This window comes from Papaver somniferum, chromosome 6 (genome assembly GCF_003573695.1).
Source record: "Papaver somniferum cultivar HN1 chromosome 6, ASM357369v1, whole genome shotgun sequence".
Lineage (NCBI taxonomy): Eukaryota > Viridiplantae > Streptophyta > Magnoliopsida > Ranunculales > Papaveraceae > Papaver > Papaver somniferum.
In genome coordinates this window covers 30634548-30706636 of record NC_039363.1, presented here as the reverse complement: position 1 = coordinate 30706636, position 72089 = coordinate 30634548, and the positions used below count along the sequence as shown (strand labels likewise).

At 36.4% G+C, this 72089-nt stretch overlaps 2 protein-coding genes across 4 annotated transcripts; both read right to left on the bottom strand.

The window, feature by feature from the left end:
* Window positions 1-17307: 17307 nt before the first annotated feature.
* On the bottom strand, window positions 17308-37710 carry LOC113287243 (guanine nucleotide exchange factor SPIKE 1-like). 3 transcript variants are annotated; one of them, XM_026535924.1, is made up of 31 exons: window positions 37640-37710; window positions 35659-35751; window positions 34539-34701; window positions 33960-34087; window positions 33089-33198; window positions 32896-32951; window positions 31920-32017; window positions 31638-31775; window positions 30392-30706; window positions 29828-30106; window positions 29208-29375; window positions 28931-29122; window positions 28632-28675; window positions 27843-27912; window positions 27374-27535; window positions 26892-26999; window positions 26724-26761; window positions 25570-25714; window positions 24792-24918; window positions 24439-24632; window positions 23664-23794; window positions 23056-23131; window positions 22792-22902; window positions 21434-21616; window positions 20774-20917; window positions 20267-20440; window positions 19840-20187; window positions 19430-19762; window positions 19099-19284; window positions 17927-18901; window positions 17308-17795 (listed from the first exon to the last, which is right to left on the bottom strand). In XM_026535924.1, exons 1-31 carry the CDS (start codon window positions 37667-37669, stop codon window positions 17541-17543), a joined length of 5574 nt encoding a protein of 1857 aa, XP_026391709.1. In that variant the 5' UTR covers window positions 37670-37710; the 3' UTR covers window positions 17308-17540. The 3 variants fall into 3 exon arrangements, with proteins under 3 accessions (XP_026391709.1, XP_026391710.1, XP_026391711.1); XM_026535925.1 differs by having other exon boundaries at window positions 37247-37704; XM_026535926.1 differs by having other exon boundaries at window positions 35659-35745; window positions 37247-37704.
* A 19773-nt stretch (window positions 37711-57483) lies between these two features.
* LOC113290703 lies at window positions 57484-58044 on the bottom strand. Its single transcript, XM_026540286.1, has one exon. The coding sequence runs from the start codon at window positions 58042-58044 to the stop codon at window positions 57484-57486; it is 561 nt and encodes a 186-aa protein (XP_026396071.1).
* Window positions 58045-72089: the final 14045 nt, after the last annotated feature.

Sequence of the window (72089 nt, the reverse complement as noted above, 5' to 3'; positions counted from 1 at the left end):
TACACTAACATAAGAGTCGGTGGCCTGAGTCGACTTCAACGGTTCATCGCATGTCTGGTACGGGAGGTAAGACTCTATCCACCCACGAATCCCCTGTCAGTGGGTTTTAGTTTGTGTTGAGACTCTGACAACACACACCCGTGCAAAATAGAATGTCGAACTGGTATTACAATGGCCAATACAATGAATATCCGACTGATTTTCAAAATGGACATTACTTTGACCATAGTGTGAATAATGGTTGGGAACATCAACCTTTTCAAGGTTATGGCTCATACCAGCGAGCCCAATTACTATCCGCACGTGCATCGGTCATACGAGCAAGAAAATAAGGAATATTATAATACTAGTTCCTTGTTGAATGATTTAATAAAATAGTTGAACCCTGGTGCTATTTATGATCCTTCCATATCTCTAGAAGAGTCTCTCAAGCAGTTAACCGAGAATACAAATATATTTGTGTTAGAAATGAATAAGCAAACTGAACCAGTGAGTAAATTTTCTATAGAGGAATCCCTCAAGCAAATAGCTGAGACGAGCGAAAGAATTGCTCGAAATAATCTTAATTTTCAATATAGTGTTTCCAATAGTACCCTTGAAAATGAGGATAGTTATTTGCAGAATCAAGATGGCGAGGTTAGAATTGCTAACACTACTGTAGATGAGGTTCAACCATTTTCATATTATTATAATGATGATTATGATGAGGATAGTGCTGATGAAGAATCTGATGTATGTAGGCATAGTGATCAGGAATTTGTTACTCTGATTGATATTTCCAGTTCAGATCCAAATAATTTTAACAATTATTCACCTATTCAAAAGGACGAGGATTTGACTAGAGATACCCCCGTTTTAGAAGATGTAATATTTCCTTTTGATTACGAAGTCGATAATGGTTTAGAGAAACGAGTTTCTTCTGAGAAAATTATTTTAGAGTCTAGCGATTTAAAAAAATTAATCTTAGACAAAGAAGATAGACTCGTATAGAGTTCAAATATGTGACGCCCCAATTACTAAACCTGCTTAGCTAATAGGATTACAACCTAATTGAAGAATTAATTCCAGATTAACGATTTTAAGAATCATAATTACATAAAGTGAACTAAAACCAAACTTAAACCCAACACTCTAATATTTATATGTGAAGAACTGTCAAGTGATATTAATATACTAGTATGATGTCTTATAATAAATAATAACACACAAATACAAAGGTTCATAAATGTAACACAATTTTCTAACGCTTTAAACTACGAAAAAGGGTATCTTCACGTGCACCATTTCTTCAGGTAACTGAAACCAGAGTGGGAACGAGTGAGCACATCATCCCAAAAGGGTGCTCAATGAAAACTTGTAACTCTCAAGTAATCACTAACATGTTTCACAGTTCTAAAAGAATAATAGAAATTGAAAGAAACAAGAAGAAACTAATCATTCATAAATTTATGCAACACGAAGCAAGTGTCACTCTAACCTCACCAAACTCATTGGAGAGCGACGCGAGAGCAACCCTAATCAATAATAATAACATCGTCCACACAGAGTGCCCATACAAACCATGATTCAGAATATTACCATCAAGATCATAAAATTTACAGAGGAAGACACTTACCTCAAGATAGCTTCATTCAAGCAACTGAGTCAAATTCTTCTTTACTTCGACTTGATTCAGCCAAACACCTTAAATCCGCTATCAATATATCACTTCAACTCAACCAGTACTCATCAATCTTCATCCTCTTCACTGATCTCAGAAACCCTAAAATTGGTTCTCGATCCTTTATTTTCCAATTCGAGTTCAGTAGATAACTTTAACTCCTCATATCAATCATACCCGCCTCTAATCTTTCCGTTAGAACAACAATTTCATCTTCTGATCCTTCTTTAGAATTTCTCTCAAACCCTAATTCTTCAATTCTTCTTTGTGATTCGAAAATCAGATACTAACTCCTCTCTGTTGTGTTCAATACACAACACCCATCTCTTATTGATTGATTTCATACTCACTCTCATAGAGTTCCTCAACCAACACCATCTTTCAGAAACCCTAACTTTCTCATTTCTCGAATCAGTTTCATCCTAAAATCAATCCACAACATACTACCACCATAAATTGATTCTCTTAACAAATATCCTACGGTGATTGATCTCAGAGTCTTAGAACACTCACAGAATCGCCAAAGGCGGAGAACAGGAGATGAAGAAAAAAAAAAAAGAAAAGGAAATGAAGAGAAACGAGAAAGAGAAACGAGAGTTTATCTTCTCGATATGGTTAGATAAGACCAACGAAAAATTATAAAGGCACCCATCACTTGGATATGGGCATCCTGGTCGGTTCACTATAAAAAGTCTATTTTGCCCTTCTAAATATCTGAATGATTTCTTATTCGTCCGGTATCCGAGTGACACGTTCGAGTAGTCTATTTCGCATAACTTTCCGAGTCCTATCTAACGATATTAGTTTCGTATCTAAATCATTGTTAGGTTAATTTCTATTAATTATCGTTCGGTTTAAACTAATTGAGTCACTAGCGGTTAAAACATCTCTTGATCGTTTCTTAACCGGTCAAACAGTGTTGACGAGCTTGCGTATCCTTACAAAATATGAGTATGTGTCAGGATGTACCTCCCGATTATAACTTAGAAGAATAAATTGACCATTTTCAGGAATCTTTAGGGAGACTCTGACTAGTCTATCTAGAGACACTGAAAACTCTAAGTTTGGGGGTGATTATCAATCTCAATGTGCCTTACCATGGACTCTTAGAAAGATCCCTCACTTGGGACTTGACATATGTTCCTCATCCATTTTACAAGATTACCTTCATACATGTTTTCCTGAACCTAGTGATGTCAATAAAGAAGTTTAGTTATTAGAATCCTCTGGTTGATATGGTTTACCCAGGCTATGATTCCAAGTTTGACTTTTTCCCACCAAATATTTTTCTTCCGAATGTGGGAACGTTTGAATTTGAAATGTATCAGTTATTAAATTTTGAAACTAAGCCTAAGTACTCTAGGAGATTAGAATCAACACATTTTCTTAAGAATGACCACCATTTTCATTGTGGTCAACTGTGTGAGTCAAACCTAATTGACTTTAAAGATCATCAGTTATTCAGGTTATTGTTATGTGCTTCTAAATTCTTATTTGAGTTTTTCCAGACTCTACAACATGATAAACATGATAATTCGGATCTTACCTATGAGGAACACAAGCCCAAAGAAATTTATTTAGACCCTTTCATGGAGCCTGAACCTGAACCACAATTAAATGTAGTTGTCTTAAATAGGAAACTAGAAAAGGGTGTGCTTTATTGTTAATTTTCTTGGCATGTTGCCGATTCCTTTTACTTGTGATAGCTTTATTTGGTTTTGATGACCCACAGATATTTCGGCTATTACTTTATGATTTTATAAGGTGACTAGTCCTTTCTTAGTCTGGCTGAAAACTTTAACTTTGCACTTATTAGCAGGTAACCCATGCTCATGCGACACGGTAATATCCTTCCTTAATTCATTATCTTCAAGTGGTAACAGTTTCTCCTTGTTCATGCTTTTAATTTTATCTTTAGAAACATTGAGGACGAAGTTGGATTTAAGTTTAGGGGTGGGAAGATGTTAGAGCACTGCTCGGTCGAACTCGCAAGCGTTGCTATCTCAAGCTTGCTTGTCAAGTTTAATTGCCAAAACCATAAGTCTTGATTTCCAGTCTACTTATACCCGTGTCTTGGATTAGGATAGAATGTGTTGTTGAGCTTTAGACTTTACGGCATTCATCAATTGAAAACGAAGAACTACTAAGGGGAGCTTCTGGAACTTCATCAACAAAAGGTAAGTGGATACTTGAACTCATCTATCACTCAGAAGTCTATTTCTATTTTATCTCCTATTGAGATAAAATTCATATAGCTATATATACTTTATATTATACACATTTGATATTTCGAGCTGAGTTTAACTCGCTTACGTACTTCTCGAAATATGTGTTGGTAAGCTTTCGCTTTAACCAAGTTCATCTTTATTCTTGACGAAAGTCAAAAGATGATTATGAGAAAATCACCTAGTAACATCTTACATGATTTGTGTGAGACAATCATTTGATGTAGACTCGGAATGCTTTCTATTTATCTATTGATCACTTGAAAATTGCTTTGAAACTAATAGATTGTTTGATACAGCTATTCCCGTGTTCCAAGAATGTTTCAATGATTAAGATGGAGTTTAGAACGATTAACCATTGATTGGATATAGCACAATATGCATACTTGTATTCTAACTGTTGCAAGTTATTCCAAGTCCGGGAACCATAGTATGCATACCCGCATACGTACTGGTTGGTTAGTTGAAAGCCCGGGAACTTAGCATGCATACCCGTATGTGTACCGGCTGAAACGTTCAAGCCCGGGAATTCAACTGAGTTTGGTCACGTACGACAGTATGCGTACCCGTTCGCATACTGGCGAACCCAGACCAAGTTCGGAACTCTAAGTATGCGTACCTGTTTGCATACTTGAGTGGGTTAGGTTATAAAATCGGTTTGTTCATGAACAAATACATTTATATATTAAGGAATGCAATCTTTTACAAACCGTGGCTATAATGTTCATGAACGATTTTGCTTCAATTGCGTCTTGTATACTTCTATGAGAATATAAACAATTGAACAACTCCAAGCTAGTTTCATTTGAGTCATTTGAACTAGTTGTGATTAAGATGAGCAAGGTTGATATGAAAGTGTTCATATGGCTAACTTCGGTTAACTATTGTTGAACCCACTATGTGCACACGTTTGGGTATGGTTACTCATACCTAAATGAGGTCACAAGCTAAGTTTAATCTAACGGTTGAAAGATATTAGCTTGACTCTAATCAGGTTTTCATCTAACGTGAATATTGAATGCTTTGTTACCAAGGTAACATTGATTGCAAACCCTGATTTGAAGACTATATAAAGGAGAACTCTAGCAACTGGGAAACCTAATCCCCACACCTCTTGTGTGATACTAGTTGTGACTAGAGTCGATTGTCCTTTAACCTAGGTTTTTCCTAAAACCATTACAGGTTAACGACTTAAGACTTCATTGGGATTCTAAAGTAGACCCAACTATTTTCTTTGTAGTTGTGTGTTCTGATCTTACTTTGTTCTATCGTGTTGAGTACTATCTTCTCTAAGATTTGCTCGAGATTTAATCTCCAATAGGTAAGATAAAAAGTAATCACAAACACCTTCTTCTCATCGTTTGTGATTCCACAATATCTTGTTTCGCTTCCATACGATTAAGATTATTGTGAGATGAATGATATGACTAGGCTATTGTTCGGGAATATAAGATTAGTGTATCAATTGGTTCCTGTTCATCTTGATTTATCAAAAGACGGAACAAAAACTCGTAGGTATTTCTGTGGGAGACAGATTTATCTATTCAATAGAGTTTTCTGTGTGAGACATATTTGTTTATCAAGTCTTCGACTTTGGGTCGTAGCAACTCTTAGTTGTGGGTGAGATCATCTAAGGTAATCAAGTGCGCAGAATCTGGCGTGATTCAAGAGGCGTAAGGAACGCGATTGTATCTTGATCAGTGTTAGATTGTTTAGGGCTCAACTACATTCCAGTCTGAAGTTAACTTGTAGTAGGCTAGAGTCTGTAGCAGCTTAATATTGTGTGGTGTTCAAATCTGGACAAGGTCCCAGGGGTTTTTCGCATTTGCGGTTTCCTCGTTAACAAAATTTCTGGTGTCTGTGTTATTTCTTTTCCGCATTATATTTTTATATAATTGAAATATCACAGGTTGTGCGTAGTTCAATCAATTAGATAATCCAACCTTTGGTTGTTGATATAAATTGATTGACACTTGGATATTGGTCTTTGGTACCATCCAAGTTATTTCTCACATTAATCGGGCTCACAGATTTCTATCTGTTCGATTGCAGATTGATTTGAGAAAGTGAGATATAACTCTTGGATGTATTTTCCTTGATTGAGTCTGACTGTCTAGTTGATTCCCTTGCAAATATATTGGAGTTAGTCCATACAGATTGCTTAAACAAAATATTGGGTGTGGTTGTTAGACCCCCGGTTTTTCAGAAGAAACTTTCTCTTAGTTTTTAGTTGCAATAAATAAACTCCAGAGCCTAGAAATTTGTGCTAATTAAGGATAGTACTAACCGATCTAAGTGGATGGAAGCATATTGGTTGTAGGAGTCGAGGAACCCATAAAAGCATGTAGGATGGAAACATCTTGGTCGTAGAGTCTATTTATAAAGCACGGAGCTCGGGTGTTAGAAACAACTTGGTAGTTTCGCCATATCTCGTTGATTCCTTCTCACCTTCTGTTTTTCTTTTATTTATTTTAAATATGTTTCTCTAAGTGATTTGGTGGGGCATAGCCAACGAATTGTTACCACTGCTAGGGTGAACCTATATTCGATTTTGTACTTATTATGGTGTTTTTATGTTTGCGTAGGTGTTTTTGGAGAAATACACTGTAAGAGCATTGCTCGATCGAACTCGCATGCGTTGCGATCTCGAGCATGTTTGTCAATGTTATTGATCAAAACTATAAGTCTTGATTTCTAGTATATGATAGCTAAGTCTAGGACAAGGATATAAAGTGTAGTTGAGCTCAAGGACTTCATGGCGATTCATCATACAAGTAGAAGAACTACTCAAGGAACCGGTGGAACTTCTCGACAAAAAGGTATGTGAAGACTTGAACTTATCTATCACTCAGAATTCTATCTACTATATCTCCTACTCTTTGAGACAAGAAGTCGTATGTTATATATATATAGACTTGGATTATACACATTTGGTATTTCGAGCCGAGTATACCTCGCCTATCTATATCTCGAAATATGTGTTGGTAAGCTTTTCGCTTTAACCAAGTTTATCTTTACCATGTGATGAAAGTCATGATATGTTTCAATCATCTTGAAAATTGCTTTGACGAGAAATGGTGTAACAACTATATAACATCCTCTAAGAATGTTTCAATGATTGAAATGAGAGTTTAGATTACATAACCAATGGTGGACATAAGCATTGTTGTGGAAACACATTTATGTATAAGTCTTATTCCTTGGAACAAAGTTTGCGAACTTTGTTCATCAAGAGAACCGAAAGAATGGCGTGAGCCAAGTCCGGGAACTCAGTCTGTGAACTGCCGAAGTTGACAAACTACTTGCGTGAAGCTAAGTCCGCGAACCCAGTTCGCGAACCGACGAAGTTCTCATTCCCGAGAATTTCTGCTGGAGTTTGTAAACTCTGCCCGGTAACTTAAGTCCGCGAACCTAGTATGCGAACTTGAGAAGGTTATATATCTGAAGATGATCTCTTAACTTAAACTTAAAAAGAATAAGCAATGCAGTTTGCAAACCATGGCTATAAAAGTTCATGAACCGAAGCAAGTGAATCAAATCATCTTTGCTTCAATTGTGTCTTGTGTAGTACATAAGATTTCCTTACAATTGACCAACTCTCTAACTAGTTCATTTGAAGCCATTTGAACTAGTTATGGTGAAGAAGAACATGGTTGATATGAAATGCTCATATGGTTAACCTTTTGGTTAACTATTGTTGAACCAACAAGTGCATACATTTGGGTACGGTTAACAAACCTAGAAGCGTGCATTGTCAAGTGTGTGTAACAAGCTAAGTTTTCGATCTAACGGTTGAGAAATATTAGCTTGAATCTAAATAAGGTTTTGATATAACGGTGGATATTGATTGCTTTGTTACCAAGGTAACCTAATTGCAAACCCTGATTTGAAAGACTATATAAAGGAGACATCTAGTATTGTGAAAAACTAATCCCCACACCTTACGTGTGATACTAGTTTGCGTGCTAGAGTCGTTTCTCCTTTAACCTTTGGTTTTCTTCTTATAAAACCAGGTTAATGACTTAAAGACTTCATTGGGATTGTGAAGCCAGACCGATACTACTTTTATCGTATTTGTGTGATCTGATCTTGCATCTTCTATCACAATCAGATTGATTGGATTGAGATTGATATCTCTGATAGGCAAGATATAAAAAGTAATCACAAACATCTTCATCTCATTGTTTGTGATTCCGCAACATCTTGTTTCGCTACCATACGATTAAGATTGTTGTGAGGTGATTGATAACTCTAGGCTGTTCTTCGGGAATATAAGACCAGATTATCAATTGGTTCCTGTTCACTTTGATTATTATCAAAAGACGGAACAAAACCTTTAGGGTTTATCTGTGGGAGACAGATTGATCCTTGATAGATTTGTCTGTGTCAGACAGATTTGTTTATTGTCAAATCCTGCGATTTTGGGTCGTAGCAACTCTTAGTTGTGAGTGAGATCATCTAAGGGAATCAAGTGCATAGTATCCTGTTGGGATCAGAGGCGTAGGGTGTACAAATGTACCTTGGATCGGTGGGAGACTGATTGGGGTTCAACTACAGTCCAGTCCGAAGTTATCTTGGAGTAAGCTAATGTCTGTAGCAGCTTAATACAGTGTGTGTTCAATCTGGACTAGGTCCCGGGGTTTTTCTGCATTTGCGGTTTCCTCGTTAACAAAATTTCTGGTGTCTGTGTTATTTCTATTTCCGCATCATATTGTTTTATCTTTATAATTGAAATAATACAGGTTGTTTGTTAGATCATCAATTAGAGTAATCCAACCTTTGGTTGTTGATTGTCGTTGATTGATCCTTGGATATTGGTCTTTGGTAACATCCAAGTTATTCCTTGTGTTTGAATAAAGACTCGTTGATTTCTACTAGGTTGAGTAGATCAAAACAAGAGAGAGATATTAATTCCTTGAGATACTTTTACCTAGATTGAGTCTGACTGTCTAGTTGATTCTCTAGAAGTATTTCGGAGTTAGTCCATACAGATTACTAAGCGAAATATTGGGTGGTGTTGTTAGACCCCCGTTTTTTTCATACACTTGTGTGAAAAAGTTGCTCGAAAAGTTGTTAAAGGAGGACACCTGATATTCGGACCCCATTTTGGATAAGAGGTACTCAGTTGAGAAGGGGTACCTCGGTTGATATGAGGCACTCCCTTGCTTTCAGAACCCCTACGTTGGTTAAGGGGCAACTCCTTTTTCTTCGGCTTGAACATAAAATTGGCGGGAAAATGATGAATTGTTTTGCATGATTTTTCTGGATTGATTTGGGAAGATATTTGTGCGGACTTTTGGTTGGAATTGGTTACGTACAATCTTGTTACACTGAAACAGGGCATGTAGTCTTTTGTTTCGAGAAAGAAAGGGGAAGTTACGTCATTTTGAAGTAAAACAAAGGTGGAGGAGAATCGATAGTCCCAATTCAAAATGCGAGAAGAGAGAGAGATGCAGTCGTACAATAATAGCCATGAAATAATATCAGTTACTCAAAAAGTAACCAGATTTCAATCATCAACAGTATAGATGATCAACTAATAGCAACTACCAATATATTAAACTCAATTCAGAAAGAAAACAACACCAGAATATCTTACATCCTTTCGAAAATAAAAAGCTTAAATAACAATCTTTGCAACCTTAAACACAATATACTAAATCAGAAACAAGTCATCCTCTCCAAGCCAATGAATTCAAAGAAGATCAAATTTAAATTCAAACATCCTCCCTCTCAAGTTCTCCTCCGCTTAAGCCCCCTCCCCTTTAGTGCCCTCCCTCTCTTTGTCCCCTTAGAATCAGTCTTGTTGCTTGGTTTCTTCTCTGGATCTTCTTCCCCAACCTTAGTTTCTTCGTTCAGATCCTCCCCCTTGATATCGACCTCTATTACTTCCTATCTCCGTACTATTGAAGTTATATATGCTGACCAAGGAACTGGAATTGTATCACCTCCAGGACGAACAATAAAATCAATCTCCTCTACATGCACCCAAGTTTTGAAGATTGGTATTGTATTCTAGGGTTCATATCTGAAATTATATCCCTGCAATCTCAGTTTTTCTGGCTTTCCTCCTCCCTTTTCTTTTTCTTTGTTTTCACGTAAGAAGCATAATCTTTTTATAGAGTTTTTTTTAGGTAGAAGTTTAATCGTTCCAACTTCTGTGATTGTTGTTAATATCTATCTTTTGGATCTGAATTCCACTAATGTTTTCGAGTTCTTTGAATTTCTCTCTACTTTGATCGATTTTTCGCATTCTAATCTGGTTTTTGAGTTCCCTATGATTTTAGGCGTTGATTTTTTGACGGATGCTATCTTACTCAGTGCTCCATGCACCATGTACCACCGGAACACTTTGCATTTGGACCTTGGGAGATGGGTTTGCTATGGTCACTCTCAGCCTGACTCATCATCTGTCATATACTACATCACTTTAACTTATTCTAGTAAAATTCGAATCTTAATGTTACTTGGAACCCACGGTGATACCACTCTGATAGTCTTCCAGTGTTTGACCCAACAACCTCAAAGAAAAACTCCAACCAATATTAATATCTCCTCTTGGCTTTTTGCCAAAGTTTATGTCACTTTGCTTTTTCTCCCTGACTCCTCTCTCTTGATGAGACAAACTGGTAGCAGAAAACTCTCTTCATGCATGATGATAGAAGAGATTCTTAGTAGTTGCACCTGAAATGATCACATGTCTACAACTCTACCATTTCCTTATCACTTCCACCTCCCCTTTCAACCTACTAAAAAACACCCCTCTATCTGGAAACTGCCTAAACCTCAAAAACCATTTCTAGTTATATTTGAAATTCTTATTATTTCATCCAACAAAGTTCACTCTATCTTGTTTGATAATTTTCTCTCTTTCTGGCTCATTGTTACAATGGTTCGATTATCTGAAGGCTCCCCAGTGAAAGAAATCACTGAAGCTATGCAAGCAAGCAAAATTCTTCATGATCCTTTAAGACCAGTGGTGTTTCTCAGCAGAGATTCTTTAAAATCGGAACCTGTTCAAGATGATAAATTAAGTGTTGTTGGAAAACTCCATAGTAATATTAATGTTAACCATCATGAAGCTCAAGACTATGCAAGAAAATTGTGGAACCTAAAAAAGGATATTCTGGTCACCCCCTATCGGAAAAGAAAAAACCATTTCCACTTCCGATTTCACCACCCAGCTGATATTCTCTCAGTCAACTACCAAAAACCCTGGTTGATCAACGACTCTATGTTGTCGATAATTCAAATACCTTTTGAGGGTGTTCACAAAATTCAAGAAGAGGAGTTTGATAGAGCCTGCATCAGTATCACTATGAAAAGAGTTCCTAATAAATATATCACATATAGTACTCTGGAGGATATTACAAGACCTGCTGGAAAGATGATATTTTTTAAAGATCCGTATGGTAGAGACTTTTATGAAAAAATGTTGAAGTTGTGGCAGAAATCAAAATTGATCACATCCTTCCTTATGGTACTCACTGCATGGTAGATGGAGTTAAAACTTGGATAGAGTTTTCTTATTCTCTCCATCCATTCAAGTTATGTCAATCCTGCAGGACTCTTGATCACTCAAGAAATAGCTGCACTCCTAAGAGAAGAGAGATTCTTGCTGCAAAAATTTCTTTGAGCACTAAGAAGCTGGTAAACCCAGCTTTCAACCATTAAATCCAGATTTCTAGTGAAGTTTCTCAATCTGCAACAAATTCTGCAAGACTTTCTTCACCATCTATGGCAGCATCACATAACTCCTTTGCTGCTCTTGCATCTTCTACTCAGAGTCCCCAACATGCCTCGGGCTATGATGTTCAATCTCAAGAGTGGTACATGATAGTTACTCCTCAAAATGCTGAAGGTCTCGAGGTCGAAGGAAATCGGAGTCACAAAGAATTATCTATGGCGCCAGCAACCTTAAATTTCATTCCTGGCCTTGCCTCATCGTCAAAGAACCTTCAACATATCTCAAACTATGAAGCCCAAACCCAAGAGCTGAATATGATGGCTAATCCACAGAAGGGTGATGTGCTTGAGAGTTTTGTAAAGCTGAGTCAAAAGAAATTCTCCATGGCGTATGAATCAAACAAGTTCTTGGTAACTGCCAACAACAAATCAGTCCAGCTCCAACCTCAACGCCTTGAAGAATATATTTACAATCCCTTCAAATCTAGTCCCATTAACAATATCTTCTCGGAAGTACCCATTAACCCGAATCACTCATACCCACCGGGTTTTGGCCCATACCCAAATTTCCCTTCTCTTACCCCCCACCAAAAACCCTCAGTCTCTTCTACTACCGGAAAATGGAATCGAAACAAATCGAAGAAAACCCCTAGCTCTACCCAACCTCCCCTGCTGCGTCCTCTGAAGATCAGTTAGGAGTTAAGAAAAGAAAAGCTAATTCAAGCCCCTATACTTCTCAGGGAGCTCCCAAAAAAGTTTTAAATCCAGATCAATTTCTCACCCAATCCCCAAAACCTAATATTTGGTATCCAAAAGAGAGTCAAAACAATGATACCTCAAATCTCCAATTCCTCTTGGGTTCCTCAGAAAAAGCCCCTTTAGCTGGTAATAGCGGAAATCCCATCAAATCTCAGAAGGTGATCAAAGCTAGTAAGGCTAAGGTTCCAGTAAGAGGGCAAACAGATAAGGTAGCAATTGGGGTGAAATCTTCGCATACAAATCCTTTGGAGACCAAGATTAATCAGGTTAGTCTCTTTGAACCAACTTTTTTTACTACTTAAAGGATTTACTTAATTTCCAAATCTTACTTCCATGATCCTTTAGATACCCTTAGCTGTTATACCCAAAAAAAAATATGCTTCACTTATCCTGTCGTTTCTTATTTTTGGCAATTTGTTAAGATTTTAGCCTGGAACTGTCAAGGCCTAGGACCTAAGAACACTAGACGGCAACTAGAAAAACTTGTTTTCTCTCAAAATCCAGATATTCTTTTCCTTTCTGAAACCAAACATCTAAGGCCTTTTGTTGGAAAAACCTTTAAAAAAATTCTTTATTTTATAATTTGGCTTTCCAAGACTTTGTTGGTAGTGCTGGGGGTCTAGCTGTTGCTTGGGACAAGTCTACTAAATTTATATTCTTACACTTAGATGATAAATCAAATAAATTGTGGGGTTTGGGATGAAAATTCTAAAACTGAATGGATTCTTACTTGTATATATGGCAGTCCCTATAAGGACTATAGAAAAGATGAATCTTGGAAATTAGTTAACCAAATGGGTGAAACCATGAGATTTCCATGGTTAGTGTTAGGTGACCTTAATGTCATTCTTAACAAAGAAGAAAAAAGAGGTGGCAATCCTGCTAATGGTGCTGAAATTAGGAAATTTTCTGCCATGTTCAATAATTTGGGTCTTAAGGATATAGGTTTCATTGGTTTCCCCTTTACTTGGTCTAATCACCAAGATGGTGATTGTCACATAGAAGAAATACTTTATAGAGGTGTTGCAAATGGGCAATGGATTACTCAATTCCCAAATGCTACTCTTAGGCACTTAAATCACTTTGGGTCTGACCACTCTGCTGTCCTATTTGACTCTTCTATTCCTTGTCAAAATGGCTCAAAACAATTTAAATTATTTGGTCTATACCAAGAAGAGCAGAAATGTAGAGACATTATAAAATCCCCTTGGGAAAAAAACTTTAGTGGCTCTAAAGCTTTTGTCCTAGTTAATAGACTGGCCACTGTCAAAAAGGAAGTTAGCTTATGGAACAAATTTGAGTTTGGTAAAATAAAACGTAGCTTAACTACCATGACCTAAAAGCTTGATGATCTTATCAAAAATCCTTATGCTAGGCTCAATGACAAAAACATTATTGCCACTAAGGCTGAAATTCAAAAACTGGATGACTATGAATAGGAACTTTGGAAGATAAAAGGTAGGGAAAATACTACAAAACTAGGTGATAGGAATACGCATTATTTCCATCAAAATGCCATTATAAGACAAAGAAGAAACAACATCCATGGCTTATATGATAGTAATAATGTTTGGATAGAGGGTAAGGATAACATTGCCAACTGCTTGAATGTCTACTTTGAAATTCTCTTAACCACATCCTGTCCTGTCATTAATGATGATATTGTTAACCTTGTCCCTTGTTCTATTACTGCTATTGAAAATGAGAAACTTATGGAGCCTCCTTCTGAAGTTGAGATACAGGATGCTCTTTTTGGTATGCCTCCTAACTCCATCCTTGGCCCTGATGGTTTCCCGGTTTGTTTTTTTCAAAAAAATTGGAACTTAGTTAAAAAAGATGTCATTGAAATTGTCCTTGATTTCTTTAATAGTGGTCATATGTTAACTAAGTTAAACTTAACCTATATATCCCTCATTCCTAAGGTCCTCCACCCTACTGGACCTAGTGACTATAGACCTATAAGTCTTTGTAACATTGTATACAAAATTATCTCTAAGGTCATAGCCAATAGATTAAAACCTTTCCTTGACAGACTTATCTCCCATATCAATCATCTTTTGTTAAGCAACGTCTTATCTCATACAACATTCTTGTTGCTCATGAGAGAATACATGCTATGAGAAAGAAAAGGAAAAGCAAAACTGATTTCATGGGTTTAAAAATCGATATGTCTAAGGCTTTCAATCGTATGGAGTAGAATTTTCTCATGTCATTCTCCGTCGGATGGGTTTCTGTGAATCTTGGTGTAACCTGATTTACCAGTGCGTTAGCACCAGTCAATCTGCAATCCTGGTAAATGGGGTCCCATGCAAGCCTTTCAAACCCTCTCGTGGTCCGAGACAAGGGGACCCTTTGTCCCCTTACCTCTTTATTCTCTGCATGGAGTCTTTCTCTAGAACTCTTTCCAATGCAGAGGAAAAGGGTCTTTTCTCTGGGTTCAAAATCAATAAAAACTGCCCTGCTATTAGTCATCTTCTTTTCGCTGATGATTGTTTAACTTTTGCTAAAGCTAATACCACCCAAAGTGGCAGTTTTTTTTACCCCACACATGCCTAATAACAAGGGTAGGGACATCATAAATATTCTTCAAGTTAAGAAAATCAGATTGGATGATAAATATTTAGGTGGACCCCTCTTCACTAATAAATCTAAAGTTGCTTGTTTTGAAAATATATATGATAAAATGGAGGGTAGACTAAAAGGTTGGAAGAGTGAATCCATGTCTCCCCTGGCAGAGGAATTATGGCTAAAGATGTGCTTGAATCTGTCCCTATCTATTCCGTGTCTACTTTCATTTTACCTAAAACCACTATTAAGCGTAATTCTAATATCATTAGGGATTTTTGGTGGGGTAAACTTGGACCAAAAAAAGGATTCTACATAACAGGGTGGAGTGGATATGTAAATCCAAGAAAAAAGGGGGCAGTGGTCTTAAAAAACTTGATCTTATGAATTTATCCTTGATTGCTAAAAATGGTTGGAGGTTCTTTCATCAACCCAACTATGTTTTTACTAAAACCATGAAAGGGAAATATTTCCCTACTACCACCCCTTTCCATGTTGTTTGCAGCGATGGTTCCTCTTGGGCCTGGAAAGGGGTTTATTAAGGTCTTATGCTTATCAAGAAGTATAGCATTTGGAAAATTGGTAATGGTCATCAGGTCAATATTTGGAAAGATAATTGGGTGCCTGATGATGTAAGCAATCCAATTAGCTTAGTTAGTTCTTCTGTGCATAATGATTTTACTCTTGTTAAAGACTTAATGAATGATAATGGTTGGAATCTTGAGCTTCTTATATACCTGTTTGACTGGGATATTGTCACCAAAATTTTGTCCATTACACCTAGGAAAGATTCTGAAGATGTGTTGAGGTGGATTGACAATCCACAAGGTAACTTTATTAACAAATCTCTATATAATCTTCTTGACAGGAAATCGACTCAACCGAATGACCTTCTAGCTAAGAAAATTGATGCTCTTCAGGTTATCCCTAGAATAAAAAATTTTATTTGGAAATTTGATGAACAACCTCCTACCTTTTAGTGGCCTCCTTGCTAGGTATAGTTATCATGTCAATCCTATTTGTACTTTATGCAACAACCACATAGAAACTGGTGAACACTCCCTAATGAGTTGCAGCTTTGCCAAAGCTGTTTGGGCTCACTACTCCATCAACCTTGATTTGACTTGTAATGGTGTTCACAATTTAACTGAGTGGTGTAACAGTTGGTTTTCTAGAAGATTCCCCCAACTGATTGGGGATCTTGGGCAAGTTTGTGTGCTACCATCTGCTAGTTTGTTTAGAAAGCCAGGTGCGACTCTGTTTTCAGGAATATAAAACCTTGCCCAAGATTCATAGGGTCTCAAATTACTATCACTTGAATTTGTCCACAAAAAACTTGTTGCCGGCTGATAACAGATCAAATCTCAGGAGTTCTGAAGCCGCGGATCAAAGTCCAGCGTTGAATACTTCTTTCAACTTTAAAGCTGTTTTCGATGATATTACAGGATTAACAGGAATTGGTGTATGTATATTAGGCCCAGCAGGAGAAACTATTGGCAGGAAAACCAGAGGGGTCGGGGTCCATGGAAGAGAAGAGGGGGACTGCTTAGCGGCTCAGGATGCTCTGGACTGGGCTTCTCAACTCAATTGCAAAGCTTCCAACTTAATGGGAAGTAACAAAAATATCATCAAAGTCATGCAAGGAGGAACAAGAAGTACAAGCTGGAGGACTAATAAAAATCTAGATAATTTACTTTTGAGTCTAAACTCTTTTGAACATGTTATTTGTAAACTATTGAGCATAGCAACTCTTCTGATCTACAAAGACTATGCCTAGTCGGTTTAAGATCACAAAGTCCACAAGTGTGGGAGGCTGATATCCTTACTACCTTTTGTCAATAAACTCTTAAAAAAAGGTGGAGGATATCCCAGAGTTACTTGGTCGGATTTTGTGAGATTTTCTCGATCTTAATGGTTGGTACCAGCATGTTATATCCATACAAGGGATGGTAAGTGGTTGAGGTTCAAAGAAATAGGCGTGTGGCGTGACTTGGTTGAAAACATCTTCGGTGAGAAAGACTCGGGATTTCTAGTTATATTTGAGCAAAACTACAAGGAAAGAAAAAGCGCTATAAAAAGAAAGCAAAACCAAAGAAGAAAAGAAAAGAGGAGTCCAAAAGGAGCGAAGCCACAATTTGTTCATTGTATTGTTTGGTGCTCTGCTTGTTTGAAGTACAAGTGTTTTGGTTTTACTTAGTTCAAGTATTTTTTGTGAAAAACCAATTAAAATTTGCATTCTCCAGTGCAAAGATACATCTTCTCTCTTGATTTTTAATTGTGTTTTACAAGTTCCAATGCAATGATAGGTCCTTATCTTGTGCATGGATGTACAAGATAACAAACCCTAGTGATACTACATAAACAACAAAATTACAAAAGAATACTTGTCAACAACACTAGACATATTTTTTAGAGCAAAACACTAAAGACATGTAATTAGAGAATATAACTTGGAAGAAAAAATGGGAATACATTGCATTTTACAAACACGTGGGGTGGTATTGAGGATAGTATATACATCTCACAAGACATCTAATCATATACGAAACCCTGGGCAGGCAAGAAATACCAAAAAATTAACCTAAAAAAAACAAATAACAATAAAAGAACAAAATATGAACAACTCCCACAGATGGTGAAGACCATCAAAGCTCTGAAAGAATGGCTGGGATGTAATGAGAAAGCTCAGCCGTAAGGGATTGAAACCCATTTACTAACTGTGTGTGGAAGTCTTGATCTTCTTCCCCGATCAACCTGAAGTGTACCCTTATTGCTCGCTTACAAACTGCCATGAATTCAAGAAGTGCAGCAATAAGTTGCTGCAATTCCTGTGACCGCAACCTAGTTGCAGGCTCACCAGACAAAAAAGCTGTGCACACACTCAAGACTCCACTGTTCACCTGCATACCCCCAACAATATCTATTTTCAGATCCCATGTCATTGGATTCTTGCAATTGTTTAATATTTTCATGCAGAAAAGCATTAAACGGCTTTGAGGATGAGATGTTTGGAAACTCCAATAATACATACCTGAACTGCAACACTGCCCTGGAGTATCCTTTGTAAACTTTGGAGGCGTGGGAGTTGATCCCCTTCAGAGCTACGTGGCTCTTCCAGCTCATTACGCAATGCACCTGTCCTAGTTTCAATCATCCCAATAGCATTTTCTACTGGTGAAAACTCAAGTGACTCAGATTTAACGACCAAGAGCCGATTCACTAGCGCTGGAAATGAACCTTCTGTTTGCAGTACAGTACGGCGCTTCCATTGGTCTTCCAATCCACCTTGGGTTTTACCATTTTTGGTAAATGGGGTATCAAACAAGAAGTGATCAAACACACGTGCACGCATGCTTCCGGGTAAAAGAGAGAAGATTCTCTCTCTTCTACTGCCCAGATCTTCGTCTTCCATAATAGGGTCGGCAGCAGTGATCTGCAAATGGCAAACTCCAGGTTGCAACTCATCTGCTTTAACTTGTCTAGAATCAGGAATTATGTTCAGGGTGTGGTTGCTGTCCATCCGAGACTCATATATGTGACTAAGCTTCTCCATTATGTCCCCTAGCCGCACATCTCGAGGTTCTCTGTATACATATTCCTTTCTATCAAGCTTCCCGAACTGATCGCCATAGAACCCAACACGGTAGTATGTTGCATCGGTGAAAGGGATGGGACTGGATTCCTGTTCAAGAATCGATTCATAAATGCTAGTTAAGGAGGTGTGACATTTTGCAAGCTGACCAAATGCCCTCCTGCTTTTATAAACAGGAATTATCAGCTCCTGAATACTCGCACAGAAATGATAGAGTTCGGCTTGAGAGAAAAGCTTATTGGCAAGCTGAAGGTATTTCACAGCGGAGTCAACTGTGAGTTTAGATGCACCATAACCCTCTACTTCGGCTGCAGAAGACTCTGCAGTTATCTCATTGCTGACCATAGGACAGATTTTGCGCAATGCAGCCACATGATCTCTAGTCCATACAGCATCATTTCTTCCAACAAGAGCCTTCAGAAAAACTTTATGTTAGATTCCTGTTAAAATTAATTACTCAAGACCTAATTATAGCATTTAACACTTTTGTGAATATAAGTAAGAGTTGTTGTCTTTTCAAGGTGAATTAAGTTCACTGTGTTAGATCAGAAAACAAACAGACGAGTAATTGGATCTCTTAATATGATAACTTATCAATCAACTATACTAACCTGCATAATTACACCAGCAACAGCGACTGCACATTGGGCAGCTTCAGCCCAAGATTGCATTTCTTGATGTGCATCACATAAATGCAACAGCCACATTATATGAAGATCTGGAACAGGAGCATATGCAATTGCAAGTCTATAGAAGGTCTCAGCTGCTGCATATCTATCCACACTCACCACAGTAGCCTGGAAAATTAAAAATCAAAGATAGTTACCTTTTACAGAACATAATAGAGCCCCGGTATTTACGTTCTTGTTTCCAAAATGAAATTGTAGTTTCACTATTTGCTGGAGACCAAGTGTGGAAAATACATGTGATACAGAAACTTACCACGAGAGCATGTTCCAGGCTCGCATCAAGGGCCTGAAGGAGACTATTGGACAGATATTTTACCTCTGACCATGACCACCTATCCTCTGCCGAATTTTCGGGAACTGCTCTGAGAATACTCTCAGCCAGCCCACACTCTCTCAATAAGTCAAGACTTCTATCTTCATCAGCCATTTCCTCCATGGACTTCCTAAGACGACGAGCTTCCCCACTCTCTTCGAGTGATCCATCAGGTTTCATTTGACTTACTTGTACTTCAGACATTAACTCAGACAAGGTAATTGTCAACATTACTCTCAACCTTGTTGTATGCATAAAATAAAAGAAGGAACTCTGCAACAAACAACTAAAAGTCAGAAGATATCACAATGATCGGCACAATCATGAAAAGTCAGAAGTAAGAATCTCACCCTGATAAGTACTTGTAGCCCGGTTACTGCTCTTTTCCTTATACTATCGTTACGAAAAACTGCAAGCCGGAGAAGATGGAAAGCAACCTGCTTTAAAAACCGATCGTTTTCCCTCGCCATTAATGTTGCTCCATGAAGACTAAAGACACTATTGAATACAGGAACCAACGCTTTCCAAAAAGCAAGAGGCTGACTTTGTGAAAAGAAGCTAACAAATAATGATGTGACGCAATCTAATTTCCCATAATCTGTAGAAATACTATGAGATGCTGCAGCTGTGGAAAACTTCTCGGTTACTTCTAAAACCTGGAGACTGACAGCAGCACTCAAGTTTTCTTCCCAGAGTTCCTGAATATTATGTAGCTTGAACATCAGATTGGACCAAAAAGTAAAACGAAGGCCTTTTCACAGATTAGAAGAGACGTACCAGCCTTTGCCTTAATATTGGGTGCAATGACTCCCTTAGTGCACGGGTTGATGTTCCAATCCTTGAAGACTGAGCCTGGGCAAGGGCTTCTCTCAGTGAATATGGTTGGCTTGGGGAACTTAGTTGGGGACTGACTCTCTGCCACAAATACCCATTCTCTGGCGTTGTCTGGGACTGCGTGGAAGATGTTCAGGATAAAAGTTTCAGAAACCTAAAAGAGGTACAATAAAGGATATTTCTACAGAATGATGCTGTAATCAAGGAGAAATCCTAGAATAGATTTCAAAACCAGTTACTTGCTGGACCCAGGAATGATTATAACTACAGCACTTACTCCATCCAAATATAACAAAACTTAGCTAGGAAGATATATCCAGAAATTAATGCAGAATCATTTATGGATATAAGTAGATATCCAATTTTCCTCAGAGTAACAAGAATGGAATTCCATATACACGTCAGGGGATCATAAGAAACAGATGCAAACTAGAGACAAAAGGATCATACTCTAACGTCTTGACGTGATGCCTCAGTCAAATAGTTGTTTATTGCAGGCGAAAGCCTATCTGAGTATTTGGGGGAGCCAGATCCCTCTCCATCCGGGCTGCGAGAACTACATCCCATAAGCATGCTATCAGCTGGTCTTTTATGCTGCAAAATATATAAAATTAAAATCAAATACATAAGGTATCTTGGAAGAAGACATAATATGGAAAATCTGGACTAACAGACAGACCAAAATACATATGAGATCAGGATCCACTGTACCCCGATTTAAAAATACAAGCAAAATTCATGAACATGCTTTTATAACTGAATAGTCAAAACACTAGACCAAGAGGTAGGACATCTTTCTGAGTACGCGACATATAGATTGTCAGTGTCCCTATACCCGATAACCACACTTATTTTGTCCAAATATACTTAAACAGCTGCATATTTAAGCAACTACAGCCCTATTTATCGGACAACTAGAGATTCAAGAAACAGTTGATGGATGCAGTTAATTGATGGCCACCAAAACAGTTGATGTGAAGACAATTACTGAAAAGGAGAAGATGAGAAGGCATACAACAGTAGATGAGTTGACATCTGGAATGATTACAATTACAAATCCCAAGATACGATTATATTTTAACAAAGTAACAACTTAAGGTAGGTTTGAACCTCAAAAAGAACAAGGCACTCCTCCAGGAGTTTAAAAAACAGTCTGGTACGAGCGATGCTTTGTTGCCAAGCTTTGACAAGAGATGCATCATCCAGATTTCGTACAATTTGCATCACGACAATCAATACTTCACGTTTTTCAATAGCATTTAAGTTGTAAAAGACAGGCATTTCATCTAGGATCTGCAAGCATTATACCACAGAGAATGAGGATCAAACAATTAAATACAAAACTTATTGATGAATGCTAATCAGAGTAATAGTACTATCCTTTAATTGAATAATCAAACAAAATAGTCATGAAAGTACATGACAAGTTTTGTGGAAGTTTCAGAATTAATCCCTTGCCATATGAGTTAAAGCTATGTAACATGTGTGTGGTAATCTTTATGATTTTTTTATTTTTTTTTATAAGTGGTAATCTTTATGAAAACAATCTTATAACTATATCAAGTAAGAGGGAGGATCCATGGACACTCTTAGATAGACAAGGTCAGACAAGATTTGCGCCATTTTTTCCGCAAAACCCAAACGACAATGAATTGAAGTATAATATTTTGATGATATATTCCTCTTATAAGACTCTATATTCCTACAGAAAATGAATGTAATTCAAGATAGCAAACCTCACCATCTATCGATCTTAATTTCAACCGTTAACTTTATATTATAGAATAAAGTAATAAAGTTTTATACATCAAGAGTCAGTAAGTATAAACAGAACTTATCAGTGTCCAACAGCTGAGTTGGTCAGACACTTGGTGGTTGTACCAAGAGGCCTGAGGTTTGAATCACTTGATGAGCAGATGGTTCAAAATCGTTTATCAAAACCAACATAATGTACCTATTTCTTGGTCAAATAATTGTTCAAGAATCACTAGGACCAGTAGTGGAGAATGTTGTGATACTTAGGAACAGATCAGATGCATGCTGATGGGAATTCTAATGTACCTAATTTTACTTCACAGGGGCCCTGCAAGTAATTTCCAGAATCAGTAAATCCAGGATCCGTACCAGCTTTGAGATGGGGATTGCAGAAGACAACGTAATGAAAACTCTCAAAAGGACACTATCCTTGCGTTTATGCAACTTTATCCAGAAGGGTCCTCCTAGACAAGATCGGTATTTCAGAATTTGCCACCATCTCAATTCTGATGGTTTCCAATGATAACTGTGTATATTATATCAGATTTTTCCAGAAGTTCAAATTCTGCAGTTGCATGACTAGGTAGTATGTACTGTTATGAATCTAAATTAAAGACACCTTGCTATTATGCTTAGAGAAAATCATAGCAATAAAGAGATAACAGAGTTATGAAAAGTTGAAAGCAGGAAGTATTATTACTGATGCTGTATACCTGTCCAATAAGTGGAAAATATAGCTGCGCAATGTATAATTTATCCTCGGGCTTCTGGTATCGAGCATCAAACTCATGCTTGCAAGTGAGAACAACCAAGATCCTAGCCGCCTACAGACATAAGAAATGGAAGTTATTGGTACTAGACTTAAGTCAATGAGAGAAACCATACGAGACAGCAAACTCAAGAACAAATGGAACAAGTAAAAGAAATGACAATGAAGGTATTCATTAGAGATTTGATAAATGATACAAGCAACTCACTTTAGCTCGTTGACATATATCATCATGATCCCAGGTAAGGAAAAGTTCCTGTATTAAAACTGATGCAAGATAGTTCCTGCAAGAATTAACCAAGTACTTTAATACAGAGAAAGTCCATAACCCCCCACTCACCTGAGGAAACATGGAGAAGGCAGAATATAAACACTGCCTGTGTCAGACAGGAGAGTTTAGGAGAAGGTAACTAGATATAAAAGTACATGTGTAACATGTAACATAAATACTGGACATATTTACTAGCCATTGTAAGTTTCCCTAGCCCTACGGACATAAAACGACAGATTAATGTTATCAGTGCACATGTTAACAAAATAGTAAGACAACAAACTCAAAATATATACATGCATGTACCTTAACATTCCAAAGACAGATACAGTTTTGGGGAAGAGCTTATCAGCAAGTGTAAAAGAAGGTATAAAGAAAGCCAGTTTGAAGAACATCAACATATAATATGTACAATATACTTTCCACACTACAAATCAGTGGATCTAGATGAACTGAAATTGACAGATTATGTCATATGACCAAGTGTAGTTAACACAAAAATATTGTATTAGTATCTTTAAATCACGAAAGTTGATATTAGGCACCTATCTGAAGGATCCCTGCCAGGCATCTCAATGAAAAGATCATGATCACATATTATCTGCAAAAAAGTAAGCTTGCACTCATGCAAAACTGATTGACAGACCCCAGAGAACTTGTCCATGTAAAGCGACACCTGTAGAAAGGAAACGAAATTTTATTACCTTGAAACGAGATAAAACTACAAGAGGAACTTTAGCCTCTCCAGAAGGTATTGTAATAAGTCAAACATACATTCTACAATGGTTTCCATCAGGACTTGTTATACTTATTCCTAACAGTAAGGATGCCTACTCTACCAATCCAATACAACGAAATTAATGAAGGTTATGGTCAAATATGTTCTGAAAGTTGAGATAGTATCATCAGAGATAGGATTTCATATCTCATCAGGCAAAGTTCTGAATGGTGAAAAGCATATGGTTTAACGTTTCGTTTACATTTTGGAGAAAAAGGTCATAATTGAGTGGCTCCAACAAGAAGCACAAGTTTTAGCTCGAGTAGCTTGACCCAGACAGCTAAGTCATTGAACCTTGTTGACAAAGACAAATAATATGAAAACAAACCTCATACAATTTACAACATACATCTTGCACATCAGAATCGCTAAAGAAGACATGCGATGCAAAAGATGGCCTTCACTTCTGACCTATAAAGCAGTAGAAATGGGCAATAATTTTTGGATTGCCTATCATGACAACACCAAATACAGTCATGTGTTGCAGACAGAATATCAACCTTTCAACCCCGGAGTTCCAGATAAAAGTAAAGTCAACCCACCAGTTCAAAGACTTGACGAGGCTCAATAATTGATAGAAGATCATAACAAAAAAAAGCTAAACTGCTGTTCAAGCGTTTTGCCAAGCTTAATCCCTTCTTGCATCGCTCATGCACCTCCGTAAGAAGGCAATCATACAACTGCATGATACATCTGAATACACCCTCCTTCAACTGCAATGGCGGGACATCTTCACCTGAAGCATAGTTAACCAAAAAGTTGCACAAACAAAAAAATTATACATTTTACTGCAGCATCGGCAAAGTAACAAAACAGAAGTCGCACATTCTAGGTGTATATTGAATCAATGTGATTTAAATAGCACTGTAGCCACAAGCTTCAACTATTTGCTAACCTAGAGGAAGAGAATGGTAGAAATGACGGTTTTGCTCCAGTGCCATGGATTTTACAATTAGCTCCAGAAAAAACCAAGTCATTGCCAGCACATCATCATAAACTGGTCCAACACGATAGCCTTTTGCCTGCATCAGATAGGTCAAATATAAACAAAATAAATGTAAATTTGCACTACTTGTGGAGTTTGCCAAGAAGAGTAAAGGAGCCTAAGCATGTAAAGAAGCTTCCCTTAGCACACTGGATTTCACAATCTACGAAATAGGTAGAACATGAGTAACATATTGCAGATTCTAACAATCAATTCTTACAGAACATTTTTAATATTATAAGCTGTGAGTAAGAAATTCTATGTACCTTTCACAACATTCAAACATGATTATATGTATATATATATATATATATATATATATATATATATATATATATATATCAGCAAAAGTTCCAGATTTAGCATACTAAAATTTGATGCTTCTCACGTCTTACACTGAAAGATTTCTGAAATTTCTCAATTTCTAACATTCCCAGATTTCCATTAGCAACAACAATCTCTAATAATAAATAGTGCTAACTATTACATCAACTCTTGGACCTTAATTGCATCACCCAGATTCGTGGCAGAATTCAAGTTTTGCATGTCCGTGTCCTTCACAACATCATATCTAGATGTCTACATAATTGGATGGACTTTTTGAGCTTGTGATGATTTGATAATGAAGAAGCTCCCAAGGAAAATGGAAAAGTAAAAGCAAACCCAGGGTGCATCTTTCTAACTTTACCTTACTGCGAGCTAGACTTCCCCACACTGTGGACAGGCCCGGATAAACAGGTGACTGGCGACCGCCAAAATCATCAAATGCATAATCGACATAGTTGACAAGAAATCGATTTCTTTCCGCGCCATCTGATGATTCCTGTTGCACCCTGTAAAATGCCTTTCCGTAAATTAAATGAAATTCACTAGCCAATGCCCACCACTTGTGTGTGCATAATTAAAATTACAGAAAGCAGAATAACACTCCACGAAAGGGACCAGTCACTGAAGAGACCTATTGATTCGCAATAGCCCGAAAAAAAGGCCAAGGAGTATTTGCATGACTCCTAAGTTGCCAACACGTGGCGAAGTGCTTAATGTTGATAGGACCACAAGAAAAGAGAATTCTTACCACTTTAAACAAAATAGTGCTCTCTGCCCTTAAGATTCTATGATGAGGTAGGTCAAAAAATATTAGCCTCCAAACGCATCGCAAAACGAGAGAGGGACGTCGCAAGCATTAGCTCAGAATCTAACAAAGTTAAATTGCTTCTCCGTCACACAGAATTACTGTAATTTGCTGGTATATATCATATGTTATCTAACAAGAATCCTCCACTTTCTCGATTCACTTCATGTCAGAAACGGACAGTGTCTGATGTTTTGAGGACACTTAAGCAGGTATTCGCACATGGTATTGTTAAAATATGTGTATGTATATTGTGTGCACTGCTTAGATCTCAAAATGGATAAATGTTAATGTCATGCATCATGTATATCCAGCAGCTTAGACCTCAAAACAAAGAAGTAACTTATGACTGATGTGGCACAGAACTATTAAGACAACTACATATGCAGGTCTTTTGTTTTTCTCAGTGTTTCTGCTCATTCTAGCCCATCTGGACCACCCTAATTAGTGTTCGACCCACGTAGGTGTATCATTGTTATCATAGGCTACATCTACGTTCCTGGAAAACCTACTTCTAACAACCAATGACTTCTGTTACCATACCCAATTGGACGATCTATTAGTTTATAGTCTGAAAGACACAGAACTACTGTATGGTCAATCATAATAATGGAACACCAACCAAAAACGGTTCGAACAGCTCCTCTGCTATATGATAAAGAATGATACACAACATGAAACAATGCAGTAAACACGATTAAGAATCATACCGAGTTAAAATATTGACCATAGCTCGAAAGGCTGCAACCTGGAAACAATTAAATCCGACCCTCTGAGATTCCAAGTTTTAAAGTAGCTATTTGAACACAAAAACTTTGAAGCATATTGAAACAAAAGACTATAGACAACAAGAGTCAGAGCAATATTTGCTCACCGACCTGAAGGGTTTCACCACCATCACCTATAAGGTGAAGAAGCATATTCAGTATGGGCTGCAGAAACTGCAGCAGCGCACATGAATCAACATTTTTCAGACTGTTGATTGCCTGCATAAAAGCATCGCATACATCCTTATTAAGAAACTCCAAAACAGACAAAAAACACGACTCGTCATGGTTTCACCACAACTAAGTTATTCTTAAAAACATAAACAACTAGACACTATGTTATATATGTTATAACTCTACGCATGCCAGTACTGTATGACTGATAAAGTGAAAGGAGAATTTTAAAAGCACGAAAATGACCAAAAGCCGGCCTTCTGCACCTTCTCATGTGTGACAAAACTCGGGGTAGTCTTCTACACTAACTAATAGTGTAGGCTATTGAAATTAAATTATATACTGAGTTGATGATAAAGATAAGTATTGTATAAACCACTTGAACGCATGAATATATTCCATAACTTTCGAATAAGTACCTCAAGAAGCTCAGACCCCCAAGGAGGACTTGTTCGGAGTGTATGCCTATCGTATTCAAGAAAAAAATCTCTAATACGCTCGTTAATTGGAAACAAAGAGGAACATAGTCTTAACCGCAATCTAAATACAGTTTTCCCGTCTTCCAGGAAATCCAGCCTCTCCTGTAAAACAATCGGATTCAAATTGCTCATTAGATACTCAATTCCAAAGGAACAATTTGTCAAACTACTAAGTAAGAACATCAAGACAGCAGACCCATTCACAGTAGTTTGGCTTTGCTTCCCTCATTCTAGAATGTTAGCAGTTCTTGGATGCATCTATGAAAGTATAGACTGTCTGCTCAAAACAAGAAAACTGTTCCGTAGGCTACCAAATGGATCGCTAGGGGGTATGAGACTACAAGAGTGCTCCTATATATTATAATAAACAGATATGTTTCTCTATTTTTGAATTTATTCCACTTTTTACCTTGGCACCATCTTGCAGATAATGAGGAACAAGTTCTTTCATAATTGGTAAGGAAACTTCAGATCGCATCCTGAAGTCAAACATAAGAATACGATTATCACTGATTCATCAAGCCATCACATAGGTATCAACAAAATTCACTGTGAAATAGCAAATTCGTGAACCTTTTCAGCGAAAAAAGAAAAGAAACGAAATAGACCCAATTGATGAAAATATGATATATATTTTATCCAATTATCCTAGAAGCAGAACCAAATGATAAGACTGCTAGTACCAAAAATATATTAGGACTTCGACACGAATTTGTACATGTAACATGGAAACAAATAATATTGGGTCATGATGTGTTATAGAAGTCTTCTTGGCAAAGTCATGTAATTATACAATGCAACGTCATTGAAATACAATTGCAGGTAAGGTTCTGAGCTGGGGGGATGCAATTTGACTATATTAAATCATACAAACCCGATATTTCCATGGCAATTTCAAAAAGGATGAATTTAAAAATAGACATGAATATGCATATGATGTGTGAGGACTACAAATGATGACATAGTCCATTCAGATTATTTATCAACTATCAACCCTAGTTACTAGAATTAATATCTAGGTTTACAACTCGGTACTCCACGTAGATAGATCTAATAAAATAATTAGAGCTTAAATAGATCTCCAATAGATAAACATCAAAAAAATTATCATGTCTGACATTTAAGTATACTTGTAGTAGTTACTAACACCATAAATATTGATAAGGGCATGTGTAACTTAATTAAAGGTATCACATACTGAGCATGTACTGTCAGTGGAAGGGCAGCATATCCAATCACCACCTGCAAATTTAAACACGTACAAGAAATTGAAAAGTAAAGTTAACAACTCAAACTTTACAATAGATAAACAATCTCCAATTTATTAAAAACAAGAAGAAAAAACAGAGTTAGACTACTAAAGCAGATATAACGAGCTTGGAAGATCTAAAACTGCCTAAAACTTATTACAGATTGCTGAAGTTAAGACATAAACTGAAGCGACAACCTAGATCGCTTAGGACTATTGAGTATTAGAGTAACAAAATCATGACTTACAGGCTTTGGAGCTTCGAGTTTTGTTTGAAGGTCAACATGAAAGAAAGTAAATAGGAGATGCTGCTGAGGTGTGAAAATGGCAGGAAGGCAAATTTTAATCTCGTCATGGTAACAGGCAACTCTGACCCCAACAGCAACTTGTGTGTGGGCAGATTTCTGGAGTGGTTCTCCTGAATTCCTTGGATAAATTGCCTGTACAAAGAACATCAATGCAAATTTATGGGAATCTTCATATTGTGAAGGCAGATTACTTGCGAAGTTTTAAAAGGAAAATTACCTCCAAAGACTGTTTGCGCGGATCAGCATCATCTTTTTTCAGCTCAACACGTATAAACAAGTTCCTTTTCCGGCCCAAACTGACAGTTAACGGATATATATACAGACAGTGAAGAAGTTGTGTAAAAGGTTCGCTTCTTATCATTGTACGGAAGTCAAAAGCTTGGAACTGCCAGTACAAAACATGTGCTCATCAATCAGAAGATGTTATTCATACCAACTAATATGTACAAAACTACGGCTTGAAAATCATCACCTTGATTCAACTTACATTATCCATATAGCAACAAATAAGATATATTAAATGTAGATTTCTTTATTTGGAAAAGATATAGTTTTTTATAACATTTCCATTACAAGCTATCAGGACTAACTTCAGTTTATTATTTTATTGATATGCCAGAACAATCAAGAATCCAATTATTTGAGAGAATTTCAACCATTTGGGCAGGAACTGATGATTTTCATAACCCGGGTAGGTGAAGAACAAATAACCAGTGAGCTTAGAGACCATGAGAAATATGATTGCTCTAATGAGTTTGCTCCATGATATGAATATTGATCAGATTGTAACTTCCTAATCAGATATATCAGAGAATAGAGTAAGGGTTTAGTACTCACATCATCAGAACTGAAATCGGCAGTACTACCAAGAACATTTGAACCATTTCTATGTATGTGTTTTCCGTTGTGGAAGGAATTGCCATTATGTGGTCCATCACTGCTGCTCAGACCCTTAATAGCAGCAGAATCAACAAAACGATCCCCGGCATCAACGCAATCATTGGTCACACTTCCACTTTCTGAAATATTGTCAAACTCAACCCGGCTGACCTGAATCTTTTCGATCTCTAGTTTTAGTACGCCTTTCACGGGTTTATGGACCTTTCGTTTAGGATCCTAAGTAAAAAATGTAAGTACATATTACTCATACAATGTTAACTTAAGCTTTTTCACACTAGATATACCATATATATAGCAAAGAAAAAGTTCCAGTTAATTCACTCAGAGAGCAGTTGATATGCAACAACCCATCGAGTGGAATTCATAGTTTACACATAAGAAAGAGCAAGTGCACTTGTCTAATCAACTTTCCTACATGGAATAGAAAATTGGCTGAAAATTCCACAACAAGAAACAGGAAGTGCTACACTCCTAGCAAGATCAGAAACAAGTATTGCCCACCTGAAGGGAGTCCTCTGTATAGCTTTCTTTAACTTTATTTAGGTTTGATATTTCGACAATGAAAGAACTCCCGTCAGAAGACCTAGCCAGCTTCCCGTCTAAGCCAATCTTAGTGGCAGGTTCAGCAATACTATCAAAGGAACCAGATCCAGATATACCAGGAGCAAGTGGACTGCTGGGGGAGGCAGCACCACCAGAAGAAGAAGCAATGTTGTTATCGAACAGTGGAACCATAGCCCAAGAGAAAGATTCCCGATAAGGCATGATCCGAGACCATACGTGAAGTTTCTGTTTTTCTCTTTCGGTCAAGTGAACCTGTTAATAGTATAGTAACCATGGAATGAGATCTTACACAGAATCCCTAATTACTTAACAAAAAACTAAACAACAAAAAATCCTTGAACAAAAGAGAATGACTGTGGCCGGTATAAATGCAAAAATTGAACTAGCATGTAGTTTCCAAAGTTCAACATGTTGCATTTCATGGTTTACGCAGCAATCTATGTTTAGCTTAAGTTCATATCTAATTAGTTTAGCTTAAGGTTGCCTTCGCTTAGTTTAGTTTTAAATTTTAAATTAAGGTTGAGTAATACCTAAGGTGACATGGAAAGGTTGGATGACACGTGGCCATTGGCTTAGACTCTCTCCTAACATTTTATCCATAGTTCTAAGCCCGAGGAAATAGAAGTCCAAGTCAAAACCTTAAGTGAGACTAAACGTTATTTCTATTTTCTTCTTGCTAATTCCATAAAGATTATTAGAAATGTTTCTGCTATGTTTGATGCTTGTTACCATGGTGTTTATGATGGTGTGTTCTATCTCCACAAAATTCTGATTAAGGGTAATATCTGTTGTCATTGAGTATGTTGTATAAACCACGTCAGAGATCAGTATTACAGCTGTTGAACATGTTAATAACAGGTATGAATCTTTTATCAGCGGAAGGTAAACTATTATCATGTTCAGATCTAAGTGATGATGATTCAGGAGCTGAAATTCTCATATGTACAGCTCTTATCAACAAAGACCCAGGTGATCAGATATCAATCTAGACTGTAGCATGAAACACTGAACCGCAAATGTTCCTTAGTGGCTCAGTTCATCATTTTTCAAATACAGGGGTAACAGAGAATCTGAAGTTAAAACTATAAAGATTACAGGAACGTTAGGGAATCAGAATTCAAATATACCCAAACAGGTACCAACTGTACTTAAAAACAAAATAACTTGATGTGCTTCAACTTACTGGATCCTTGCGTGAATACACAGAAGGGGTGACTCCGCCTTCTTCTGTGGCGGGCTTCTCTAACTGTATAAGCAGGCAAACTGATGTTGATGGGGAATCCAAAGAGAAAATACCCCGATGCTCAGAAAAAAGTCTACCCTGTTGTATGACAAAATGAAAATGTTATGCAGTTGGAAGAAAAAAAAATTAAGGGCATGACACACATTTAATGCATGGACACGCAACCGAGATCCTAAAAGGAATGTGTATGGCAAACAATCATATAATGCAGCCAGAGCTTACATCCTGCAATTCAGCCGGTAGCACATGAAAATAGAAATCCTCCGATAATTTTTCTCTCCTTTCCCTATTATATAAGCAGATTGTACCATAGAATGGCTCTACAATATAAGCAGGAACAGAGTTAGATCCACACATGGTTAGTAAAAGGCATTTAAAAAAATTTAGTCTTAACAAGGAAGATCAGAAACCTCAAGATATTCATGTCCACATTTTGAAAAAAAGGTAATAACCATTATCATCGAAGACTGAAGTCAACTAATTACAGGCATGAATACAGTATAATTTGATTTACCATGACAATGTACAGTTTCAGAAAAGAATTTCTTATGTTTCTGTGGTTTCTGATGTATTAACAGTTGATGTGTTGTGTTTTTTACTTTATTCTGAAGTGTGTACCAAAGAAACTAAAATTACATAGTTACAAGCTCTGAGTCATAACTAAACTGATATCATAAAACCAAGATTAGTTTGTACACGGGAACCATGCAATCACAAAGCGAAAGTTTTGATCCTTTATAGTTTACAATACTAATCAACAGTTACCCACAATAAATACATTTCAAATGTGATTGAATAAAATTATTTCTATTCTATGTCCTACTACAAGTGACTGTAAAAGTTGAACAACAAACAAGTTAAAATTCTCAAGTTAAGAAATCCAGGATCTAAGATAGAACACACAGAGGGTGAAGTTTCAGATAATTAGCAAACAGGAAGCAAAAGCAAAAATCAAATGGATCAAAAGAAGACAAAACAAGCTCCATTGATAGCTACCCATAGCATTAGCATTAGCATGAGCATGAGCAGTCAAAACCTTCGTGATTGAAGCACAAAATCCAAGGTCTGTTATTAAAGGTCAACCCTCATGCACCGGGCAACCATTTTTATATACTGGTTAAGGGTACTTAGCTTGGAATAACAAATGACCCGAAATAACAGGATAACCCAATATTAGTACATTTATGAACAGACTCACCGACTAGCCCTGCTTGGAATGACAAGGACAAAATCTTCACTGAAATCTTCAACCCACTGAGATAAAGAAAAGAGCATCAGTAACGAAAAATAATAATGAAGTACAGTAGCAGAGTCTAGCAAACATAAAGAGTACCAAGAGCTAACTGTGTATCGATCAAATAAACGATTTAGGTCATAGTCAAAGGTTAAACCTGCCAGATTGTGTCTTAGTTTCTGGCGTCCTTTGCCCAATTATCATTGACCTCTCGGTTTCCCAATCGAAAGCTGGCTCATAAGCAGGCAATGGAGATTCACCGAAATGCTGCGACATATATTCATTGAATAAAAACATTAAATGGAAATTTACTATAATGACAATGGAAAGTTAAGCACACTGCTCAAAGACCATGACACACGTGATTGAACTGAAATTTCCACCCTAGGAACTAGAGCATTTTTTTTGAATACACTGGTTAAATCATGATCTATAAAAGGCAAAAGAAAGTCGTGCCTTTTTGTTCCTACAACTTTACTTGCTGTATAAGAATACATAAGTCATATCTCCCAGCAATCGCAATAAGGGCTACAATTTCAGAACATCCAAAACAAAATAAAGAATCCTCCCATGTGAAAATTATGAGACTCAAATATTGCAAGATCTCTGGATACTAACGTGTAGTTCAATCCATCTTCCATTAATTTCAACTATATCTTGGCCTCCTTCAAATGTAACTGTGGCCATTTCGAACTATGCAGTCACCCAGATATCATATCATACTGCAGTTCCAGAAGTCATACAATGAAACTAGAAAAGTGGGCGTGCTTATGTTGTTGGTATCCATGAAACTAACCCAACTATCATTGAACATCTTACAAATATGAGCATTTAGGAGAAAGTGACATAATTTCACGAAAGTTAAATAAGAAAATACAGAAGCATTCACCAAAAACAAGTTTTCGAATTGAGAAGTAATCTGCAGAGACGACTATGAAATGCAACACTTCTAGCACGTATATGAATGAAATTAGGTACGCTACTCACGCTCTACTACAAGAAAACCAAGAGTTCCGCTTCTGTCTCACCTTTAAAACATGTGAGAATGAGATGTCAGCTGTAATAACCTCTAACGATTGCCTTCCTGAAGTACTAGGGACGTCATCATCAGTAGCATCTTCGGTAGCAGAATGCCTTGCACTTGCAAGACGCATCTCTGCAGCCAGATAGTAAGTAAGAGGAAATACAAAGGACACATATTTATTCTTCTAACTCATTGTTTTATTTGTTATTCATCTTTTATTCTTTTTAAAGAAAGGAAGATACTGGGGATCTGCCCAAGTCACAACAAACGTCAACTAAGTTTGCATCCACGGAAGCATTAACTGATCACCATGTACCTATCTGCTGAATTTATTAATAAGATTATTGAAAAGGAAACTAGAGAAGATTCTTCCATTAATTATAAGAGGAGAACATGTTACACATTCATGCAGAAGTTCAATCGCATATATTACGAACTCCCTTTCAGAAGGCAAAAGATATTTTAGAGGCACAAACCATTGAACCTAAGTTCTTTGATCACCTAGTTTAATGCACCGGTAATTCCGATCGCGGATTCTAGGTTAAATTTTCAGAAATGACACTTGCACCCCATGTCTCCTTACCCGTCTCGATGTCAGTATCAGTCCCTTCAAAAACTTGATTTTGAAATGAAATAGGAGCAATGCTTTCATAGTGCCCATACTTGCTTTCATCCTTCACCCAATCAGCTTTGTAGCAATGAACCAATTCATTCAGATGTGGCCACTGCTCCAAGTTTTCATTCAGCTGTTAACAGAAAACATATGTTGAATTTAGTAGAGAGAACAGGAACTTTTTTGCTTTTTGATTTTCAATACCTTCAGGTTCAATAACTATATCGGTATACAATGACAGAGGCTGACAGTAAAGCACAAACTTGTAATTAATCTGAGAGAGTGTCACTTGAAGCAGAATTGAGCTGTTTGCACATATGTATCCTTGCATATGGTCGGCATATTGTTCTATGCGTCAGGATATGCATGAAATTGGTCGGTGACTATGTTTGCACATATGGTACGACTATGAGGATGAAGAAAGTCCAGCAAGGTATTTGTGTGTATACAAGCGATTGACTCATAAGTTATGAAGATGAATGCCAAGGTTGTTCTTGCATGTGTTTATGATGATGTAATTCGTACAAGTGTGTTTTGGACATATTTTATTGATTAGCATGAAGGGCTTGTGCAGATACATGTTTATCAAATTTAACTGATACATACACAAACAGTTTTGATTCCCAGAAGTAGATCTTGGTAGTTGTTTTCTGTAAATGTGAATGTAAAATATATACTAACTAATCTGCATAAGTCATAGATATTGAAATTGAGTTATCCATCTTCTCTCTTTTGTTGCCCATGTACCTTTATAACAGGCTTAATTTTCAGTCAGTAGGAATTAGCTTTTAAGACAGGTTCTGTGTAGGCCACGAAGTTAACTACCATATTTGTGTGTGTGTTTCAGGGTCTCGGAGGCAGAACACGAAAAGTAAAACGTCAATTGTCAACACAAAGATCACCAATCCCAAATACTGAGTTATTTACTTGACAGCATTTCCTTAAAGTCTCTGAGATGAATGAAATATTAAACCTTCGGTGACAATAAACAAGGGTGATCAAGAGTGCTGCCAAATTTATAATCACGCTAAAAAACCAAATTCTTGAACTAAAGGCTGAACCATTCGATTACAGTTGATAATAAATTTACCAGTGGATCCAACTCCAAATTCCCAAGAAGAGAATGCCGTGGGAGTTTTCTAAAGCGCTGTCCATTAGATGATAATTCGTCCATCATCTGCAACTAAAATCCAACCCAGAAAAATGAGTACTACATATGAGCATTATTCGTGAGAAATAAGCAGAACTTAACGTTTACACCCACAAATTGCTACAATGACACCAAAAAAAAAAAAAAAAAAACGCTACAATAATGCAGCAGTGCTGGATGTCACTCTTTCGCAGCATTAAATACAAATAAATAAGACACAGTGCAACATACAGTTCTGGGACTTTAGTGCACTACAAATAGTTTAAAGGAAAAGAGGCATCATTTTACTAATACCAAAAGCAACGAAGCGCAAAGGTAATAAGAAGAAGAATCTGAATAAACTGAGGTGTGATATAACCCATATGTTATGCCAACCAAGTATGGAAAATGCATGGAAGATTCTATACCTCTTTCCTTTCAAGAGTCGAAGACCGTGTCGTTTTCATGCTGTTTATTTTTGTGGTTACTTTTGCTTACATGTTACGAACATTCTCTAGTGATATTTCATATGACGGTGCCCATCCCATGAAGTGTCCTGATCTTAACTTGATTATGTTTCGCTCATATTTCCAAAAATGCAGCGAAAATGCATAACTTTGCAGCATTTGAGTTTCAAAAAATGTTACCTAAAATCTCTAACTTAGATAAAGTTTTCATACGAAAGGTAGGCAATGAACTGCTTTTAACTTCTAATTTGTACTGTTAAAGCAAGAGACCAAAAATATCCCATGTGAAAAATTCTGTGTTCATAGAGTTTGAAGGAGTCCCGTGAAACTCATATCTACCAGAGAACGTACTAATCAGAAGATTGGATCACTTAATATAATCACAGGAAACATAGAAACCAAAACTTTAGATTATTATTGCCATTCGATCCAGTTAGTATGCATTCACTGCAAAGAAAGTTACATTAGAGACTATTTGATACATAGGTTTTTTGAATACTATATACAGTTTGTAGAGCTAGAGCTTGAAGTTCCTGAATAGTTACTTTCTTCTCAGTATGTCCTTATACACTGTTCACTCACCTTTCCTTGATACAATGGCAATCACTAAATTCATTATTTGGCCAAAAAACAAAATGCTGCTGTAAGGACAGTAGAAAATAGAATAATCGTTTCTGAAATAGAACATAAAAAACTCTATTTTATCCACATTATTAATCCCTGGAAACCCACCAGACCAAACATGTAAACTAACAACATGCAAGCTGGTTAGAGAAGTGCTTCATTAGGAGTCGTTCAACTACTTTCCCCTACTCCGGGAAAAAAGATGCAGACCTAAAATACTTCAATAATAACTTAATGTCACTCAAAAATAAACGAACCTCATATAATTCACTTTCTTTTACTAGTTTCTTAATAAGATCCAGTCAATTTAATCTCCAATGATAGTGTTAAAGTACAATGTAACAACAGTGAAATCAGAACAAAAAGAACACAAATTCACAGCACAACAATTAAAAGAACACAGAAAAGGGGAAGAAAAAAATGAAATCTATAACTCCAACAATAAAAAGAGAACGAACCTTTTGGTGTCAGGAAAGAAGAGTTGGTTCGTTTAGGGCATAAAAACAAAGCAGATCGAAAATGAAACCCTAGAAACCATCATTCGGAGTGAAATAATTCAAACCTAAAAACATCACTCCAGTCTCACTCATAACCACCCTTTTGTTGAGTTACAGAAGTGGAAATGAAGTTGGGAGTAAATGGAATGATTTAAGTTAAAGATTGTTGAGTTACATAAGCACTGTTACTACTACTGCTCTGATGATGATGATGATAAAAAGAGGAAGATGAGAAAAGGGAATTAGTTGAGCATTATACTTGAAGAGAAAGGAAAACTTGGATGGATAAATTTTATTTTTCTTCAATACTTTTTGACTACTACTACTAGAAGTGAGTGGATTGAGCTGTAATACCTTGTAGCTCCAGCAAAATCTCAGTTCCATAAACGCACTCTCTCTCTACCCGATAATGAAGTGAGTTGTTTTAGGAGGGTAACTGTGTGTCTTTTTGTTTTCTTTTTTATGGTTCAGCATAATGTCATTCAAAAGTCCCATCGTTTTGAACTTAATTACCAAATACCCCTTCCGAAGTCATTTTCATACGGTACGGTACCGATATCATATCCGAAAGTGCCCGGTTGGATGTGATTGATTCCTGTTAAGGACAAATATCCAAAGATATAAATAGTGCCACACGAGGAAAGAAATAGAGAAAGTAGAGAGATAAAGAAGAATTCTGTGTATAGAAACGGGAGAACACAACCTCTATTTATATAGGCTAGACACAAGGGTATTCCGATAATAAATGGGATTTATCCTAGATCTAATGTTCAAGGATATAAATCTACCTGCGCAGACCATTTTCACTGGCAAGTGTTACATCTCCACGAAAAGAGTTATTGGTTATTGGTGGTGTTGTTGTCGTTTTGCTTTATCTTATAAAAAATGTGTTTCGCGAAATCCGATGGCTATGCATGAGCCTTCCACAGCGATCGACGGCTCCCATTCATTTTGAAGTGTGGAAAAGTGCAACAGACAAATCCCGGCTGAGAATGCACCCATTTTCTACTCCCTAATCCGACGTATGTGAGTCATTCAGGCATAAATTCTACCGGATCAAAGCTTATTTTTGCAACCGTTACTTCATTTATTGTCCGTTACTAATTAAAATCACCATTGAAAGCCATTAACCACCCATTACGCCTCATTTATATCAATCCTATGGTTTCTGAAACGCTCGATCTAATGTTCAAGGATATAAATCTACCTGCGCAGACCATTTTCACTGGCAAGTGTTACATCTCCACGAAAAGAGTTATTGGTTATTGGTGCTGTTGTTGTCGTTTTGCTTTATCTTAAAGGTACGTGTCGGGTTCCTCTAACTCATTACCGCTGTTTTTTTTGTTTTTTTTTGCTTCTTTTTTTGATACCTTTGGTTTCACCATTTTATGAGTTGTTGTTAACATCTAACTATGGTATTTTCTCTGAAATAATCACCCAACTCAAACAAATACGTTGTTCCATGTTTCCCTGCTCAAAGATGAATAATATGTATTTTCCTATCAAGTAAAGATCGTTCAAACTTAATGCACCGGTTAGTTTTACTTTAGTTTTATTGTAACGTGTTCGATGAAATGACTCAAAGAAACGTCTACTGTTTTGAAAATATATTGATGGGGTCGTATGACCATCATCTCATTGGCAGAAACTTTATATTTTAGGTTGCAGAATCCGCACTCATCTTCGATTTTATTTATTTTTACTTATTTTTTATGGGATGAGGTTTAGTGAATAAACTTTGATGTTCTTTTTGGTTGACAGGGAACAATACTTGGTGTAGTAGAAAGGGGAAAAATCAATGATTCTATAGACAGGTTTGAGTTTTGAATCATATATTTGTCTTCTTAACTTTTTCCTTTCCAATTAAACTTTTTTTGGTTGGTTTAGTACATGGGTGCTTTAAATTATATTATGAAACCGAGTTTCTATTATTTTATATAGAAACTCTAGGTATAAAATAGATTTCATTGTTTGGTGAGGCAGTCAAGATAGCACCAAATAAATAGATTTCATTGTTTGGTGAGGCAGTCAAGATAGCACCAAAGAAGGGAGCAAAATAGACATGATTGCATTAGAGATAGGATTGGTGGGTTGAATAATTTAGGGTAGCAGTTTTAAGTACCAGAAGGAAATATTTCAAGTCATTACCACATTCCGATATCATAGATGGTTCTAATGAAAGGGTAGAGGACAGTGAAGTTACTTTCTTAAATTCAGATTCAGACAATATGGTTTCAGGTATCATAGGAGGATAGTTAATTTAATACAACAACAATGTGAATTAACTGGATAGATACACTATATTATTATCTCCAAGGTGCTGCGACTAAAGATCAATAGTTTAGAGTTACAGTTGCAATGCTATGGCTGTGGTTATTCATCTCCAAGTTCAATTTTTTAAGTAATTATCTCATTTGAAAGAGTTTCTTCTAAAGAAAAGGATCTCAAGTACTGATTTGTGTATAGTTATATTTGGCTATGGAAATGCCACTAAAACAATTATATGCAGTTATATGTTTAGCCACATACTGAGAAAGATACTGCAATTATGTAACCAAGAGATATAATTTGTACTAATCTTGGAGATATTTTTCCTGCCGATACGTACCTTCTTGAAGGCGGCCCATCAAAAGCGATCATGTAAATATTACTGATTTGGTTAGAGAAACGCCCCCTTAGATTTCCATTTCAAGCAATAATAGCTATTTTTATTCCTATATTTTAATTCTTTTACATAGAATTGATATTTAATGTAATCTACATTTGTTGGGGAATCTCTTACAGTGACAAAGAAGGAAGTAGAGATGAAGTTTATTTCATATGCGATGTGCATTTAGAGTAAGTGTGTTTTCTTTGGGGGCCGAAAGTATTATCTAGGGTTAATGACTATCACATTCCCTTTGTATATTAGAACTATTTGTGATTTTACATACATGCATGTTGTAGGCTTGGATCTGTAAGTAGTTCTTTTTTTCTTTTTCTTTTTGTGAATTTTGGCCTTTAATGGTTTCAGTTTCCGTACTTTTGTTCTTGCAGAACTTTGGAGCTGATTTATGTTCTCAAGGGAGTAACATGGATTTAAACCAATGCATATGCATGTTGTAGGCTTGGATCTGTAGGTAGTTTGTTTTTTTTTGTGAATTTTGGCCTTTAATGGTTTCAGTTTTTGTACTTTTATTCTTGCAGGACTTTGGAGCTGATTTATGTTCTCAAGGGAGTAACATGGATTTCCTGTTGATTAAAACTGACTTCTATAAGATAGGATTATGTGGCAGAAGTAGTGATTTTTAGCAAGGATGATACATGACGAGTTATAAGGTATTGGGGAATTCATAAAATGTTGTTTTTGACTATTACTTCGAACAAACATATTAAATTGATTATATTGGTAGTTGGAGCCCAATGCTCGGAATTGCTTGAAAGATTCTGAACCATTGCACCTAATGTAATTTTCAAATATGTTCCATTGTTAATGAATATGAATACTTTCACAAGCTATAAATCATTTATGATGCATCCTTATATTAAGTTTATGATAATGATGTTTGTTCCATAACACATTTGGATTTTTGCTAATTATTCAGGTACTTGCAAGACTTCTTTACATTCACTATGCACAAAAAAAAGCAAACACAAGTTTTGGTCTACGCCTGGAACAATATCAAGACGTTATCTGCACCAACCATGTATACGTTAAGTTGAAATTAAGAATTAGAACCATTGGTGTGTGTATCGGGAGAAGCTCAATGGCCCTAAGTTTGATAGTTATATCAAACTTAAAATTTTCATGCACGATTAATTTCATTTTGAAGTGTATATTACATCTCGGACGCCCGCTATTATTCACCGGGAGTAGCCTGCCATTTTTTTATTTGTTACTGACTAGCTTATTTTACTCTGAAGCTTTCCTTGACTTTGTTATACATGAATCAAGATTCAAAACAACATATAGTTTTTGTTGTTGTTGTTGTGAATTAAACGATAATAGCAACAGTTTGTTTTGTCTAATCATGAAGAGGACAAAACGTTAGGATATGCATAACCCCGTCATTTTTTAATTTGTTATTGGCCAACTTCATTTGGTCTATTTTGTTTTTGCGGTTCTTACCAAGACTTCTCATGAATACCATGATTGTAATTTTTATTTTTTGCATGAAACATAAAACTCAAAAGTTTAATATGGGGTGCCCTAGGTCTTATACCGTGGATACGATAATTTCCTCACATGCAAGGTTAATACTCTTCTCAATAATTACGATGATGGTCATCAGATCAGACGGTTTGTTTACCAGTGTATTTACTCGAGCGAAGTTGTTGTTTGACAACTTTATATTTTTGCTTTGCAAATTATGGGGAAAATATGTTGTTAAGAAAGGGGAAACTAAGATTATGCTCAACGTAAATAAGGTACTATACTATTTTCATAGTCTGGAATTCATAGTCTGGAATAATGAAGATAACACCCAAAATAATTGTCATCTCTATGGTGGTTGTAGTGGGGTTGGTTATAGGTGTAAATTAGGACGGGCCATCACATTTATGGCACAACACATCACGTTAAAATTTGAGCACAACACGGTACAACATGTGACCTGGTACAACACAGGCACATCACGTTAGCTTAGTGTGATGTACTGCGCTAGACAAATAGACCCACCAGCACGGCACAACAAGTGGCACGTGGAAGCATGCGGCAAATCACGGCATGACACGCGAAAAAATCACGCCAAATCATGCATAAAATACTACACAATACATCATACATCATGCATATGTCAAGCAAAAAATATTTATTTTAGCCAGTTTTTGACATTTTATTTTCGTTATGCTGATTAATTCATAATAATGTATATACTAACTAAAATATCACAAAATTATTTACTTTGGAAAACATAAAATAAGTGGGCTAGCACAGGACAACACGATTATTTTTCTGGCACATCACCGTACAACACGACATTTAGCACGACACGGCACATCACATCACAACACGTCTGAATCTCTGGCACAGCCCAGCACAATACTTAGCATGCTAAGCACATGATTTCGTGGGATGGGTTATACCAGGCCGACACGTTTTACACCTCTAGGGTTACTAGTGGTGGTGGTTTTAGACGAATAGGTGCTACAAGTAGGTTTATTAGTGGCGAATATCCTCCAGGTTAATTCATGGACAGAAAAGAGGGTTCATTTCTGGTAGAGGAGGGTCTCCTCCAAGTACACATTTTTTTCAATTATTTTATTTAGGTATTTGATAAATTAAAGAGTTTCGAATTTTATATAACTCGGTGTACCCAACTACATGATTTAACCATATATTGAACAAAGAAAATGGTGAAAAAAAAGGATGAGGTGTGATGCACCGGGTGGTCCTACTACCCGAGCCACATTTCCATGTTCAAGTTTCGTAGGCACTTACTTTTTTACTTCTATAGGCACTTATTGATTTTTACTATGAAGTGCAACGTAAACTGAATCATAAGAATGACATTTTTCACATCTTGGATCACCTTTCATTAACTACTATTTTCGCAGAGGAGGTTCTGAATCCTCACTTAACAAACTAAGACAACAAAATCTGTATAGCATGATTTAATGTGTCCCCGACTTTACTACACATCATAGTATAGCAACTCAAATGTCCTGTAAATATTATCTGATCTTTGGCAAGGAGACTTGACCCTACCTGGGCGGGCGGGACATGTACATTATCCAAATTTAATGTCCTTCCAGGATGAATATTTTTTCATTATACTAGAATGACTTCCGCGATTTATTTGAATGGGAACGCCAAAGTTATGCATGTTGATTCTACTCAGGTGAAAACCCCTTGCCATAACTTCCCATTTGCTACTTTTGAGAACACCGAGTCATTTACTACAATTGAGTGGGAATGCCAAAGTTATGCATGTTGATTCGACTTCATTGAAAATCCCTTGCCGCAACTTCCCGTTTGTTACTTTTGAGAACTCCAGGTAATTTACTACCGGAAAATGGGTTATTTGTCCAAATATTTTTAAAACATGGTTCCAATGGACGAGTAAAAATTAGTATGGGTGAAATGGACACTAAAAGAATACTCCCTCCGTCTAAAATTAATTGAGCTATTTGGTTTTAGAGTTTGTCCCATAAACAATTGAGTTATTTCACTAATCAAGGGGTTATTTCTAAAACACCCTTTTAATTGATTATTGTTACAATAAGAAATATGTATAATTCGATAGGCATGTTTAGATTCTTGCGCAGGTGTTTTAAAATGCTTTTCAACGATATAAAGTTTACGAAAAACCGTGGTATAGTTTAGGAGATAAATCATTTCTAAGTTTTATTAGTTACTATCTATGAGGGAATAATTGTAAAAAATATTTATACATACTCTCCTTTCCACCTTAACTTCAAAATTGTGCAAACTACAAATAGCTCAATTAATTTTGGACGGAGGGAGTAGCAAGGATGAAACTGGATGCATCCTAACTTAAAACTTAAAAACTAGCGAGGATTAAACTGGATGCATCCTGATGTAAGTTAAAAATAAGAAAAAATATTTGAAAATGGGTAGGATGAAACTGTTTACATCCTGGCTATTTTTACATTTTTGTCCATTTAAACAGTATTAAAATTTATATGTCTTTTTCACCTAGAAATTGTTGATTTTGGTCTTTTTAACCAATTTTTTGTTACTACATTTGAGTGGGAAGGCCAAAGTTATGTATATTGGTTAGACCCCAGTGAAAACCCTTTGTCGCAACTTCCCGTTTGCTACTTTCGAGAACATCGAGTCATTTACTACAAAAACCGATAAAAAGAAGAAGAAAAAAACACCGATCAGATGAGTTAGGTCGGTTCTTATGCAAGCTGGTAAAAATTTTCATCCTACCTTGTTCGGTGATATAAAATGAATGGTGTTCCTATTTTTGAGAAATATAATCGCATTCAATTTGAGCGTTCATACTCAAAAGTTGGTAGACACGAACTGTGATTATGAAATGAGTAAATGATTCATTAACTGAATGGATGGTTGACACGGAACCTACTTTGAAAAGACTTTAAAAATGAAATGGATTATTTGCGGAGCTTTGATTGGTAATTGTGACAGTGTTTTCTTTTTATCCTTCAGTGGCTATCTATTTCTATTTCTGTGTTGCTTCTGGATTTTTCTTCAGTACACGACTGTTACAAATATCGTTAAATTTATTTAAAGATTTGAATGACTTCTGAGTTAAAAACTATATGCAATTTTACATATGTCATTATAACTTATAAATTTATTACAATTTTTATTAAATGGCTAATAAGTGATAAACCACCAGTAGATTCAAAATTTGAATGTCAATCTAAACAAGCATCATATACCAAGAACAATAAAAAAAATGTAGGTATGATCTATATGCATAATAAGAAAATCCGGAGATCACTGTTACCCCAACGAACAAAAACCCGGGCCGTTACGGCACGGTTGATACCCCAGTGTTATTAACATAAATAAACATTTATAACACTCTTCTGATGACCACTGTGTCTAAGTCACAAAAATATATTAGGAAAATCAATAGAGAAAAAACTTGAAATGTGTGAGACTCAGAACAGTGTTGGACACGCATATGCTACCTCATTAAAACCTTGACAAGTCAACCCAGTGGGACAAACCTTGACGAAGGAAAGAGTACAGCGCTTTTATGTCCTAATGATGCTCCACCTGATGAATACTTCAGCGGAATCTTGGCCTACAAATCTTTAAGTCGATGCGTTCCAATCTTGTAAACTAATTTCTTGAATGTAGAAGTTGGTAACGCCTTAGTGAAGAGGTATGCTAGATTGTGATTTGAATGTACTTGTTGGATATCAATTCTACCATTATTTTATAGATCATGTGAGAAGAATAACTTCCGACTGATGTGATTTATTCGATCACCTTTGATGAATCCTTCCTTTAGTTGTGCAATACGGGCAGTATTGTCTTCGTATAATATTGTTGGTGAATCTTTAGTTGAAGGAAGTCCACATGATTCTTGAATATAATGTATTACTGTCCTTAACCAGACGCTCTCACCGCTTGCTTCATGGATTACTATTAGTTCAGAATGATTTGTAGATGTAGCTGAAATTGTTTGCCGCCAAGATATAGTTGTATCCCCATAAGCAAACAAATACCCAGTTTGTGATCGTTCTTTGTGCGGATCTGAAAGATAACCTGCATCTGCGCCAACTAGTTTTGATTTAGATTCATAAGGGTAAAATAGACCTAAATCAATAGTGCCACTAAGATAACATAATAAGTGCTTGATTCTATTCCAATGTCTTGGAGTTGGAGCAGAACTGTATCTAGCTAACAGATTAACTGAAAATGAAATATATGGCCTTGTGCAATTTTCAAGATACATAAGAGCACCAATTGCACTTAGATGTATGGCACTTCCGGACCAAGAAGTTCTTCACCATCCTTTTTAGGTCGAAATGGGTCTTTATTCACGTCAAGTGACCTCACAACCATGGGGAAATTCAGTGGATGTGCTTTGTCCATATAAAATCTTTTTAAGATTTTTTCTGTGTAAGTAGATTGATGGACAAACATCCCATTTGAGACATGCTCAATTTGTAAACCAAGACAATACTAAGTTTTACCAAGATCTTTCATCTCAAATTTCTTCTGCAAGTAAGCAGCAGTTTCAGTGAGTTCTTTAGAGTTCCAACAAGATTTAGATCATCAACGTATACTGCAATAATAGCAAACCCAGAATTGGATTTCTTAATGAAAACACATGGACAAATAACATTATTAGTATATCCCTATTTCAGTAAATATTCACTAAGGCGATTATATCACATTCTTCCAGATTGCTTTAATCTATATAGAGCTCTTTGAAGTTTTATTGAGTATACACTACGATCTTTGGACTTGTCTGCTTCAGGCATACGAAATACCTCGGGAAGTTTCATATAAATGTCACTATCAAGTGACCCATAAAGATAAGTTGTAACTACATCCACAAGACGCATTTCAAGCTTCTCTGAAGCTGCCAAACTAATAAGAAACCGGAATGTGATGGCATCCATCACTAGAGAGTAAGTTTATTGATAATCAATACTTGGTCTTTGTGAAAAAACTTGTGCAACGATTCGATCTTTATATCTCACAATTTCATTTTTCTCGTCACGTTTTCGTACGAATACCCATTTGTATCCGACAACTTTTACATTTTCAGGAGTTAAAACAACATGACAAGGACTCCACGTTTTACTAATGAATTGTACTCTGCTTGGATTGCAACCTCCCACCTAGGCCAATCTTTTCTACGACGACATTCTTCCATAGATTGTGGTTCAGGAACATCAATATTTTCAATCATATCCAAAGCAACTATAAAAGCAAATTTACTATCAGGAATAATTGTATTTCTATCCCAGTTTTGTCTTGTACCAACATAGTTTATAGAGATCTCATTGTTTTGAGGTACATGTGCCTATTCAGGTGCAAATTGTGTATCAGTATTTGATTGATCAATCAATGTTTCAGAGAGAATGGCTTTTTCCAGAATGCCAACTACTGATCTCTTTTTTCCCGGAACTAAACCCTTTGCACCAAGTGGTCTTCCACGCTTTAAGCATATCGTGGACTGGTTACCATGATGTCCTTCTGGGATACTTACTCTCGCAGGAGTATTTGCAGCAGGTATATGTGATTTTGTTACCTTACCTGTATCAGTAGGTTTGCAATATTTTGTAAATGTATGATTCTTTGAACCTCAAATTCACATTGTTTTGTACGAGGATCAAAGTGGGCTAGTGATGGTGTATTCCATGAAATTTCACGGAGTGCCTCAAGTTTTGGCTTATCTCCCCCTAACGACGGGAAATTTGATTCGTCAAATTGGCAATCGACAAATCTTGCTTTAAAAACGTCTCCTGTTTGAGGTTCTAAATACCGAATGATAGATGGAGATTCATAGCCAACATATATGCCGAGTCTACGTTGAGGACCCATTTTCTCTCTCTATGGTGGAGAAATGGGAAGATACACGACACAACTAAAAGTTCGAAGATGAGATATATTTGGTTGATGCCCATATACGAGTTGTACAGGTGAGTATTTTTTATATCTGGTTGGTCTTATACGGAACAATGTTGCAGCATGTAATATTGCATGACCCCATGCTGAAAATGTCAAGTTAGACCTTAAGATTAATGGTCAGGCAATCAATTGTAAGCGCTAAATAAATGATTCCACTAAGCCATTTTGAGTGTGCACGTGAGAGATGGAGTGTTCGACATCAATGCCAATTGACATGCAATAATCATTAAATATGTTAGAGGTAAATTCACCAGCATTATCAATACGAATAGTTTTAATAGGAAAATCTGGAAACTCAGCTCGTAGCTTAATAATTTGTGCAAGAAGTCTTGCAAATGCAACAATACGAGTCAAAAGAAAGAAAACATGTGACCATCGTGTTGAAGCATCAATAAGAACCATAAAATAACGAAATGGTCCACACGAAGCGTGAATTGGTCCACATATATCACCTTGAATTCGTTGCAGAAAATTAGGTGATTCAATGCCAACTTTCATCAATGATGGATCAATTTTCCTTGATAACAAGCTATACATGCACAATCATTAAATGATAAGACTTTTTATCTATCTAGAGGATGTCCATATGAGTTTTCAATAACTCGACGCATCATAGTTGATCCCGGATGACCAAGACGGCCATGCCAAAGTTTAAAAACACCAGGATTAGAAGTCTTAGGATGACTCACGAGATGTGATTCAACTAGGATAGTGTGATATAATCCAGAAGATAGAGATGGAAGTTTTTCTAGGTGAAAAAGCGGGGGTCTAACAACACCACCCAATATTTTGCTTAACAATATGTATGGACTAACTCCGAAATACTTTCTAGAGAATCAACTAGATAGTCAGACTCAATCTAGGTAAAAGTATCTTAAGGAGTTAATATCTCTCTCTTGTTTTGATTTACTCGATCTAATAGAAATCAACGAGTCTTTAATCAAACATAAGGAACAACTTGGATGGTACCAAAGAACAATATCCAAGGATCAATCAATATCAACCAACAACCAAAGGTCGGATTTCCAATTGATTGATTCAAACGCACAACCGGTATTATTTCAATTATATAAACAAATATAATGCAGAAACAAAAATAACACAGACACCAGAAATTTTGTTAACGAGGAAACCGCAAATGCAGAAAAACACCGGGATCTAGTCCAGATTGAACACACACTGTATTAAGCCGCTACAGACACTAGCCTACTCCAAGATAATTTCGGACTGGACTGTAGTTGAACCCCAATCAGTCTCCCACTTATCCAAGGTACAGTTGTACTCCCTACGCCTCTGATCCCAGCAGGATACTGCGCACTTGATTCCTTTAGCTGATCTCACCCACAACTAAGAGTTGCTACGACCCAAAATCACAGGCTTTGACAATAAACAAATCTGTGTCACACAGACAAGTCTATCAAAGGATCAATCTGTCTCCCACAGATAAACCCTAAAAGGTTTTTGTTCCGTCTTTTGATAATAATCAAGGTGAACAGGAACCAATTGATAATCCGGTCTTATATTCCCGAAGAACAGCCTAGAGTTATCAATCACCTCACAACAATCTTAATCGTATGGTAGCAAAACAAGATGTTGCGGAATCACAGACAATGAGACGAAGATCTTTGTGGTTACTTTTTATATCTTGCCTATCGGAGATATCAATCTCAAGACAATCAATCTGGTTGTACCCGTACGATAGAAGATGCAAGATAAGATCACACAACTATAATAAAAGTAGTACCGGTCTGGCTTCACAATCCCAATGAAGTCTTTAAGTCGTTAACCTGGTTTTAGAAGAAGAAACCAAAGGTTAAAGGAGAACCGAATCTAGTATGCAAACTAGTATCACACGTGAGGTGTGGGGATTAGTTTTGCACAGATACTAGAGTTCCCCTTATATAGTCTTTCAAATCAGGGTTTGCAATTAAGTTACCTTGGTAACAAAGCAATCAATATCCACCGTTAGATGAAAACCTGATTTAGATTCAAGGTAATATTTCTCAACCGTTATATTGAAAACTTAGCTTGTTACATACACTTGACAGTGCATGCTTCTAGGTTTGTTAACCGTACCCAAACGTATGCACTTGTTGGTTCAACAATAGTTAACCAAAAGGTTAGCCATATGAGCATTTCATATCAACCACGTTCTTCTTCACCATAACTAGTTCAAATGACTTCAAATGAACTAGTTAGAGAGTTATTCAATTGCAAGGAAATCTCATGTACTACACAAGACACAATTGAAGCAAAGATGATTTGATTCACTTGAGTCGGTTCATGAAATTTTATAGCCACGGTTTGCAAACTGCATTCCTTAGTCTTTTTAAGTTTAAGTTCAGAAAATCTTCAGATATATAACCTTCTCAAGTTCGCAGACTAGGTTCGCGGACTTAAGTTACCGGGCAGAGTTTACAAACTCCAGCAGAAATTCTTGGGTATGAGAAGTTCGCCATTTCGCGGACTGGGTTCGTGGACTGAGTTCGAGGACTTAGTTTCACGCAAATAGTTTGTCAACTCCAGCAGAAATTCTCGGGTTTGAGAACTTCGGCAGTTCGCGGACTGAGTTCGTGGACTTGGCTCACGCCATTCTTCCGGTTCTCTTTATCAACAAAGTTCGCAAACTTTGGTTCGAGGAATAGAACTTATACATAAATGTGTTTCCACAACAATGCTTATGTCCACCATTGGTTATGTAATTTAAACTCTCACTTCAATCATTTAAACATTTTTAGAGGATGTTATATATTTGTTACACCATTTCTCGTCAAAGCAATTTTCAAGATGATTGAAACATATCGTGACTTTCGTCACATGGTAAAGATGAACTTGGTTAAAGCGAAAAGCTTACCAAATCATATTTCGAGATATAGATAGACGAGGTATACTCGGCTCGAAATACCAAATGTGTATAATCAAAGTCTATATATATAGCACACGACTTCTTGTCTCAAAAAGTAGGAGATAGAGTAGATGGACTTTTGAGTAATATATAAGTTCAAGTCTTCACATACCTTTTTGTCGAGAAGTTCCACCGGTTCCTTGAGTAGTTCTTCTACTTGTATGATGAATCGCCATGAAGTCCTTGAGCTCAACTACACTTTTTATCCTAGTCAGAGACTTAGCTAAAATAAATTAGAAATCAAGACTTATAGTTTTGGAAACTAACATTGACAAACATGTTTGAGATAGAAACGCATGCGAGTTCGACCGAGCAATGCTCTAACAATCTTCCCCTTTGTCAATTTTAGTGACAAAACTATCAATACATATGGAATATAAAAAAGATAAAGAAAATTTATTAGCTCCTATTCCACATGTCTAATCTTCAACATTCCTCGAAATCTTCGTCACTTCTAAGTACTCCAATGATCCCAAAGGTTGTAAGTTTAGCATCACCGCTGTTGAAGATCTGTAGCTATAACAATAAGAAAACATAGTTCTCGATCATTGTTATACAATGTCATAGTATTATTACACAACGTCAAAGTTCAATTGTATCACAACTTCAACAATAATACTATGGTGACATGTATCACTCCCCCTTAGTCAATACTCCATCTCACATGGAAACCACTCCCCCTTACACAATGATCCGAAAACCATATGTATTTGTAGTGTGAACTACATATTAATTCTCCCCCTTTTTTCAATAAAATTGGAAAAGGTACAAGAACGGGATCATAATGAAATTTCCGAGAGAGACATTTCATGACAAAATGAAAAAATACATACCAACTAATTTAGATGCAATCATAAAGCCGAAGCTAAGTGCATTCATCAAGGAGTTTAAAGATACAAGATAACCCCTCTAAAATTCCCCAGCCGCACACCCCTCAAGATATGATCATTAAGCACAAGTTCAAAAGAACTCTCCCCTATTAGATGTCATTCCCGAAGGAACAACAAGAGCGACCTTAATTTCGAAAGAAAAGAAGGATTTTTATTAGACACAAAAAACATGAGAATGATTTCCTATATCCAAAAACTCAATCAAATTAATCACAATTAAACTCATGATTAATTTAATCGGAATACACAATCAAATTAAACACAAAAAGTGATCAATTCAATTGATTATGCTCAACATAAGAGAACTTATGGAGACACGAAAATACTCAACTAGATCAATTACAAGAGAACCCATAATTAATCTAATCGGAATACACAACCAAACTAATCACAAAAGTAATCAATTTAATTATCATTTGTTTTGCTCGACATAAGAAAACTTACGGAGCAATAACTAAATAACCAAACAAGATGATTAATTTAGTTCAATATGCTCGACATAACATATCTCACGGAACAACAACTAAGCTAAAAAATCAACTTGGTTGTATAGTGCTCAACATAAGATACATTACGGAGCCTCACGGTAATACATAAAATATGGATCAGGGATGATCAATACTGCGGAATACACAAGGATTCATTCTGTTTTCCATCACTATTTTCATAACGAGATTTATAGACATAATCCTTGAAAACAAAAGATTTTAACCTATCTTCCATCAAATATTTGACAATATAGGCTTAACTTTTGTATTTGTCAAAAGTTCATTCATTCTTTTACCAGTACGTGAATACCGATCACGAACTACTTTATTTTTGACAAAGTATGGGACAAACATAGTTCACGGATGTAAACACCAATATCCCATAACAAATTGCAATATAATAAATCATAAAGATTAATACTGCAAAAAAAAAAATCATCTTCCAAATAGTTTTTAGAATTTAAACAAATAAACCTAAAAAGAACCAAGAAGATGAAAAATAATAGCTATGTGTAGTCACAATCATTGCTATTCAAAGCACTAGTTATTCTTCCAACTAAGCCAAAAAGAAGACATGCTAGGCAACATGAAGCTCAAGGCCTCTTCATAGAATTCCTTCTCGTTGTTGAAAAATTCATTGATAATGGGATCATCCAATTCCTCCAACTATTTGGAAATAACTGTCAACTTACTAAGTTCTCTTTTCAGTTTACGTACGATGTTCGTTGTTAGAGACAACATCCATTCATAGTGAATTAGCTCTTCCAAAGACGAAGTGATTTGAGATTTTAAACCATTTCTTTTGCTGATGAATTATTTTACCAGGTTCCTGAAGTTAACATCACTTTGATAAAGGACAAGAACCAGTTTGAGGAAGGACCTTTACCATTAATTGCAGCCTTCACTTTCTTCAACCTAGTGGAGGAAATTCCTGTACACCGACGTACGTTAGCTGCTTCAACTGCATCTTTGCTTGTGCTGCCTCTAGTTACAGGACCCATGAAACAATATTCCTTTGGGGAATAACACAACGTTTACGAACGACTAAAACCCTAGACAACAATACTTTTGTAGTTTTAAAGTTTCATTATTTATATAGTCTTAAACAAAACTTTTTAACCAAGAAAATACTACTTGAGCCAAAAAGACGCAAAACCCCATTTTCTCAAGTTAAAGATGAGGATGCGAACGTCTATGGAGTTAAATAGAGACATTGTGAGCCAAAAGATCTCCTTGTTTATCACATCGTGAATTTTCAAGGTCTGTTATGTGAGCAGAAATCCTTCTCCTTTTAATTATGGAAATACTCGTCACATAGGACCTATGACGATTATCCATTCGAAACAGCTTGTCCTTAAGAAAACAAGCATGAGCTAATAAAAGTTTAATGGACTCAGGGCATCCCACAGGGACAAGGGTTTCGTCAAACTCAAATTCTTCAATCCATGAATATCCTTGAGCGACAGGTCTGGCTTTGTTTCTGACAGTTGTGCCTAATTTATCAGACTTATTCTTGAATACCTATTTAGAACCAATAATATTGATATTGGAAAGACGTGGCACAAGATCCCACACGTCTTGTCTTTGAAATTGATTAACTTTTCATGCATTGCATTCACCCAAAGGGGATTGTTCAGAGTTTCATCAGAATTTTCTGGTTCTACTTGTGAAAGATAACAACCAAACTTGCACATAATTTGAAGTTGTCCTTTTGTTTTGGCTGTCGAATCTCTTCCGCCTTCATAGTCGATAGATGACACCCACCACGGAGAATTTCCTATCATATAACTACATCTACTGTCAAGAAACCATTGAAAGAGAGATGTAGGACTTAAAGCAAAGGTACCCATACTATCAATACTTTTTTGTTTAGAATTTCCTGATAGTTTTGTATGTCTTTTTATAGTAACAAAAAGTTGTTTAGTTTTCTTACAAGGATCACTCGCAACATTTAGACTCCTTTGAAATGGCATACAAACTTGTTGAAGGTGATTGGAAGAATCACAACAATAATATGGGCCAAAACTTTGAAGTTTGTCTGAGTGGTTCCTAGTCATATCAGTTTTCACAACAACCGGTTGTTGATTACCATCCGATTTACGACTATTCTTTAAAGAGGAACAACTGGAGTTTTTCAGATTCACCAAGGGACCATTACCAGATATACATCCTTAAGAATTGTAATTTCTGCAACAAGATCAGAGTTGATCCGGATTTGTTCATCCAACCCCTTTTGAAGAGAAACCAGTTTATCAGACCTTTTTCTGCAGTTGGTTTTTAAACCTGGTGAAGCATCAATTGAGACTTTATGGTCCATATAGTCAGATCGCTACAAACACAGACTTTTGAGGTCTTGAAAGTGTTTGCCTGCTCTGATACCAATTGAAAAGGCGGGGGTCTAACAACACCACCCAATATTTTGCTTAGAAATCTGTATGGACTAACTCCGAAATACTTTCTAGAGAATCAACTAGACAGTCAGACTCAATCTAGGTAAAAGTATCTCAATGAGTTAATATCTCTCTCTTGTTTTGATCAACGAGTCTTTAATCAAACACAAGGAACAACTTGGATGGTACCAAAGACCAATATCCAAGGACCAATCAATATCAATGAACAACCAAAGGTTGGATTCCCAATTGATTGATTCAAACGCACAACCTGTATTATTTCAATTATATAAACAAATATAATGCGGAAATAGAAATAACACAGACACCAGAAATTTTGTTAACGAGGAAACCGCAAATGCAGAAAAACTCCGGGACCTAGTCCAGATTGAACACACACTGTATTAAGCCGCTACAGACACTAGCCTACTCCAAGCTAACTTCGGACTGGACTGCAGTTGAACCCCAATCAGTCTCCCACTGATCCAAGGTACAGTTGTACTCCCTACGCCTCTGATACCAACAGGATACTGCGCACTTGATTCCCTTAGCTGATCTCACCCACAACTAAGAGTTGCTACGATCCAAAATCGCAGGTTTTGACGATAAACAAATCTGTCTCACACATACAAGTCTATCAAAGGATCAATCTGTCTCCACATATAAACCCTAAAAGGTTTTTGTTCTGTCTTTTGATAATAATCAAGGTGAACAGGAACCAATTGATAATCCGGTCTTATATTCCCGAAGAACAGCCTAGAGTTATCAATCACCTCACAACAATCTTAAGCGTATGGTAGCGAAACAAGATGTTGCGGAATCACAGACAATGAGACGAAGATGTTTGTGATTACTTTTCATATCTTGCCTATCGGAGATATCAATCTCAATCCAATCAATCTGATTGTACCCGTACGATAGAAGATGCAAGATAAGATCACACAACTACGATAAAAGTAGTATCGGTCTGGCTTCACAATCCCAATGAAGTCTTTAAGTCGTTAACCTGGTTTTAGAAGAAGAAAACCAAAGGTTAAGGAGAACCGACTCTAGTATGCAAACTAGTATCACACGCGAGGTGTGGGGATTAGTTTTGCACGGATACTAGAGTTCCCTTATATAGTCTTTCAAATCAGGGTTTGCAATTAAGTTACCTTAGTAACAAAGTAATCAATATCCACCGTTAGATGAAAACCTGATTTAGATTCAAGCTAATATTTCTCAACCGTTAGATCGAAAACTTAGCTCGTTACACACACTTGACAATGCACACTTCTAGGTTTGTTAACCGTACCCAAACGAATGCACTTGTCGGTTCAACAATAGTTAACCAAATGGTTAGCCATATGAGCATTTCATATCAACCACATTCATCTTCACCATAACTAGTTCAAATGACTTCAAATGAACTAGTTAGAGAGTTTTTCAATTGCAAGGAAATCTCATGTACTACACAAGACACAATTGAAGCAAAGATGATTTGATTCACTTGAATCGGTTCATGAACTTTTATAGCCACGGTTTGCAAACTGCATTCCTTAGTCTTTTTAAGTTTAAGTTCAGAAATCATATTCAGATATATAACCTTCTCAAGTTCGCAGAGTAGGTTCGCGAACTTAAGTTACCGGGCAGAGTTTACAAACTCCAGCAGAAATTCTCGGGTATGAAAAATTCGCCAGTTCGCGGACTGGGTTCGCGGACTTAGTTTCACGCAACTAGTTTGTCAACTCCAGCAGAAATTCTCGGGTTTGAGAACTTCGGCAGTTCGCGAACTGAGTTGGCGACTTGGCTCACTCCATTCTTCTGGTTCTCTTTATCAACAAAGTTCGCAAACTTTGGTTCAAGGAATAGAACTTATACATAAATGTGTTTCCACAACAATTCTTATGTCCACCATTGGTTATGTAATTTAAACTCTCACTTCAGTCATTGAAATATTCTTAGAGGACGTTATATAGTTGTTACACCATTTCTCGTCAAAGCAATTTTCAAGATGATTGAAACATATCATGACTTTCATCACATGGTAAAGATGAACTTGGTTAAAGCGAAAAGCTTACCAACTCATATTTCGAGATATAGATTGGCGAGGTATACTCGGCTCGAAATACCAAATGTGTATAATCAAAGTCTATATATATAGCATACGACTTCTTGTCTCAAAGTGTAGGAGATAGAGTAGATAGACTTTTGAGTGATAGATAAGTTCAAGTATTCACATACCTTTTTGTCGAGAATTTCCACCTGTTCCTTGAGTAGTTCTTCTACTTGTATGATGAATCACCATGAAGTCCTTGAGCTCAACTACACTTTCTATCCTAGTCCGAGACTTAGCTATAAGAGCAAGTCTTATGGTGGAATCCAACCTATTCCAAGTGTGGAAAATCCATGGAATGTCAAGTCTAATGGCTTCCAAGTTGGGGTCTTCCACAGAAAGTCCAAGCAGGGTTCCATGATTTGGTGGAACGATCCGTGGAATCCATGGAAACACTAATAAGAATAGCGTAAAACGCTATTAAGAATAGCGTGCTAAAAGACAAAAAATGCTATTAAGAATAGAGCTTAGATCCATTAAGAATAACATTTTTTTATTCGTAGATTTAAACTGAGTTGTTGAGAATCTAACGGCTGAGAAAAAAGCTCTATTCTTAATAGCGTTTTTTTAGCGCTATTAAGAATAGCGTTTCTACTATTCCACCATTACACTTGTGCTTCCATCCACAGTTCCAAGTGCTGAGGTGGCGTGGAAGATGGAAAATGGATGGATTCTACCATAAGACTTGCTCTAATAGACTAGAAATCAAGACTTATAGTTTTGATCACTAACATTGACAAACATGCTTGAGATAGCAACGCATGCGAGTTCGACCGAGCAATGCTCTAACACTAGGACTTGTTTCTTACCTGAGACAATGGCAGTAATGCATAAATACTCTCTGTTAGCGTCGTTTGTTGTCTCAATATGATACCCATTAAGACAAAACTCAACAAGTTGCGTTTAGATCTTGTTGAAAATAAGGTATCTTGGACATGGATTTTTGTACTATTAGGGAGCATTATCGATGCTTTTCCATGTCCCTCAACAAGATTAGAAGTCCCTGAAATTGTAGTAACATTGGCCGTAGCTAACGTTAAATGGGAGAAAAACCTTTTGTTACGAAAAATTGTGTGTGTTGTTGCACTGTCAACAAGACATATATCTTTGTCACTTGTTTTCGGCTTTCCATTAGCAATATCCATATCCCTTTAGAAAAATAAACACAATAATATAAGTTATGGAGAATAAATACTAAGAAAATAATTTCATTACTGAAGAGAATTTCAATAACTAATACATTAAAATCAACTGCCTAAAAGAAAAACAATCTCTAAAAAAAAAATGACAAAACATTGTCACTTATTCAAACCAAAATACTACTCATCTACTAAAAAGAACTGATCATAAAACAAATAAACTCAGATATCCTTGAGGAAGGAATCCATGTCTTCAATCTCATTTCCATCATTCTTGAAGTCAGAAATATCAAGATGGGCAATATCCATTGGTATGTCATATTGTGCAAAATTGGTTTCAGCCTTCTTTTTGCTTTGTTTAATAGACGCCTGATAAAGATAAACAAGGTGCCTTGCAGTACGGCAAACACTTGCCCAATGCCCTGGTGAACCACAATGGTGATAGACAGATTCATGGCGCTTTGAATGGCTTTGAGAGCTTTTGCCTTTGTGTTTTGGGAACACATTGTTCTCCCTCTTCTGATGATGGGAATTATTACCAACCTTATTCTTGCTGTTGGGCTTTTCAGGACCTAACCAACGTCTGTGTCCTTTCCCACGACTTTCAGGAGCATTGCCACAACTTTCTGTAGCGTTCATCTCTGGAGAAACTGTTGAACCCGCTGTGTGGCTTTGATAGTTCTTGAGTAATAACTCATTATTCTGCTCAGCTACTAGAAGGAAAGAGATAAGCTCAGAGTATTTCTTAAACTGCCTTTCACGATATTGTTGTTGAAGCAACATGTTTGAAGCATGAAAGGTGGAGTAAGTCTTCTCCAAAAGATCAACATCAATAATAATTTCTCCGCATAGTTTCAAGCGAGAGACAATAAAGCCGAGTTATATTCACTTACGCTTTTAAAATATTGTAAGCGGAGGTGCATCCACTCATATCTAGCTCTTGGAAGGATGGCCGTTTTTTAATGGTCAAACCTATCCTTCAGCTCTGTCTACAGAGTGTATGGGTCTTTCACCGTAAGATACTGGGACTTCAAAGCTTCGTCTAAGTGATGACGAATAAAAATTAATGCTTTTGATCGATCTTCTTGGGACTCCTTATTGTACTTAGTAATAGTCTTATCAAGTGAGCTAGCACCCAGATGTACCTCTGCATCTAGAACCTAAGACAAATAATTCTTGCCGGATATGTCAAGGATTTTGAAGTTCATCTTTGAAGAGACATGATCTGAATATTAATAAAATAAATGATGATCAGTAATTTATATATATATATATATATATAAAATTAGTGGAACTAAAATAAAAAATAAAACTCCTAGTACAATATACAAGAAAAAAATAAAGAAATAATTATTGGTTAGACGGCATAGCCAGACATGACCAATAAGAGAAAAATAAAGAAATAACTATTGGTTCATAACCAGACCTGACCAATAATTAATTAAAGTGTGGTAAGAGAAGATACATAACTTACAGAGAGAACCGGGAAAGGAAAAAAAATTGTGATAATATAAAAACATTAATTGTAGTATATTATCATGGATACTAGAGTTCCCTTTACAAAGAAAGAAATATATATTTCTGGAAGTTTAACTTCTGAGTTTTGGCTTGGATAGATGTGTAACATAATTACATGACTTGGAAAGTACTTTCACCGAACCAAGAACTTATCTTCTTTGTCTTACCAAAGGCTACAGAGAAAAGCTAAGAAAGAAATAAAATAAAATAATAATATTGTGTAAGTTATGCAAAGAATATGTCGTAAAACAGGAAAAAAATAACATGAAACTATTAAAATATTGTACAAGCTATTACGCCTCTTTGTAAGGGAAAAATAATACTCCCTCCGTCCTAAATTAAGAGTCCGCTTTGACTTTGTCAAGATATTAAGGAAATCTTATAAAATATCATGACTAGCCCTTGACTAGCCTATTTAATGTTATATTATTACCAAAACTAAATTATTAGCTTAAATTTGATAGTATTATTATTTTAGGAAATATTTTAAGAAAATAAAAGCAAATTTATATTGTTTTTATTATGGAATACACAATTTAAGAAATACTTTTTCCTCCATTTGATTTTGGTTTCCCGCACTAAAACTTTAGAGTCTTTGGAATTTTTATTTGAGAGGGAAAAAAATTGAAAATTGAAATTGTAGATTATTTCCTCTTTAGATATACTCGACCATGGAAATTTGATATTTTGTCATAAAGTTTTTTTGATCCTTTCCCACGTATATAGCTAAAGAAACTAGATAGTCTAGCTTATGTTCTTCCATGGTGTTTCAAAAAAAAGAGATGAAAAGATTAATACAGATGAAAAGATTATGTAAGAATAAGCAGAAGTTTTATTAGGAATTTTATAAGTATCCATAAATGTTTTTATTTAAAAAAGGAATGACAATTAATACAAAAATATTGAGTAAGTTTTTCCCCTTATATATGGTGATATTATTTAAGATTTTGATATTAAAAATAATTTTATGACTATTAAAAATAAAGGGTATATTTGATAGTTTAATGGAAAAGTATGTATATAAACAGAGCGGACAGATAAAAAGGGGCATACCAAAATAGAAATTGGGACAGATAAAAAAGGACAGAGGGAGTATAATAATAGTGATCTAATTATGTAATCACTGAATCACAAAGAGATTCATAAAGAGTACATACTACAGAGATTCAAAAAAAGAATCATAAAGAAAAACCGGAGCTGATACCTTCACATGCCTAGTATATTTTAATGATTAGGCATTCGGTGTATAAACAAAGAAGAAAGCAAAGAGAAAATAATAATAAAAGAAAACGATTGATAAGACACCCAATATCCATCAAAACAGAGTATATGGTATTAAATTTTCGCGGATTCCAATCGTTTATTACTCTAGATTTTATTGTTTTGTCTATAGAAGAGACAAACCAATAAGGGTACAAAGGTTCATAAAGAAAAAAATATAACTGATGAAATCGAACGAAGGAAAAAATAGGTTTAGTAAAAATATTTACCGATCAGTTGGTTGAGCAACACGCTGATAACGTAGTGTGACACAAAGAAAGAAACAAAGAAAGTAAAGAGATAAGAAGAATTCTTATTAATGTGTGTGTAGAAAAGGGAGAATACAACCTCTATTTATATAGGCTAGACACAAGCGCATCCCGGTAATAAACGGGATTTACCCTAGATATTATTAACATAAATAAACGTTTATAACAATAAATATATTTTTGTGAACTATTCTTTGTTTTTTTTTTCTTTAAGCATGAAATTTATTAGATTGAACTGAGATTACATGGGGTATGTTATCTCCGTAGAGTCTGTTTTTACAATAGTATTTATAGAAGGTAGGTTTACATGGTTCCGTATTGTTGTTGAGAGCGTTCCTAGATAGCAGTTATCCGCTGCTCTGTTCGCTAAACCGTTTGTCGCTTGGTTTCCTTCTCTATATATGTACTGATTTGTGTATTGTTAGATTTGGGTCAAAATTTGTTTGATTTATGCAATAAAATTAGATATATATCAAGGAGCATCGGCCTCCGAGGTTAAAAATCTCATTAGATTTTGGAGTCTATTTCGAACTAAACTTTTGTCTATCCCCGTTTGGTTGCCGCTTTAGAAGTGATTAGCATGGCCCAAGTTTCAGTTGTAAGTGAAATGATAATACCAGCGATTGCGTTATTGCTAATATGGTATTGGTCTTCCTGTTTCGGCGTGTGATACCAACCCTCGCTATTCCGGGGCCAACCTCTTGTTGATCCATCCGTGTTGACTTTGATCAAAATCTAAGTGAGAAGATGGTTGATGTTGCTGTAGTTCTTTGTGCAGGGTATGCATATGGGTGTGTCCTAGGTAGTTTTGAAGGTAGGTTGTTCAAGCCCATGGATATTCTTGTTGGAGTTTGATTTCCATTTGCATTGCGCTGGTCGGAGCTAACCAAGTTGTTAGGCATGCACTACAACGTATATTGTATTTCAGGGAATCATAAGTGGTGTGATAAATATCATAATGCAAAGCAAAAAAACGTCCAAGAGTGGAATTAAAAGTTGAATGGCATTTGCTATATATTGCTAGAGCATTGCTCGGACAAACTCGCAAGCGTTGCTATCTCAAGTTTGTTTGTCAAGTTTAGTTGATCAAAACTACAAGTCTTGATTTCTAGTCTACTTATAGCTATATATCAGATTAGGATAGAATGTGTAGTTGAGCTTTATACTTCACGGCGTTCATCGATTGAAGACGAAGATATACCGAGGAGAGATTGGAGGAACTTCATCAACAAAAGGTATGTGGAGACTAAAACTTATCTATCACTCAGAAGTCTATTCTATTCTATCTCCTAATTGTACTGAGTCGTATAACTATATAGACTTTTATATTATACACATTTTATATTTCGAGCTGAGTTTAACTCGGTTATCTATTTCTCGAAATATGTGTTGGAAACTTTTTGCTTTAACTACGTTCATCATATTCTCGACGAGTTTAGTTGGAGACAATTTATTTGTTGGAAATTAAATAATAAGTCAAAAGATGATCATGTGAAAATCGCCTTGAAATATCTTACATGATTTGTGTGAGACAATCATTTGATGTCGACTCGGAAAGTTTCGTATTGATCATTCGATCACTTGAAAATTACTTATAAGCTAATAGTTTGTGTGAGACACCTATTGTCGTCTTCTAAGGATGTTTGAATGATTGAAATGGGAGTTTAGAACAATTAACCTTTGTCTGGATACAAAACAGTATGCATACCAGTATGCAAACGGCTGTGGCATGATTCAGGTTCGGAAACCTTGTTTGCATACCAGTATGCGAACGGTTTTAACTGTTAAAGTCCGGGAACCAAGTTTGCATACCAGTATGCGAATGGTTTTATCTGAGTTAAGGTACGGGATAGCAGCATGCATACCGATTTGCAAACTGCTGGACAAGACCAAAGTCCGGAAGTTATAGTTTGCGAACCGGTTTGCAAAATTAGTGGTTAAAGTACTAAAATTGGTTAAGTATGTTTTCATACTCATGAACAAATACATTTATGAATTAAGGAATGCAATATTTGCAAACCGTGGCTTAATGTTCATGAATTGATTCTCGTGAATCAATCAAATTTTGATTCAATTGGTTCATATATATTTATGTGAAATAGTGAACAATTGCACAACTCTATTTGAAACACAATTAGATTCATTTGATTATCTTTCATGGTTGATTGATCATCATAGTTGATCTAGAAGTGTTAAATGAATGTGGTTAAGAAAAAGTGTTCATATGGCTAACTTCGGTTAACTATTGTTGATCCAACTCAATATACATGTTTAGGTACGGTTACCCATATCTAAATGAAAGTATATTTCATTTGTGTGTAACAAGCTAAGACTATCTAACGGTGGAGAGATATTGCTTTGGTTTTAAGCAAACTTAGCTTGAATCTTAAATCAAGATTTTATTTAACGGTGAATATTGATTGCTTTGTTACTAAGATACCTTAGATTTGATTGGAAGCAAACCCTGATTTGAAAGACTATATAAGGGAGAACTCTAGCAAACAGAAAACCTAATCCTGGCACTTTCTTGTGTCCTAGTTGCGACTAGAGTCGATTATCCTTTAACCTCATTATAGGTTAACGACTTGAAAGCTTCATTTGGGATTCGTGAAGCCACACCCAACTATTTTCTTTGTAGTTGCGTGATCTTATCTTACTTGTTCTATCGTATTGAGTACTATCTTCTCTAAGATTAACTCAAATTTATCTCTGATAGGTAAGATATAAAAAGTAATCACAAAGCTCTTCATCTTATTCTTTGTGATTCCACAATAACTTCTTCTACTACCATATATTTAAGTTATTATAAGGTGATTGATATTTATAGGTTGTTCTTCGGAAATATAAGACCAAATTATCAATTGGTTCATGTTCACCTTGATTTATCAAAAGAAGAAACAAAAACTTCATAGGTACTTCTGTGTGAGACAGATTTATCTATCAGAATAGACTTATTTGTGGGAGACATATTTGTTTATAAGTCTTCGACTTTGGGTCGTAGCAACTCTTAGTTGTGGGTGAGATCAACTAATGGAATCAAGTGCGCAGAATCCGGCGTGGTTCAAGAGGCGTAAGGAATGCGACTGTACCTTAATCGGTGTGAGACTTGGGGCTCAATTACATTCCAGTATGAAGTTAACTTGTAGTAGGCTAGTGTCTGTAGCGGCTTAATACAGTATGGTGTTCAAATCTGGACTAGGTCCGGGGGTTTTCTGCATTTGCGGTTTCCTCACAAACAAAACTTCTAGTGTCTGTGTTATTTCTTTTCCACATTATATTTGTTTATATAATTGAAATATTACAGGTTGTGGGTAGTTCGATCAATTGGTAAATCCGATCTTTGGTTGTAGATAATAATTGATTGGCATTCGGACATTGGTCTTTGGTACTGTCCAAGTTATTTCTCATATCAATCTGGCTCACAGATTTCTATCTGTTCGATTGCATATTGTATTGAGAAATTGAGATATAACTCTTTGGTATATTTCTTGATTGAGCTCGCTTTATATGTTGGTGCTCCCAGAATTATATTGGAGTTAGTCCATACAGATTGCCGAATGAATTATTGGGTGTGGTTGTTATACCCCCGCTTTTTCATATATTATGTTATTCAAAGAGAACCAGAGTATCATCCATTCCTTCAGACTGGGCTCAATCGCTCGTACGCCTTTGCCTCAGGGGGCGCATGGGACCTTAGGATTTGATCATGTTTTCGGCTTCTAGGATATTTGAAATAACGTGGATAAACGCGGGGGTGTAACAACCACACCCAATATTTCGTTTGGAAACCTGTATGGACTAAACTTCAATATAATTCTGAGAGCACCAACTTAAAGTGAGACTCAATCAAGAAAGATATCAAAGAGATTTATCTCTTTCTCAATACAATCAGTAAATCAACTAGATAGAAATCCGTGAGACTGATTGTTATGAGAATAACTCGGATGGTACCAAAGACCAATTTCTGAGTGTCAATCAAGTCTTATCCAACAAACAAGGTCGGATTTATAAACTATGATTGAACTACGCACAACTTGTGATATTTCAATTATATAAACAAATATAATGCGGAAAAGAAATAACACAGACACCGGAAATTTTGTTAACGAAGAAACCACAAATGCAGAAAAATCTCGGGACCTAGTGTAGACTTAAACACCACACTGTATTAAGCCGCTACAAACACTAGCCTATTACAAGTTAACTTCGAACTAGAATGTAATTGAGCACTAACCAAGTATCACACCGATTAAGGTACAGTCGCATTTCTTACGCCTCTTGAATCCCATCAGGACTTTGGGCAATTGATTCCCTTATCCGATCTCACCCACAACTAAGAGTTGCTACGACCCAAAGTCGAAGACTTATAAACAAATTTGTCTCCCACAGATAATTTTATTCTGGTTGTTGTTTCCATCTTAATATAAAGATCAATGTGTACAGGAAACTGAACTAATAATCCGGTCTTATACTCCCAAAGAGCATCCTAGAAATATTAATCACCTCACAATAACCTAACTGATTAACAGAAGAAGTTATTGCGGAATCACAAGAGTCTGAGATGAAAAATTGTTGTGATTATTTTTTATATCTTACCTATCAGAGATAAATCTCGAGAAAATATTAGAGAAGATTAAACTCAACATGATATAAAAAGTAAGATCAGAATACGCAACAGAGAAAATAGTTGGATCTTGCTTCACGAATCCCAAATGAAGTCTTAAAGTCGTTAACCTAATAATGGTTTTGGAAAACCCTAGGTTAATGGAGAATCGACTATATTAATCGACTATGGTTTCCCAGATGCTAGAGTTCTCCCTTATATAGTCTTTCAAATCAGGGTTGCTTACAATCAAGGCTAAGAGAGCTTAGTAACAAAGCAATTGATATTCACTGTTAGATGAACTCCTGATTTAAGATTCAAGCTAAGTCTTCTTAGAAATTAAGAAATCAATCTCCATCATTAGATGGTATTAGCTTGATACACACAAATGATCTGTACCTAAACGTGTATAACCGTTGGCTCAATAATAGTTAACCAAAGTTATCCACATGAACACTTATAGTTTAGCCATATTCATCTAACACTTCTAGATCAAATATGATGATCAAATGAATCTAAATGTGTTTCAAGAGAGTTGTTCAAATGTTAACCATCTCATAGAAATATCCATGAGCAGTTTGAAACATATTCGCTTGCAAAAAAAGTTTGCATACCTGATTTCATTAAAGTTCTAGGGACTTTAGTTCGCAATCTGAGTTCGCAAACGAACCCGAGTTCACGAGTATGAATTGTCATACTTATCGATTTTAGAACCTAACCATTGTGTTCGCAAACAGAATACGCGAACCACAGTTCCGAACTTACCTAGTCTTAGTCGTTTGCAAACACTGTTCGCAAACCACAGTTCCGTACCTTTAACAGTTAAACCCGTTCGCAAACAAGAGTTCCAAACCTGAACTAGTATTCACAGTTCGCATATTGTGTTGTATCCAGACATTGGTAGTAGTTCTGAAACTCTCATTTAATCATTGAAACATCCTTAGAAGATAACAATGGTAATCTAACATGTACCACTAGCTTCAAGTAATTTTCAAATGATTAATCGATCAATACGAAACTTCCCAAGTTAACATCAAATGATTGTCTCACACAAATCATGTAAGATGTTCAAGGTAACTTTCACATGATCATCTTGACTTAATATTGAGTTTCCAACAAATAAATTGTCTACAACTAAACTCGTCAAGTAGATGATGAAGTTTAGCTAAAGCTAAAAAGCTTCCAACACGTATTTCTATATTAATGTCCCATGTTTTGATGGACTTCATAAATACCCTTATCATACAATAAATATGTCCCTCTCAATCTAAAGCCCATCAGGGATCCATTAACGACTTTTATTCTTTCCATATTAACCTTTTCCTTTTTAACCTTCTGGTCATATGCTTCTTATTTCCATTCCTACCTATTTTCATTTGACCGCCACCATCTCCATCCATCTCAGTCGAAACTAATTGCCGCAACCACAACTAGAAACACCACCTCTGCCTCTACTTTTAGCAGATTTACCATGTGTTTTATGTTCGTTTTTTAACCAATTTCAGTTTGATATTGATTGTTCTTAATCTTCAAAACCAAATTCAGAGATCGATTTGATTTTTTTTGTTTTTAATTTGGTAAATCTCAACAATCAAAATCCAAATTTTCTTCTTCTAATCCAAAACATTGAATGAATATAGAGATTCACGAAAAATTTCTTTGTTGTTCTTCTGATTTTTAGATTGATTTTGGGGATTTTTCTTAGGGTTTGATTTTGTTTTAGATCGAGGTAAGAAGAAGAAAGGATGCCATCTCATGCAGATCCAGATCATCAGATCGAACATTTAATGGAATGTAAACCATTACCTGAAGCAAAAAGGATACCATTACTGTTTGTGGTGATATTCATGGTCGATTCATGATTTAATTGAGTTGTTTCAGATCAGAGATTACGTAGGTCAGTCGGTTTTTCCTTCTTAATTTTTGGTTTCGTCGTCTTTAAGTTTGTTGTTGGGATTGACAGAGATATGTAAAACAGATTCCATAGTAGTATTATTTTCGATGAAAGAAACTGAAATGGTAAAAAGCCGAGCATGAGCAGAAATTCATCTGAATTTTTTGATTGAATTTGGATTTTCTATTGTGTAATGATCTGCTATGATAATTTATGATGTTTCGTGGTTTATATATCAGTCAATTCCACCCTATTGTTTATCTGGTTTAGGATTATTACAATTTTTAGTGGTTTATATTTCATTGTGTAGTGGTGTTAATGCATTAGAAGCTTCATAAAGAAGTAGAGAGTGATATGCTTATTTAGAAAGATTTAGCTTCATATTTTCTATGGTGCTATGCAAATGAAAGCGATATACATAAGAAATTTTGAAAGTCTTGCTTTAAAGGTTTAGGTACTAGTACTTTAAATTGCATGTTAGCAATCAAATTCCTGGTAATTGTTACCATTTTTTATCGTTTGTTCTGTTGTGTCTGTGCGATGCATGTATTTACGTACCTGTAGGATACTTTCTGAGCATATCATTGAGTTTAGAATGTGTACACATTTATTTACTAATTGCTCTTTTGTACCCTTCCCCTTACACATGGGAGTCAACCGATCTGAAGTTGCGCGAATTTTTACAATTATAAATGATTGCAAAGAGACTGTTCGTCCTGCAATTACCCAGACAGAAATGTTTGTTGGAGGCGATTTCCTATTAAAACCAGGCCAATTTGTTGTTTTTACAGCCCCAGTAGGATGGTCAGGTCGAATATGGGGTCGAATTGGTTGCCACTTTGACAAAGATGGAAATGTCACTTGCCAAAATGGTGTAATTGTTACTGATAGTGGTACAAGAGTTGGTGATGGAGGAGTTACAATGATGGAGCAGTTGTGGTGGTTGTTTGTCTAGTTTGCAGCTGAAAGAAAGGTAAACCTTGTCTCTGACACTAATTTATAATGAATCAGTTACCTTTCCTGCCATAATTTTGAAAGTTAAAAGAACAAAGGAAATAAGAAGGCATTATATGGTTAAGTAAATGATATACTCTTGATTTCAGTGAAGACACGCATGGCTGCGAATAACATCATATAGTGGCAATTTCTAGAATTAGTATTATTATAAACAAAAAAGAACTTAGTAACGTGGCTGGTGAATTCTAGGATCCCTCTGCTTGTTTGACACCAAATTTAGTGCGAGTTCTGAAACTGTTTTCTTAGTTTAGTTTTGTCTATGTCATAGTGTATCACTTGCTACCAAATGAGCTGAGATGGATTGACCCATGTCATACTAAATTTTATTGAAGTTTTACGCTTCTTAATATCTTTTACCCAAAATTATTTTTAACATATTTAAGAATTGTTGTCGAGTGAAATTTTCTATAGTAGCATTTTTTATGTCTCATTTATCTCGTAGAAACCCACATGCGACGCATATAATATAACATTATGATGACAACACTGCATCAATATATTGGTATTACTTTGATAGCATTATTTCTTGATTTAAAACTGTGTTAGTGGTTTCTGAACTTGTTATATTTCAGTTGCACTCTCTGCTGCAAAAGTAGCTTATAGAGTACTTTCTTTCTGTTGATTTCATTAGTTAGCATGCTTCAATTGTAATTTTAAACTTCTATTGTTAAAATTGTGTTCCTTTTGAAGTTTGATATATCTGTGACATACTATATATTCTTCTTAATAATTAGTATAGTCCTTTTTTTCCATCACATTTTTTTAGTTTAACTTATTTGTTCGTCATAATCCTACTCATGGTGCTTTGCTCAGTAATTTCATTTCCTTGAATACTGTGAAATTGAACTGGTCCTGTGGTGCAATGGTAGCACAACTGACTCCACGTCAGAAGATACGTGCTCGATTCACGTCAGGCTCACTAAGTTTAGTACATCAATTTTTGGGATCAACTTTGGTTGTTGACACAAGATTTTGGGATCAAATTTGGTTGTTGATACCATATCCTGGGATCAACTTTGGTTATTGATACCATAAATAATCTGGACATTATCTAAATTTTTAATTTTGGGGATGTTGATGATGGTTTTTAGCCTAGGGTCAAAATTGTAAAACCTTGTATCTTAATACGCCGTCGTCCTGCAAAGGAATAAAGTCCATTTGAAAGTAACGAGTGCTCAAACCTCTTTATTTACACATGTATTGAACAACTCAGTATGTATGAAATTCATTCAGAATGGTGCGCACAGTAGTAATCCCAAGTATTCTGTGAATTCTATTTTATGCCAGCATTATTAACTAATGCGTGAATCGCCTGATATTTTTTCCGTGCTATGTTCCCAGTAAAATTAGGCAATCACCGCAGTGACTACCGGCGGGCCCACTAGTGCCCTGGACGATCGAGTCTCATTCCCTCAACCGCGAAGTGCTTTGAACGCCGATCCCAAACATGGGTGATCGGGCTGTGCAAGAATGGCTCGAACGAGCTAAGACCGTAAAAAACGGTCTCAAGAGTCATCATATCCGTCCAACTTCGCCAAAACCTAGTTGGACGGCTTAGATCGCGTTCCAAATGATCAAGGAAATGCCAATACGTTCGCCACCGGCCCAATATTATCCTTACCAATCGACTTGCTCATGGGAGTTGATAGCGCACCAAGTCGTTCGATTGAACTAGGGTAGACATGACTGCTTTGAATCCATAATCGATGTTTGCGGCAACACATTACTGCCGCAAATCGATCACAACTGTCCAACTTTTCCAGCCTTGTTGGACGACCGAGATCTTCCCTAAAATGATCAAAGATGCGCCTGCATGGTCATTGGCGGCCCCACTTTCCCCATGGACGACCGACTTGCCTATGACAAGCCTATAGGGTGCTCGACCGCTTGCACAAACTTGAGCAGACGTGTTGTGTTCAAAAACCCTAATTTAGGTCACGGCAGTACATAACTGTCGCAGATCGATCACAACCATCCATCTTCGCCAACCTAAACGAGCGGCATGGATCTAGATTTAAGTGATCCCGAAGGTGTTAACGTGATCACTGTAGACCCACCTTTAAACGTGATTGACCGGCCTACGCAAACTAGGGCTGCCTCGAAACGCGCCCCCAAAGTGAGGTGGGTCACACGGCTTTCTCAATCCTAAATTTGCGTCAATGGCAGTATGCAACTGCCGTATATCATCTCGTCCATCCAATTTTGATAACCTAGTTGGATGGTGTGGATTTGTTTTTCAAAAACAAGCAAAGCAACATTGTAAAGACCGGCCATCCCTCTTCCACATGAGGCGATCATCCAAAAAATGACTCGACCGTAGGGTCCTAAAACGATCACCCAAAGGTGGTCGATCATGCTGTCTTCTTTAAGACGCCTATCCGCGACTTATTCAATCAGGATCTAAAACAACAATGTTTCATACACATTGTGGATGGGGAAAAACGAGCCGTCGGTTTTTTGGGAAAGTGGAGAGTCGAGTGTGCTGTCGAGACTCCTCAGCCGGGCAAAATGTTAATCCTCACACAGATGCACCGCCGCAAAGAGGGTGCTTAGATTCGGGAAATCAATATGTTTGACTCCGGCCTAAACCAATACAATGGTCGTTCCAGAGTCAATTCGGTCACAAAGAGGGAGATGGGTTGATCTGTAGGAGGGAAGCTGAGAGTTGTGTGGGATCAGTGATGATCAAGAATTATGGGTGTGTTAAAGGTTTCTGCAATATTGCTGAACTGCTGAAGTTGAGTTATGTGAATAAGTTTATATCGAGTTGTTGACGGATAATGATGATAATCGATGATTGATGATATCCTGATGTCCTCGATTTAGACTTATTTATATTGCAAGAATGATGTACCACTGAACCCTGTAAGTGTGACAGTTTCTTGAGTGAAAGAGTGGGAAAGTGGGAGATCGTGGTAAAGTCAGTTCCATGTCGTGTGGAGACTTGACTGATCGTGCACCCACTACTTTGCTAACTCCTTCAACCGTTTACACGACTTACACACATTTCTCGTTGTGGATGAATCCACGTGCTGTAGACCGCCAGACCAAAACCCTAAGTGATATCCCCCCATTTGTGACGTGATTGATATTTCACGAATCGTGGAGTCTGCAAGGCAGACGTGTATTAGTTGGTCAGTTATTGACTGATTTAGACTGTGAGTCTAGTTTTGTTGAATCGAGCATAAGTGGTGAATGCTCAGTGATTCATGGATTGAACATGTAGTTCTCTGAGATGTCAATGAATTACCGACTAGAGCGACTGAGAAAGTATTGCTCAACTCGACGAATTTCAGAATATTGAGAGTTTTTCGAGCAACTGAGAAAGTATTGCTCAATTCGACGAATTGCCGAATATCGAGAGTTTGTCGAGCAACTGGAGCAAGTATTGCTCAATTCGACGAATTCGATAATTTTGGTGTACGATTGAGCAAGTGTTGCTCAATTCAACACTGAATATTGGTAACTTGACGTGCAATTGAGCAAGTGTTGCTCAATTCGAAAAACTACTGATGAATTACCGAATATTGATGGTTGGATCAATATTCGAGCAACTGAGCAAGTATTTCCCAATTCAAAGAATTATTTACTGGTGCCGTGACCCAATAAAATATTAATCAAAAATATTGATGAATTACCGAATATTATTAATTTGTATGTTGTTGCTGAATCAACATAATTTTGTATTTGAACTTGCTCAGAATGGTGATTCCTGGAGCGTTTGTTCGAAACCCTAATTTTTGATCAATCTTTCAACAATTGGTGAATTGCTGAAAATTGGTCATGAGTGAAGAGGGACTGACCACATGGGATGATGAGCGTCCATGTGATGCCCAGTGCTCAAGTGAGCACGCACCAGGGTTCTCAGTTTGAGAGTGGGTGAAAGAACGATGATTAAATGCAGGTTTCATCATTTATTGAAATATTGCTGGATTCAGCATTAGGTGATAAAACCTAGGTATGAGAGATGAGGACCTACCAATAGAGAATGGGACCGGCTCTTGGTGGTCACGAGACCTGTTGTTGGTCATTTGGAGAATCCCCCGGTTGGTTGGAGAGAGTTCGGGCCCAGTATGAGCAATTGAGCAAATTAGGTCAGAATTATGAAAACATGTGAGACCTGCCTTGTGCAAGCCCTAGGAATGACGCTGGTTGGTCATGAAGGCGTGCACGTGTTTCCGTGGTATCCGTGTTTCCATACTGAGGGTTTCAGTATTTTCTGATGCGCGTTCGAGCAATATCGTGAATTTTCAGAAGAGTTTCATCT

What these genes read in the sequence shown, in the direction of transcription:
- LOC113287243 (XM_026535924.1), bottom strand. Translation starts at nt 37,669, where the DNA reads ATGGAACTGAGATTTTGCTGGAGCTACAAG. An exon ending in TGTATTCACGCAAGGATCCA is followed by an intron (nt 30,707 to 31,637) that starts GTAAGTTGAAGC and finishes TACTATTAACAG; the next exon opens with GTTCACTTGACCGAAAGAGA. An exon ending in CCGATTTCAGTTCTGATGAT is followed by an intron (nt 29,376 to 29,827) that starts GTGAGTACTAAA and finishes TTGTACTGGCAG; the next exon opens with TTCCAAGCTTTTGACTTCCG.
- LOC113290703 (XM_026540286.1), bottom strand. Translation starts at nt 58,044, where the DNA reads ATGTTGCTTCAACAACAATATCGTGAAAGGCAGTTTAAGAAATACTCT.